Source organism: Lontra canadensis, unplaced genomic scaffold (assembly GCF_010015895.1).
Source record: "Lontra canadensis isolate GAN:19392208 unplaced genomic scaffold, GSC_riverotter_1.0 scaffold98, whole genome shotgun sequence".
NCBI classification, from domain to species: domain Eukaryota; kingdom Metazoa; phylum Chordata; class Mammalia; order Carnivora; family Mustelidae; genus Lontra; species Lontra canadensis.
In genome coordinates, this window is record NW_022631092.1 from 727,224 (window position 1) to 798,770 (window position 71,547).

Here is a 71,547-nt window from a genome sequence, read left to right on the forward strand (position 1 = left end):
CTACTGTGATCCGGGACCCAAAAAGCCCAGCCTCGGAGTCCCCGTTCCTGGGACGGCCCATTCCAGAGGGCTCACGGTGCAGAGCGGGGAGACACAGGGCATCCATCCAGCCTGGAGAGCCAGCAGGTGGATCAGAATCCCAGCTCTGTAGATGTGAGTTCTCAGTTTTCTCACCAGAAAAATGGGATCATAATAACCCGCACTTCTCCGCACCTCACCTCTGCCTCCGAGGGGTGAGCTGACAAGTAAACGGAATAGGAACAGAGCACAACACAAGGAAGATGCACGATAAATAGGATAATCATTATCAATGATTTCACTGCTAATGATGAACGGAGGTCATGCTCTTTGAAGGAGGACAGGAGCATCTGTCTGGAAGGAATCGGGCGGCAGAGCAGACGGCGGCAGAGCAGACGACGGCCGAGTGTCCGCAGTCTCCAGGGAGGGATTCCGACATATGTTAGTGGTCTGGCTGGCATCCAGGCCTTCCATTTAGAACAAGCTGGACAATGGCCTATCGCCTCTCCAGCCAAGTGGTACTGGCCTGCTCTCCCTTTCTCCCTCGGATCCCAGGGATCTCCCGAAAGGAGATAAACCGTCTCTCTCTCTGGAGGGTACGGGGGGTTAGGGGAATTTCATCTGTCCCCTTGGCCCAGATCTCAGGAGGAGGGAGGGACAAGCAGAGCAATGATGTCGCCCAGGCCCACCCAAGAGCTGGAATCCGCTCAGAACACGGCAGGCTACGGTGTCCTCCGGCCTCTCCTCCAGAGCTCGGGGGACATGGGTCCAGCCTCCTAAATCAGGTGTCATTCTGTTCGGTGGAGCGTCCCACATGCAGATGAATGGTATGGGACCCCTATGGCTTGTGGAGGGAAGACGGGGAGGCATGTGGAGGGCCAGGCATGGAGAACTTTCCAGCAAACGCAGGACCCTTCTCTGAAGAGCAGCTACGGAAGAAGCTTCTTCCTCAACGCCGGCCCATTACGTCCGGGTGGGCTCTGGGCCAACCTCACCCAGGAGAAGCCGGATGGGAGCCTCAGGCTGGGGTTTGCGAGAGGAACACCGTCCTGCCTGCTGGGAGAGTCCGGGCTCAACAGGACGCCTGAGCCTGGGCTGGAGCCTCACCCACCACACGGACCGTCCCGACTGTCCTCGGCAATCCGGCTGCGCGAGCCTCACTTCTCGTGTGGGCCCCTCTTTTGGGCTCCGGGTCGGAGCCGGGGGTCTTCTGCACGTGTCCCAAGAAATCTGCTTTCTGGTTACGGTTCTGGCCACAAAAAACCACTTGTGCTCAGCTTTAAAGAGAGGGGCAGGTGACAGGGACCACCATCCTTGAAGCTTGGACAGAGACGGGGCAATGGGCAGGGGGACGAGCGTGCCGCATTCTGAGGATGGTTAGACTTCTGCCTGTGGAGGAAGCCAGAGCTGGCCCTGGGTCACACCATGACATGGGACCTTGGGGAATGGCCTCTGTAGACCCACAGCCTGGCTTAAATGAGGCCTGGAGGTGCCATCCCAGCCACTGAAGGTGGCACGGTGTGGCCGAAAGAGGCTGCCTCTAGAGGCAGAGGGTCCAGCCTCAAGTCCCAGCTTGTCACATTCACACTGTGTGGCCCTGGGCAAGTTACTCTGCTCCTCTGAGCTTCTGGTTCTCCATGTATAGGAGCAACGATGCTGTAAGGTCATCGTACAGATTAAACGTGCGCGTGGGGGTCTAGCATGGCGCCTGGACGCAAGGCTCAGACAGCGCCTCCTGCCGGTTACCTAACGTCCACCCTAGAGCTCAGCTGAGGAAGGCAGGAGGGACAGCACAGCGCCCCCTCTGGCTGGAAGCCCGTCCTTTACCCTTCAAGGGACATCTATCCTCGCTGTCATCCAGGTGATGGGGGGAAAAACCAGATCAAAACACTGTAGGAGACTGGGAGGGAGTGACCCTGAGCAGGTCACTAGAATCGCCCAATGCCAAGGTTGGACAAGCTGGGCCCTAACCTCCAAGCTGTGTGTCTGAGGCCCTGACCCAAGAGGGAGAATCCTTGAAAGTTGAATTTAACTGGCCTTTATGCCAGGGGAAAAGAAAGCCTTCATGAGGGAGAACCCCTGCGCCCAGAATTTCCCAGAAAACCCCTGGCCCGATAGGGCTGTCCTAGCTGCTCAGAGCCGGGACCACAGGCTCCACCCCTTCCCAGTCACAGCACACTGAAGCCCCAGAGCCCCGACGGCCATCACCACAGGCCATTTGCAGAGCAGAGAGCGGTCACCTGCTCTCTACGGGGCTCTTTTGGGGATGTAGGGTCAGAAGGTAAGGACTCAGAATATCTGGGCTGCACTGACCCCCACAAAGACGCCAAGCATCACCTTGGTCCCTTTCCACCCCAGCTCTGGACCTCCTCCTTGAGTTCTCATGAGGACACCTGTCTCAGAAAGCCCTTGCTCATGGGGCGCACGTGGGGGGCTTGAGACAGGGAAGGGTTTGCTCGAGAAGCATCTGGGATGACCAGCACGCAATGGCTGACCACCCAGCCCAGCCCAGCCCCCGTCCCTTGCCACCCTTACCTTGTCCTGCCAAGAGCACGGCCCTGTCAGTGATTCCAGAAGGAACCCAGGCCGAAGGTCCCCCATCTCTTCTCCCTCTCTGCAAAGGTCACGCCAGCTCTGCACTCATGGCCTCCACTGGAGCTGAAGCCTTCGTGGGTGGATGCGTGCACGGCTGCAGGGACAGACATGACTACTAGGAGGTGGCTGCCGTCTGTGGGCGCGGTCTGGGGATTGGGCTGCTAATCCTGTTTTTGCAGCAGCTCAGCACCAAGCCCGCAGACAAGTGGCTGCCTCAGGACAATTGAGATGTCCCTTTGCCTGTCATCAGGAACAGCCATGTCTCCCGAGACCACCGGGACACAGTACACCTTTTTGCAATTGTCCTTAGACAGCACCAGGGCTTCCCACACAGTCTTTTACGTTTCCCCACCACAGAGGGGAAGTTTGGACCATTTATTTTCTTTTGCACAGCACGGGGAGAAAGCAAGGACAGCACTGCTCCTGGCCCGCCGGTAAGGGAGCCTGCCTGTAAAATTCCCCCACTCTGTTCGGCACAGGGCAGCTCTCTGGGGAAGGAGGCTACCGGGCGGAAGCCTTTCCTAAGGACAGAAGTAGAGCAAGTCCTTCCCCATGCTGCCCCCTCCCCCAGGGCATGCCATCCTGGGCTGGTCTATACGGGAGTCTCCCTTCCTGGCCAGAAACCACCCCCACTCCCTCAACACCTCCCCCCTCGAGCCACTGACTTGGAGGAAGGTTAAGGAGGCTGACTCGGACAGAGCACATCGAGGTCTGCAAGAGAACGTGGGAGCCAGACCCAGTGTAAAATGCAGGTGTCTGAGCACCCTGTGCACCCCCCTGACCCCAAACAGCTTCCAGACGCTCTGTGCATTCTCTGCGAGAGCAGCTGAGAAGCAGGGATTTGCTTAAGAGAGTGCTTCACTGGGGCCCGTCCCCCTGCTCTGACAGTGCCAGTCACGTGCCCTGTGATCACGGGCAAAACGGGCAAATCGTGCCTCTCCCTCCCGCTGTCAGAAGATCAGGTGGGCGTGAGGCCGCCATCTCTAAAATCCCTAAGTTCTCAGAGAGGAAAGAGCATCTGCTGGCGGCTGGTCTGAACTCGACCGCTCTGCCCAACTATAGTCTGAAGGTCCTTCTTCTCTTTTGAAAAAGAAGAGCAGGTCTGCTTGGCCGAGAGCCCCCCACCCCTGGAAATCCTACCCCATCACCAGTCACCCCCTGTCCTTGGATTTCCTCATCCATCTGGGTCTCAAAAGGGGCCAAGTGTCTGGTGACGAAGGTGCCCTGTCCACGTCAAACATAGAACATTCTATGGCCCAGGTCACACCACCCGTATTCCAAAGGGCTGAGTGGGAGACCACGGCTGGGCTGGAAACACTCCAGTTCCGACGGCTGCTCCTGCCGGGCACCCCTCACACCAGGTGCAGCAACTTGGCATAAAAACAAGACACGTACGTGATTATTTACTGCCAGCAAGCGATCGTCCCACCACGTCTGTATTTCACACCTAACCGGCTATTTCCTCTGGTCTTACGTTCTTGGAATATAGGTTCAAAAAGTCCCCACTTGGCTCCTTGCGAAGGCTTTGCCCCATTGCACCTCTGGGGGCCGGAAGTTCACATGCCCATGTCTTCTGGATCAGCTTGATCACAGCCCAGAACACTGGAAATCGGGGCTGCTTGGGGGAACTCCTGATGCACGGTCGCTGCCCCCGGAGAGGCCATGCGCGCGGTCAGAGCTCCTGGTTCCGGAAGGTGGGACCAGCCAAAGGCCAACTGCACCAGTGTCCCCAGCAAAGCCTGGCCCTGCTGTGAGCCCAGCGCGGGCTGAGCCGGCTCGGAGCTGGTGGGCGCCCCGAACCTCAGAAGGTGAAGGCGTACACCACCCCAACCACCACAATGTTCCCCAGGGTCGCTATGATGGCAATCCAGAGCAGGACCGCATCGTTGGAGGACCGCGGAGACTCCTCCGGCTGGCCCTGGCCACTGGAGGCCGCGTGGACGTTGGTGGAGGAGTTAAAGAGGGAGTACTCCGTGCTGAAGTCTTCGTTGGGCGAGTCCATGAAGGCGCCTCCCATCATGGGCAGCTGCAGAGAGGGAGAGAGAGAATTAATCTGGGCACATGGGGCTGGAGAGGAGCCTGATCGGGTCTGGTCTGGTCAAGGCACCGGGTGCTGGGACACAGCATCTCACGGGCTCGCCTCCTGCTTGTTATCATGGATGGTGCTGCTACAAAGGTCATAGAGATGGTAACGCTTGGAGGAAGACGCCCTCGTGCCCATTTCGCAGATGGAACCGTTAAGGCACACAGCTCGTCCACAGCTGTGAGCAGTCCCTCCACACCAGCTTCCTTCCTCTTTGCAAAGTCGTGATACTCAGCACAGACCGTTAAGGAAAGAGAAAAGAGGAAAAAGAAAAAGTGAGACTCAGCCTCGCTGCGTTAGGATAATGGCTGCTAACACGGTGATATTTCTCTTCCGCACTTTTTTCAGTGTGAGTCCGTATGTGTGTGTGAGAGAGACGGAGAGAAAACATGTTTAAACACGTGGTTTTATATAAAATTCTGTATAAAAATTCCATCAGAACACCATTTTACACATTGTATACTATTCAACCACAAATAAAACCCCAATTTAACCATCCCCTACAACTGGAGATTCAGGAATTTTTTTTTTTTTTTGCTTTTATAAATAATGAAGTCGGGGGTGTCTGGGTGGCTCAGTTGTTAAGCATCTGCCTTCGGCTCAGGTCACGATCCCAAGGTCCTGTGATCGAGCCCAGCATTGGGCTCCCTGCTTGGCAGGAAGCCCGCTTCTCTTTTTCCCACTCCCTCTGTTTGTGTTTCCTCTCTCGCTGTGTCTCTTTCTGTCAAATAAATAAATAAAATCTTGAAAAAATTAAATAAGTAAGTAAGTAAGTAAGTAAGTAAATAAATAAATAAAGCAGTCAGAACGGCTAATTAAGAAGTCAGGAAATGGCAGATGCTGGCCAGGATGCGGAGAAAGGGGAACCCTCCTACACGGTTGGTGGGAATGCAGTTGGTGCAGCCACTCTGGAAAACAACACGGAGGTTCCTCAAAAAGTTGAAAATAGAGCTACCCTACGACCCAGCAATCGCACTACTGGGTATTTACCCCAAAGATACAAATGTAGTGAAAAAAGGGGCACGTGCACCCAAATGTTTGTAGCAGCAATGTCCACAATAGCCAAACTGTGGAAAGAACTTAAATGTCCATCAACAGATGAATAGATAAAGAAGATGTGGTGTGTATATATATACAACGGAATACTATGCAGCCATCAAAAGAAATGAAATCTTGCCATTTGCAATGACGTGGATGGAATTAGAGGGTATTATGCTGAGTGAAATAAGTCAGTTAGAGAAAGACAATTATCATATGATTTCCCTGATAGGTGAAACTTAAGAAACAAGACAGAGGATCACAGGGGAAGAGAGGAAAAAATGAAGCAAGATGAAACCAGAGAGGGAGAAAAACCATGAGACTCTTAATCTCAGGAAACAAACTGAGGGCTGCTGGAGGGGAGGTGGGCGGGAGGGAGGGGGTGGCTGGGTTATGGACATTGGGGAGGGTATGTGCTATGGTGAACTCTGTGAATTGTGTAGGACTAATGATTCACAGACTGTACCCCTGAAGCAAATAATACATTGTATGTTAATAATAAAAAAAAATTTAAAAATAACGCACCGATCGAGATCCTAGCTATCCCTGCACTTGGGCGTACATATGTGCTTCTACGTGCATTTGTCTTCATTGCCGCAGACTCCCGGGCAGGGAGCTTCTGAGTCAATGGGTACGAGCACTTCAGAGCTCCTGGGGCACAGGGACGCGCTCCGCAGAAGAGTGATTCTAACTCCCAAGCCTCACATACAAGGATGGCCGCACGTTCGTGCTCCAGAGGTCGGAGTAAAGGCTCCAGGTTCCAGGCTAGGGGTGGGGACATGGGCTGCTCAAAGGAGGGGGTGACCCTCCATACAGCCACAAGGAGACCTTTCCTGCTCCAGGTCTTCTGGGCCCTTCCAGAACGCCCCGGAGGCTGATGTCTCCAGGGCTGGCCCCCGCATCTGTTAGGCCCACGGTGTGTGTTTTGGATGGCACCAGGGAGAATGAACGTGAACAGTTACGCTCTCCTTCTGCACACACTACCTGAGCCCTTATTACCACCAGCACGGAGGCCCGGCCACACCCAGGGGGTGTGCAAGAGATTTCAAGACTCACCACTTAGCTCTCCTGTTGGAGGGACCACTGTATCCCCATTTCACAGATGGGTAAGCAGAGTTCAAGGCTACATGGCAAGTTCATGGTGGAGTCAGGGTTGAGAGCTTCTCGCTCTGCATGCAGTCACCCCGACTCCGGGCTCGGACTCCATGTTGGGGCTTGTTAATGTCAAGATCACTGTCCCCAGGAAGTCTTGGACCCCAGGGGTGCAAATCGGGTGCCACTTCACCCCCCCCATTCTTCCGACAAATAAGTTTGAAGGGTGCATGGATTAGGTTCCCGGGTTCCAGACTCTGGATACAGCAGCAAGCAAGACAGACGTGTCCACACTCCAGTAGGGGGATGAGAGCAGGGAGGAGAAAGAGAGGTCAGAGGGGCACAGGGAGGGAGGAAGACAGGGAGCACATGTGGGGGGAACGTGAACCATTGGGATCGATGCAGGGAGGCTACTTTCGGGCAGCTCTGTGCTTGGCCACCCACATCCCAGCAGCCTCCGCAGAGCACCTGCTCGGCCGAGAAGCGCGGCCTCTCTGGGCTCGCTCAGAGAAGCCCGACATTTCATCCAGGACACAGTTCTGCCCTTTATCTGGTGGGGACCCACCAGCTATCACAACCTGGGGATGCAGGGACAGCAGGGCCCCTGGGGATCTCGGAATCAGCCGGGGCCCAGCCTGGGGGGCTGCTGCCCACAGGGGCATGCTCACGGCATGAAGATCCTGCCAGCGCTGCGTGTGTATGTGTGTCCCTTCTTACACGTCTATCACGGTTTAGCCGTATATTAAATTAAGACGTTGAGTTCAATGAACATGTTTAGTGCGTGTGAGTAGCTATCAGGACGAACACAAGTGAGAAGACCAATTGACATGCATCCTATGAGAAGTACAATTAAGAGTTTAAAGAAGCGAGCCGGGACCCCCTCTTGGCCCCAAGCTGGTGATGCAGATGGGGTGGGTCACAGCCTCATCAGGCATAGGCAGCCCGAGGGGGGCTGAGGGGCTGGCACGGCTGGGCGGGCGGTGGAGCCTCTGAGTCCAGGGCCTTTCCATGAGACCCATTCCTGCTTTGGGTCTCAGCCAATGGTCCTCTCCCCTGGAGCCCTCCCTCCTGTGTGCCCCATCCTCGCCTCACGGCCTCCCGTCCTGAGACACAGCTCCTCCTGTCTGCTTCCCCAGTGGCCTGGAAGTTCCAGGAGGCGGGACCAGATCTGCTTATTCTCCTCATGGGGTTCCAAGAGCATTGCACAGGTATGGTATACAGTGGTGCCTAATAAAAACCTGGCTGCTGCTGATGAATGATGGCCTCTCTCAACTCAAGGGCTGTCACTCCTACGTTGGCTAACGGTCTCTCTGGCCTCTCCCGATGGCCCACACGTCCACCTGCCACCTGCAGGGTTCACGGAGGGCAGTGGGTTCCTCTCCCCCAGCCCCCACCACAGCTGGCACTCCGGGCACCCCACAGCCTGCCCTTCTCTAGGGTCTTCTTCTGGCAGCCCATGGCGGAAGCAGGACTGTGGTGAGGCCCCAGAAACTCTGCTGGTAGCATCTTAGTGGGGGGCTCAGGCCAGGACTCCCCATGCACCTGGACTTGGTCTGCAGCTGCCTCCCCTGGACCTGCTGGACCCCCCAGAGTTAACCCATGTTCCAGTCCTCTGCCCGTGGCCGCCTCTCCATCCCTCTCCCCCAGCCAGGGCCCTGCTGGGTTTCTGGGCAGAGGCCCTCCCTCTACTCCACTGTGTGGGGGACCCACTGCAGTCTGGGGCGAGACCTGTGCCCCCCTCATCTCTCTCTGGGGTAGGGCCGGTCTCTCTGGGTATTTGCATCAAATCACTGGGAAAAAGGAGGACACTGGGCAGAGCTTCTGGGCGGGGAAGAGAGAGCAGCCCCAGAGAGCAGGGCACATGGCCCTGCCGCCACCACCCTACCCTGCCCAGGGCCACTGTGGTCCACCGGCTCTCCACCCAGCACCCTTCCACCCTGCTCTGCTTCCTGTGCTCTGCTCCCCTGCACGTAGTTGGTGTCCCTGCGTTAGTTTCCTGTGGTGGCCTTAGCGAGTTGCCACGAATGATGACACACATTTATTCTTTTCCAGACCCAGAGGTCGGAGGTCTGACATGGGTCTCCAAGGGCTGCCATCCAGGTGTTCACTGTGCTGCTGCCTCTTCTGGCTTCCAAAGGCGTCCACATTGGCCTGTGGCTCCTTCCTCTGTCTCCCAAGCCCGCACTGTGCTATCTTCCAACCTCTCTCAGATCCTCCCTCTTCCCCAATATGGGGACCTGGTGATTACCCTGGGCTCACTTGGATAATCCAAGATCATCTCTGATCTCAAGACTTTTTTTTTTAAGACTTATTCATTTGAGAGAGGGAGAGAGAGCACATGGTGGGGGAGGGCAGAGGCAGTGGGAGAGAGAGAGAATCTCAAGCAGACTCCCCGCTGGTCATGGAGCCCGAGGTGGGGCTCAATCTCTCCACCTTGAGATCATGACCTGAGCCAAAACCAAGAGTCAGATGCTTAACCTACCACACCACCCAGTCGCCCCTGATCTCAAGATCCTTAACCTTAATCATACCTGCACAGTCTCTTTGCCCCGTCAGGTAACCTCTCCAGAGGCTCACCTAATTGGAGGTTGGTCTCCGCTACACAGGGAACTCTCTGGAAAGTAAGCCTTGTAACCTACATACCTCAAGCTATCTCGGCCCCACTGTTAATGTAAAAAAGGTGACAAACCTGACCCTGTGGAATTAATGACCTGACGTCAGCAGAAGTTCTCCCCACCAGCTGTGCTCCATCAACCCAGTCCCACAGACCCCCTCAGGGGGACAATGCGTTCTCCAGACAGTGAGCTCCCCTCTGCCCTGCATCTGCCACAACAGAGAGCTCGGCACTGTGCCAGGGACCACGGCTGTTGTCAGATCGATACTGTCCCTCTGAGGGTGGGGACAGGGGTGGGTTCCAGTTCAAGACAGACTTGGGGGTGAATCCGTATAGTAAAGCCAGGTGGGTCCTTCAACCCACTTGCCTGTAAGTAGTGAAGATAATTCATTGTCTTCAGTGGAACCAGCAGGATTCTTGCAAGGAGGAGATAAAAGCATAGGTGATAAAATGAGGCCCAAGACAGTCACTCAGTAATTCCTCATATTTTCTCCTTTTATCGTTCTTTGCAGAAATTCAAAACCAGGAGCTTGCATGCATCTCTTATCCAACTGCTTAAGCCGAAGGGAGGGAAGGGGGACCCTGGCGTTTCCAGATGTGCATTTTATGTGAACCATTAATCAGGCACTCTCTTGCAGGTGCAACAGACCGCCGCCCTGCTCCCCAACTTATGTTCAGGCTGAGAGATGCTCCAAGTATGGCCAGGGCTGTCATTTGATCCATCTGTCTAAGGTGTTTGGTTGTTCTGATTTTTTTTTTCCCTTTGTAAAACAGAGTCCACATTCAAAGTGTCCATAGATGTGAAAACAAGTTTAAATGGCGAAATCTCATGAATAGAAAACAACAAACAAAAAGGTCAGCCTCAATTGCATTATTGGGAAATTGAAAACGGCTGACCAGGAGGACTCATGGTCAGAGCGACGGGCGGTAGCTGGAGTCACCCCAGAGACAGATGGTGAGAGAAGCATCTGGAAGGTCTCTTAGAGATGCCCCTCCTCCCCTACCGGGTGACAACCAGGCCTTCTCACTTCAGTGGGCAGATGTGGTCACTGGCCCCCTGGAAGTGGAACCCTTGGATGAGGTTTCAACTCAGAGCAGATCTGGGGGTGAAGACTTCTAACTTCCCACCCTGCAGAAGCGAGAGGCCCATGGAGGCAGAACCAGATCCCGGGCATTTGAGGCTGAGTCACAGGGTGGGGCGTTGGCAGGAGGAGCGGGGAGCTCGTTTCCCCAGCAGAGGAGGTGGTTACAGCCAGCCGGCCAGGTCAGAAATAAGCCCATTGGCTTGTTAAAAAGGGGACACAAGCACAGGTCAACATTCAAGGTCCTTGCTGTCGATCAAGGCTGCGCTTCCTGACGGTACCTTTCAGGAGAACAGGAGCCTTCCTGGTTTCCCGCAGCATCCCCAGGGCCCAGAACAGAGCTGGTGCTCAGAAGACAGAGGGGAAGCAAAGGAATTCCAGGTCCATCGGCCAAGAATTCCGAAGGCACGCTGAGCCAGCGCTTCCCGGCTGGGTGATCCGGGCCCACTACCTAACCTAACCTGTCCAAGCTCAGGTTTCCCTCGGAAACCCAAGGGCAAATGCCAGACACTGCGTCCCAGATGAGGGCTGCCAGGAGTGGCAAAACGCTGTCTGCGGTGGGAGGTGGCGAAGGGGAAGTCACCAAATAAACTCAGAGGACATTCCCAGCACTAAAAGCGAAGTCAAGGATGATAATGTGGGGGCCAGACTCAGCAGTGCACCTGTCCCGGAGGAAAAGGGCGGGAGCAAAGGAGACTGGTTTTGCCCATAACATTTTACTCTAAGAAAGGATGAGCAAACAGGATGAGCTATTAGAAAGAGTCTCTTCCGGTCACTGGGCACTCTTCAGTATTTTCAACCTCTAATGTTAAGGGCAAGGCTTAAACGACAGGAGTGGGTCACAGACAGGGTGGGTTCTAATCACCACTGCGGGCTGGCGGCTCCCCTGGGGAACCCCGGCCCTCGGTGCTGGAGACCAGAACGGTGTGGAAGGGTTCCAGGAAAGTGTAGATGTGCGGGCCCCAAGGTTCCAACCGTGGAAATTCACATGGTTCCCACCCCATCCCCCTCTCCCTGCACACAGCAGAGCTGCTGCGAGGAGGCCCGGGGAGGAGGCCCGCCTCCGGGTCCCCATCTGTTCCTGCCAAGAAGAGGGAGGTTAGATAAATCTCCCCTAGGCTGGGCCTCTCCAGAGGAAGGCACAGAAGATGCTTTCAGAGGAAAATCTTCAAAGAGATGGCTCTGGCAGAAGTTCCCAAAATAATGCCCACGCTTCGGGGGAGGGGACACCAGAGACAATGGGTGTTTGTTGTTGGAGGCTCTGGGAAGTGGGCTTGCTGGCCTCGTGCTGGGTCCCACCAGACCCTTCTCTCCACGAAGGCCGTCCAGCCGCAGGCCCCTGCAGCATCTCAGCCACACATAGGATCTGATCCTCTCCTGGACTGTGGATTTCAAAGCTAAACTTAGACAAGGGTAGAAACATCCATACTGTCCCCATCTCCAGTGGGTGGGGACACTCTAGTACCTCTTAACGGCTGACACACCTGGCCCTGCTTCCCTCTCTGAGCCTCGCTTACCTAGGAGCTGTTCAGAGGAGTGACGGCCAAGGCCAACCTTGGGGCTCAGAAGCCCTCGCCAGACTCTAAGAAAGCCAGGGTCATGTGTAGACGGTCCTCAAGTGAGGGTTGCGTGGTGAGGGCTGGGAGACAGGCCCTTGGGTAAAATCTGCAGCCCCTCCCAGTGCAATCTGAATTTCAGAGAAACAATAACAAAACCATTTTTTGATGTAAGTATATCCCAAGTATTTCACTGGACCTACTTAGAGAAAAAAAAATCTTACTGAAAAATGATCTGACATTTAAATTTAACTGGGCCTCCTGAATTTTTATTTGCTAAATCTGGCAACTCTGCGTGCGGCCACTCTGAGAAAGAGCTGCAATTTCAGAATTTGTGTGAGGGGCCACGCCCTCGGGTCTGTCTCTCCAGAGCCTGCCATCTGTAGCCAGGCCTCTCTGGGTGACCTCGTTCCCTGGAAAATTCCAGGAGGCCTCTGGCCGACCTACAAACATTATAAAGCCAATTTCTTCCCTTAGTACCTTCTCGCAGGATCTCTGTGGTCCAAATATAAAGGCTGGACAGCCTGGGAGTGCCATCCATCCATTTATTAGTCATTCAACAAACACTGAGGGCCTACTGGACACCTGGAGGCACTGGACTGACTCTAGGGGTTCCCAGGGGAGACCCTGAAGGGCTTAACATTTAAAATGAATACAGATAAGCTCTCAGCCATAAAACAGCATTTAGGGCACTTTAACAGAGATGAGAACCAAGCAATGGGGTTCTCACAGCATGAAAGAGGGCAGGCTGTTTTTAATCGCTTGAACCAAAGAATCAGGCACAAGGCTGAGCCCTGTTTCTGTTCCTTTTTGGCTGTGTGCCTTGAGCCAGTGACTGACCCTCTCTGGGCCTCTGTTTCCTTTCTGTCCAAGGAGGATAATAGCAGGGACCACTCTGTAGGGTGCTGTGGGACTTAAGTACCATGTCCCGGCTCTAAGGAGCCAACACCCGGGGCCCCTAATTGTTAGTATCATCCCCGCTGTCATCGCTGGGCGGGCACAGAGCCAGGCCTGCTCCCCTCTCATGGCCTCACCGTCGTGGGGCTTTTGTGATTTTCTCCATTTTCCACCTTGAAGACACAGGCGCGGTGAGCTTCCTGGCATCCTCCCTCCTGTCTTCCAGTGTCGAAAGCTAAAGCCCTACAGAACCCCCCTCTTTGTAGACAGAGGGCAGGGAAGAGGGGCTCCCGGGACCCAGAGAATTTGGGGGGATCCTTAATTTCTTTCTCTTTTCTCTCTCTGGCTGCCCTGGGGCCAGTCACGGTTGCCGGGTGCTCTTCTGTGGCGGTGGTGGGCAGTGGCAGGGACGGGGGACCTAAAGTGTAAGACAAAACCCTTCTCTCTGTCTAGAGGAACTGAAGAAAGGGCCCTTGCAGTTTGAGATGTGTCAGGGAGTTAGTTCTTATCCCTCATCTCTCACTCTCTTGCTCTCTTGTCTCCTGCTTTGCCCTGAAGGCATCGTGACAGTTCAGACCTGTGGAACACACAGGGCAATAAAGTCGACAGACTCCCAATTGGAGGGTTAGGGAAGAAGGTCCCTGGGAGCCAAGGAGTATCCCAGGGGGAGAGAACGCAGAAAGGATCCCCTAGTTCTGCGAAGAACCTGGTCACATTCTGGGCTCGCTCTGGGCCATACAGGCATGTGAGCGACCCAAAGAAGCCTCATGAAACCTTGGATAAGTCCAGACGCACCCCTGAGAGAGGCCCGTGCTGGACAGAGTTGGACAGCATCGCCGCGCTGTTACCAACGGACCCACGTTGGGACCACCGCTTGCAGAAGGTGGGGCAAAAATCTCCCGAACAAAAGAAATACCAAATGGTCTCACTGACTCATTCTACCAAACACACAAGGAAGAATAATACCAACTCCTCACAATCTCTTCCAGAAAATAGAAGAAGGAAGGTCACTTTTTAACTCTTTTTGTGGAATGTTTCCCAAATCAGGTTAATAAAGCCAGCGCAACCCTGCTACCAAAATCAGAGATATGACAAGAAAAGAAAATGGAAGATCAATATCCTAATTAAACGTAGACAAAAAGTAGAATGAGAGATACTAGCGAACCGAATCCAGCAATACATAAAAAGATAACTGTATTTTTTGTTGCCTGGGTCAACATTCAAAGATCGGTTAATGTAGTTCATTACCCTCACAGAAGTAAAAAGAAACAAAACATAATCGTATCCATAGACACAGAAAAATCATTTGACAAAATTAAACATTGACTCATGGTAAAAATTCTTGGCAAGCTACAAATAGAAGGGAACTCCCTAAGTCTGATCAAGACCATCTACAAAAACCAAAAACCATCACCAAAAAACAGCTTAAAGCTAACATCATACCTAGACTATTAAACAAATCAATTGGTTGTCTACAGTCAAACAATCAACAATTGGAAGGTGAAGACGCGTAGCATTTGCAAGAGATACACAGATCGATGAGACAGAACAGAGCGGCCAGAGCTAGATTCACATAAATATGGTCAATTGAATTAAAAAAAAAACTCAGAAGAAATTCAAGTGAAGAAAGGGTCGTCTTTTCAACTAATGATGCTAGAACACTTGGTTACCGATGTGCCAAAAAGATAAATAAATAAAAATGTTCCTGGAACCTGATCTCTTATATAAAAATTACCCCCCAAGGTCCCACCCTCATGCTTTACACAAAAATTAACCCAAAATGGATCACAGACATAAATGAAAATGAAAAAGTATAATACTTATAGGAAAATACAGAGAAGAATGTCTGTGACCTTGAGTTAGGTAAGCAAAGAATTCTCAAATCCAACACCGAAAGTGCAATTCATACAAGAAAGCATTGGTAACCGAGATTTCATCAAAATTAGAAACATCTCCTCTGTGAAAGGCACTGATAAAAGAATGAAAAGACAAACCATCGACTGAAGGAAAATATTTACAAATCATGTATCTGACAAGGGACTTGTAACCAGAATATATAAAGAACTCTGAAAAATCAACAATAGGAAAACAGTTTGAGAAATGAGCAAAATTTTGAATGGTCACTGCACAGGAGATACGCAGAAGGCAGAACAACACATGAAAACTTGTTCAACGTCATCAATTATTAGGGAAATACAAAATAAAACCATCACGAGATACCCCTGTACGCCTATTATAATGGTTAGTTTTTCTTTTTCTTTTTCTTTTTCTTTTCTTTTCTTTTCTTTCTCTCTCTCTCTCTCTCTCTCTCTCTCTCTTTCTTTCTTTCTTTTTTAAGATCATTACTTAGTTCTGGCGAGAATGTGGACCAGCTGGAACTCAAATATAAGGCAGGTGACAAAGTAAAATGATACAGTCGTTCTGGAAAATTTCGCAGTATCTCATAAGCATACATTTGCCGAACGACTTGGAAATGCACATTCTGGGCATTTGTATTTGCTCCCAAAAAAATGAAAACGTACAGTCATAGAAAAATCTGGGCAAATGTTTACAATAGCTTTATTCATAACTACCCCAAACTGGAAGCAATGCAGATTGTCTTTCAACAGCACAGAATAAAACAAAACCAAAAAACGGCGATACGATCACGCAGTAAAATACTAGTCAGCACGCAAAATAGATCAGCTCCTGACGGACAGCAGCACGGGGGACTCTCCAGCGTGTGAATAAGTGAGACAGAAAAGGCTTCGCACTGTGTGATTCCATCCCCGTGACGATCTGGAGGAGGGAGAAATGACAGGGTGACGGCGGGAACGGGTGTGGGTGTGGGGTGAACAGGAGGGCAGTGGCAGGAAGTGTTTGGGGTGAGGGAGGGGACTGTGGGTTGCGGTCCCAGGACTCTGCATTTGTGAGAACTTACAGAGCTGTATGTATGGCCGGGAGGGGGTGTATGTTGGAAAGGAAATTACAGCCCACCTCAAAGGCCACTGCTGTTTCTGTAGCCCATGGGAGCCATGCAGTGTTCTCCATGCCCTGGAAGGCAGGGGGGAGGTGGGAGGGGCGGGAAACACCGGCATTCCCACTGTACCAGCGGGCCGGAGCTGAGGCTCCCCCTGCAGAACTGGGCTGGGGAGGCTGGGGGAGGCTGGGGAGGCTGCCTAACCTGCATAGGGCCCTGAAGCCTGGGCTCTTTCCACGGCCCCCAGATTTTCCTGCATGTATGGCCAAGGCAGGTAGGGAAACTGAGCCACGTGGTCCATGGCAGAGGTCACTGTGACATCTCCACAGGCTGGCTGAGGGCTTAGGACCCTGACCTGAGGAAGTACTAAGCCCCCTGCTTGTTCGGCCTCCCGGTGGCCGCTCACACCTTTCCTGGACCAGGAAGCCTATCCCAGACCTCTGCGTACCAAAATGCCACCCAACTTTCCAGGTCCAGCTACTATTTCTGGAACCTTCCCTGGAAGTTTCAACTTCCTTTGGTTCTCAGAGCATTTTATTTGTGGCTCTCCTGCCATCTCCCCACTGCCAGAACACTGTGAACTGCATTCCTAAGATACGGGGTGTGTACCCACACACACGCACACGTGCTACCATCCGTCATCTGACCCCTGGGGCTGGTCTCCCTCTGGACATTTGGGGCTTTCATTCCCACAGGCATGGAGCACAGCTCCCCAAAGTTGAGGGGTGCCACCTCCCAGGCCTGGCTACAGGGCTGGGTCAACAGGCTTTCCACTCCCCCGGGGCCCCACCTGGAGGCAGGGCACTGGCTGTGGCCGGCTGGTCAATGGCTGGGGATCCCCACGGGGCTTTGTGGGGAGTAAAAATGGCTTCAGTGGAGTGACGGCAGTAGATGGTGGAGCTTGGGACACTGAGGTTTATGCCGCCAAGTCCGGGGGAGGCTGAAGGGGTTGGTGAAGAAGTCCCTTTAGGAGGCAAGCACGGAGGCCAATGGCCACTGGAGGGAAAGGAAGCAAAAGACCTCACAAAGCAGATTGCACACCCAACACACATGCAAATACATGTTCACCAAAACACATGTGCACACGTGTCCATACAGCATCACTCAGAAGAGCCCCAAACCGGAAACAGCACAGTTGCCCATCAGCTGGAGAATAGATATGTCGACTGTGGCGTATTCACACAATGGAATCCTACACAATGAGAACCATGAGCCACAAACATAACGACCTGAAAAACCCAGACTCAAATAAGAACATACTCTGTGGTCCCATTTATTTCAGCGGGTCTCAACTGGGAGTAATTCTGCACCCCCTGGGGACTTTCGGCGATGTCTGGAGACAGTTTTGATTGTTACAACCGAGGGGGAGGGCGCACTACTGACTACCTAGTGGGTGGAGGCCAGGGCTGCGGCTGACCATCCCACAGTGCCTGGGACATCCCCCCACAGCAGAGAGTGATCCAGTCCAGTATCAACAGCATGTCGACTGAGAAATCCTGATTTTTATAAAGGTCATGACAACTAGTATCTGGTGTCAGATTCAGCCTATGGCTTCTGCTGGAAGGGGTGAAGGCTGGGAAGAGGGACCAGGGTGTTTCAGGGTAGAAGGCTGGCTGTTCTGATCTGGGTGCTAGTTATGGGCGCTCCCTTAAAAAACACCCATCAAGCTGTACACGGTCCTGTGTGTCTCCTACTTCAAAAGTTTTCCTTTAAGAATATGGAGGGAACAACTAAACTTGCCCAGGAATCTCGGATTTGATTTCAATGACGTTTGAGATGGAACCTCTATTCGGAATATCCATAGCTTATGGGATGTTTTTCCCCTTCCCAGCACACGAGGCAGGGCTCAGCATGAGCTCGCCTGTCTGCAAAGTGCAGACAAGAGCATCCTGATGTGGCCATCATCACCCCATACTTGTGGGGCTGCCTGCAGGGATGGAGGGGAGATATGGTGACCCAGGGGCATCCTGAGGGTGGCATCACAGCAGGATGTAGGGCAGGCAGCTTAGTCCCCGGCACGCCTTCAGGTTGGACCTTCAGAATGGCCAATGGCCCAGCTGGGGCGCTTGTCTTCCTTCACGCCTTCCAAAAAGGATGCAGAATCTGCCTGTGGGAAGAGGGAAGGACTTTGCCCAGGGTCAGTCCCTCAGCTGGCAAAGGACAGGAATTGGAAGGTGAGCGTGAGCACATGAGCTTGGAAGTACACGTGTGAGAGAAAGAGGAGGGAGAGGGAATGTACGAACGAGAGAATTCACGTGCACAGGGGAATGAAACTTCGTAATCCACACACCACTTCAGACTTGGAACCCGGGTTACTGGTGACAAGCCCTGGATGTCTCCTCTTCCCAGAGTCCTGGCATTTCTGCAAATATGGTTTGCAGTTTATGTGCCCAAGGCTTCCCCAGGGGGAGAGACGGGAGAGGCTGCGGTGGTGCAGAGAGCCGAGTGAGGACTGAACTGGCCCCAGAGGGACAAGGTGGGCTGGGTTCCTCTCCAGGGACCCAAAAAACAGCCGCTGTCCGTGCTTCGTGGGACACAAACAGGGAAACCAGTTATTTTAAAAATAAATGACCAGGTGAAGAGTGTAGGGTTCTGGGCACTGAGAGTTAACCACCAAGGTAAATGGACAATCCTCGAAGGACTCTCAGAGTGCCCTCCACATGGAAAACCCTTCTTTGGTCAAAGGGCCCATGCCTCATGGGCTTCCGGCCCAGCTTGGGAGCCAGGTGGCATGTGGGCCAATTGTCCTGGCTCAGTACTGAAGTCGACTCCCATCCTGAGAGCAGGGCTCTGGGGCGTGGGGTCTTAAGTGGAAGCAGGACTCCATCTGGCTCTGTGAGATTCCTCCCTGGGACCTGGGAATGTGCTGGAAGAAATGCTAATGAGCACAGTTGTGAAGACTTCTCCTCAATGAGGGGTTTGTGCCAAGGGCCCCATATCAACTTCAGGTTGTGAGAACACAGGTCAGCATGGCACAAGACGGCCTCCCAAATAAAGAGAGCCTTTCCCTCTAAACGATTAACATTTACACCCCCTACAACGTAAGAGAGGCAGCATTTCACAGAGCTCAGCTCAACATCCTTAGTGCCCTTGACCTCCACCTCGCGCCTGATTCACGAAGCAGTGGTCAGTCATCAGCCTCTGAGCCCCGGGCCTTTGAGGACAGTGAAGAGGGATGAAAGCTTCAAAGGCTACCCACCTCCCCAGGCCAGTTGCCCTGGCCCCATGGGGGACACCACGTGTCCCTCTCATGTTACCTTGCTCCTTGACCGTCCCATACCTGCCCTGGTTAGACAGACTGCCTCTCAGGGAGGTGGGATTTCCCCATCTTAGAGATGGTAAAACCAAGGCTTCGATAGATTAGACATTCCAGAAGTTCCAGAGGCTGAATTCAAAATGACTATTGCAGGGTTCCTGGCAACATTCCAGGATGATTCTTACGGAAACCAATAGTCTGAGTATTAGGGGGTTCGCAGCAGTATTACAGGATGATTCTTATGGAAACTATGTCCCTGTGCTCAGCGGCTGGAACAGAAGGTGTAAAGGCAGCAAGGTGTCGGCGGACAGAAACCTCGCACAGAAGCCCTGTGGATGGGCTCTGCGGAGGAACGCGCCTGCGACCTGCTCACCCTCTCCGCGTGCCAGCCGGCTGTGCTCCGGACACCAGCCGCACACTTGCTCCCCTGGAGGCAGAAATGAAGACTGCAATCGGATCCTGCTTCGGTCTCTTTTGGAAGTGGGAATTCCATTTCTCCTCCCCAAGAGGGTATCAGCAAGGGGCTCTGCCTCCTTCTACAGATGTTGAGGCTACAGACCCGAGTCCACACCGGCCTCGGCAGTGAGGCCCCCCCACCCCGACCCCTGGCTTTGAGCTTCAGGCATCCTGCCTATGAACACTCCCCTGGGCATCCCGCCAACACCCCAAACCCCCGAGAGCCCTGTCATGAAGTCACCCAGCCCCAAGCTACTCTGGGACGCTGTCCTACAGAGAACTGGCCTCCAACTTGGCTAATTTGTTGAAAGAGCACAAGGAAAAAGGCAGAACTGCTCTTTCATCAAATCGACCACACACAGCCAGCCACCCACCGGGCTGTGTCTTCCTTCTTGTCAGCTCTGGTCAAGGGCAATGCAGCCGCCCGATGCTAACACTTGCCATTCGTGTTGGCTCCTGTTCACATGCTGAAGAGTTGCTAATGAAAAACAGCGTAGGAAATAAAAATAAAAGCTAATATTTGTGGAGAGCCTGCTCTGCACCAGGGACGTGTTGGGTCCTTTTAGGGCACAATCGCATTTTGTCACCAACAGCCCCATGAGCTGGGTACTCTCCCCATGCCTGTGGGCAGGGGAAGAAAGGACGGCACAGAGTGAAAGGAGGATGGGGAGGTTATTGCCCCACAGTCCTCTCTGTGGCCACAATGATTGGACACCTCCATGAGCCAGTGGATACTCCCTTCTCTTATGGGGTGTCTAAACAGGCCAGGAAGGCAAAGGTGACACTTGGGACACTCACCAAGGTGACAGGGCACCGTGACATCAGGACCAGCACTGAGCACACACAGGGAGCTTCTAGAGTGACATCTGTGTTCATTTCAGTGCCTCCTCGAGGAGCACTGTGACATCAATCTCCTTCAGCAGCCAGGGGTGGCAACGGGTCTGATCCCACACCCTCAGGGACCACACTGCCTGCCCCCCACCTCCTGACCGGATGTGCTGGGTGTTTCCACCCAGCCCCCTCGCTGCTCAGGCAGCCGCCTCTGCTTCATGCTGGACTGTCTGTCCACTGCCTGCGGGTCCTCTCCTGAGTATCTCCCGAGCCTATCCAGAGCCAGCCAGCGGGAATGAGCAGGAATTCACCAAAAGGGGCTGCTCTGGATGCCGTCACTCTATGGTACAGCCTCCATCTAGCCCCAGCCCAGCAGGAGGTGGGTGACTGGGGGCTCAGAGGGGTGTAGTCATTTCCCTGAGCTTGCATAGTTCCAAGTGACTGACCAGGAATCAAAATACACACGTGCCCAACCTCCACTCCCGTCGTTGCTCTAGGCTGCATTACAGCTTTCTCTGCTGGGTTCCCATAAAACTTTGTTCCTACAACCGATAGAACTTTTAATACATCGTCTTAGATTTATGACTTTACATGATATTTATTATATTATTGTACTATGTTACATTAGGTGATGTTATGTTGTATTACATTTTTATAGTTCGCGGTGTACTAACATGTTATGTCACTTTATATTATGGTTAGCTGTGCACTTGAATGATGTGACATTACATAATGTTACATTATATTCCAGTCGGCTGTATCCTAACATTATGTTATTTTGTTGCAGTGTGTGATGCTATCTTAGATTACATTGTATTATAGCTGTGAACTAAGATTACATCATAGTACATCGTTAAGTCCCATTATAGTAAATTGTATTACAATTAGCTGAGTTCTGATCTATCTTTCTTAGGGAATGTGAGCTTCCTCAGAATAAGAACAGAGTCTAATCTCCCTTTGGATTCCCAGTGCCTAGCATGTCAACTCGCACATAACATTTTATTTAAAAGAACCTGCTCAATCGGTGGCTGTACCTTGTGCTATTTGAGATGATATCTGTAGGATGCATAAGGTTCTACTCGTGACTAAACACGTGTAGACCCAGGAAAAACCTAGGACCTAGGAAAACAAGGATATTTTTGGCAAGGCTCAGAGCACTAGTGAATTAAAAGGAAAAAGCAAATTCACCACTTTTGAAACTGTTGCCATAGAAACTCAGTACAACACAGCAGGAGGAAATGCTGGCTTGGTCAGAACACACATCAACTCTGATTACCAGTAATGGAGGGAACGCTTGCCTTGGGGGACAGAAATGCCAGGCGGCGGGGCTCCAGGGCTCCCAGGACCCTGTCCTCCATGGTGTGTTCATGGTCCTCCATGAGAATCGGGGGGCAATGCTTATTTTGAGGACACTGGCTGAGAACCTGGAGGAGAAGCAGCCAAGACCTGTTGGGGATGCTGCCGTCTTCCCTGGTGGCACCTACCAGCCTCTCTAAGGCCCAGGCTTCCTGGGGTGGCAGGGCCGCCACGCCTCTGTTGGTTCAGCTTCGAAAAGCTCCTGTCACTATCACTGGGTATGAAAAGTTGAGCACACCCAAAACAATAGGGAGTTTTAAAGTTTTCCCCCTAGGAAATAGTGGGCAAAACATGTCTTAGGTTAGTACTTATTCTCATTCACGAATATCTTTGGGATGATTCAATAGTGGGACTAGTCCCCTGTGTGTGCCCACATCCTCCTGACCATACTAAACTCCCTTTCCCTGGCGCAGTGGACTTCCAAGACCTTTGGGCGAAGCCTGGGAAATTTGTTTGTTCAACTGGTCATTCATTCACTGGCCGGACAAAGCAGCTACTACGTGCCAGGGAGACTGGCTGGAAGCCAGAAGTGCAAGGAGAAAAACCATGTGCTCTTTACTTTGGAGGAAGAGGGAGAAAGAAAGGAAAAGAGGGGGGGAGGAGCGGGAGAGCGGGAGGGAGAGAGGGTAGAGAACAGAACTAACAAATGAAATTAACGGGAACAGAGCATCACTCTGTCTGCCACGGCGAAGGCCCTGGAGGGAAGGGAGGTAGGGCCATGACCTACCCAGTGTGCTTACCGCCCTACGCAGAGGCTTTTGGATCTCTTTTCTTTTCTTTTTTTTTAAGGTGAGGAAAGATGTCATTTGAAAGTATTCTTGTCGTTAAGTGGAGGGTGACTATTGCCATAAGAAAAATGTCTGGGTCATTTTTTTATCTCCCTTTCTCTGCACCACAAAATTATCTTCAGTAGTCACTGTGGCGTGAGACAAATGACAAGAACAGAAGCCCAGGCACTCTCCACTGGGGGGGACTATCGGGACCTCCAGGGGAACGTTTTTAGTACACCGGTCTCCTCCCAGTGATGATGGTCCTGGTGAATGTGCCGTGCCCCTCCTCCACAGGGACACCTGTGTCAACAGGAGAAGAGACGGGACACAAGGGAGGGAATGACTAATGTCCTAGGAAGCTTCCAGAAGGTCTCCATGCAGGGGTGTCCCTTGAGATAGGTCCTAATAGATGTACAGAAAATCTGTGGGCAGACGGGGACATTGTTCGTCCACCACTTGCTGATACTGGGAGCTGGGAGCTGGTGAGAAGCAATCTCTCCCCATCTTTGGCTGGCCGCAGTTACCATGTTCGGAAGCTGGCCATTGTCGATCCAAGCTGGCTCAGAACACGTGATGTACATTCACTGGTGTTTCTTTTTTTTCATTTGTTCATTTAAGATTTAGGTGCCTCAGTGGCTCAGTCAGTTGCCTTCAGCTCAGGTCACCATCCCGGGGTCCTGGGATCGAGCCCCACATGGGGCTCCCTGCTCAGCGGGGAGCCTGCTTCTCCCCTGCCTGCCATTCCCCCTGTTTATGCTTGCTCTCGCTCTCTCCCTCTCCCTTGCTCTGTGTCAAATAAGTAAATAAAATCTTTTTAAAAATTCGTTAAAAAAAGATTTATTTGAGAGAGAGAGAGAGCAGGGGGAGGGGCAGAGGGATGAGGAAAAGGAAAGAATCCCAAGCAGACTCCATGCTGAGCAAGGAACCTGACACAGGGCTCGATTCCAGGACCCTGAGATCATGCCCTGAGCCAAATTCAAGAGTTGGACACTTAAAATGACTGAACCCTCCAGGAACCCCTGCACTCACAGGTGTTTCTGCAAACCCTGCTGGGTTGGAAGCCAGAGGAAGAATCTCCCCCATCCGTGTTCATGAAGCCACGTCACAGTCCCTTGCATGGCCATGGGAGGGAAATCCAGCCCATGTGTCGTAAAGAAAACAGGGCCAGAGAAATAAAGGAGGCTGGAGCTCTGGGCAGTCCCTGCCAGAGAGAAAGGCTGGTTCCCAGAGCTGGCACGGAAGCAGGGTCCCAGCGTGGAAAAAGCCAAGTGCCAAAAAAGCAAAGAGAAACTGGGCTAGGACTCTCGTGATTCCTCAGGAGGACCTCAGAGTCCCACTCCTCAGGTCAAGAGTGCTTTTAAAGAGCGGGATTCCTCTGCTACTGACGTTCCCCTTCACAACCTGGTCCTGAGCGCAGCCATCCGCCAGCGGGGGCTTGGCCAGGGGTGAGGAGAGTGGAGAGTTAACTCACAGCTGCAAATCAGCAGGGGCTAAACAAAAAAACCTTCCTGGTCTCAGCTTCCAAACCTCAAACAGACACACCGTGATGATCCCGACCTTCTCCACCTTCCAGAGATTTTGCAAGGGTCAGATGAAATGATTTTTCCTGTTATGTGATGAAAGTCAGAGCTTTACCATTTTACCATGTACTGATGTTTGTTTTATGACTCAGGACCACGAAGATCCGAGTTGTCACCTTTGATCCTGAGTGCACACAGTAGGTCCTCACTCTATGCTCCCAGGCTTGTCTGGGCTAAATCAAGTCTGTATTATGCTCTGCAGGAAACCTGCCTGTTGGAGAGAAATCATCTCAGAAACAAGGCTATATTCTCCTCAAGAGTATTTAGGGTTAACGAGGCTCCAGGTGCCCCAGGAAGGATGTGCTTCAACAGCCCAGGAACAAAGAAAGCGCTTCGATCCTCTGTTGGTCCGGTCCAGTTTCAGCTGAAAGGTTTGGAAAAGGGATGTGGGCCTGTCCCCTGGGTGGTCTGGCAAGGATGCCACTCACAAAAGTGGTCTTGAGGGTACCCGATCGTTACCAGCGGCTGGCAGGGCGCTGGGGAGGAGGCATTTTCTCCTAGAAGACTTGGAAAAATGCCTCCTTTCTAAGTGATAATGACCAGTCCCAGGGTTGCAAAGGTTTAGGGTAGAGATGCACGTGGGGGGGCTATAAAATCAATGTCTGCTTTTGCAAAAGGCAGGGAAGAAAGAAGAAGGAATAAAGGAGAGGGTAATACAAAGATCCACTAATCCTTTGGCTTTTCTTCCTTCCTCTTTCCCTCCCCACTTCTTTTCTTCCCTTCTTCCCTCCTTCCTCCCTTCCTCCCTCCTCCCTTCCCGACTGGGAGCACTCCGCAGCTGTAATGCTCATCACACCGTGGCTGTGGGCTCAGGCCACTCCCCCTGTGGCCATGGACCACCTACTTCATCCCGAGCCCACCTTCTTCATCTGACCTAGGGGACATCAGCCCAGCTGTCAGACTGGGGTGGGGGGAGGGTAGGTTCAGAGACAGTGGCTGCAGGCACTTGATAAGCACAGTGACTTTCTGAGAAAAGCTGAGCGCAGATAACAAAGTGGACGGCAAGGGCTCTGACTTCAAAACATGCCAAGGCTCCGGGCCGGTGGATGGAGGATTTCTCCCCACAGACGTGGATTAACTCCTTATCAGGGTGGGATGTGGTTATTAAGAGAGAAAACCGAGCATCAGAATAACATCCCTTTGAGGATGATGCTGATGTGTTTATTTTTTTAAACCCTGCTCAGCCAGGAGCACCTGGGGGGCTCAGGTCATGATCTCAGGGTCCTGGGATGGAGCCCCACACTGAGCTCCCTGCCTCTGAGCTCCTGCCCCACACAGAACTCTCCCTCTGGCTTTCCCTCTGCTCCTCCCCCCCAACTCCTGCTCTCTCTCCCTCTCCTTCTCTCAAATAAATAAAATCTTTACAGAAATAAATAACTATCGCTCAGCGAAAGGCATCATCTCTTACGTACTAGTCATAGGGCCACTAACGTGTTCTACCAGAAAGAAAACACAGTAAATTCAACACACGCACACACCCAGACCCTACTTCCTGCTGTAGCAGGTGTCCACCACACCCAGCCCCAGCAATCGCACTGGGCTCTCCTGGTGGCCGCCTTTGCTGCTCCGCAAACACCTGAATAAGGGCAGGTGGCTCCCCGAGTGAACTTATGGACGGTAACACAGGGCGACAACACTTAGGTCCGGCGACAAGTCATACCACACCCCCGCTACTCCCACGGGGAGAAAAGCAGGGATTGGGAGCTGGGCCATCCCTGTCTGTCCACCGTCTGATGTGGCCACCAGGGAGCTGTGTGACCAGGGACCCATCCCTCACCCTCCCTAAGCCTTCCTCTTCACATCTGCACAGAGGCTAATGAGAACACCCTCAGTGGGGAGCCGTGAGGACTTCCTGGACCAACAGGTGTAAAGCCCTTAAGCTCAGTGCCCAGCACATGGCGTTAAGGTGGGTAATAATTTAATAAGCTACCTTATTCCTTAATGTTACTAGTCATAATAGTAGTAGGAGGTCGTGGTGACAGTGTCTTTATTTTTATTACTTTAAGGTGATGCATGCTCTGTAAAGAACATTTGCAAACTCTGGAGTTCGAGCTCAATGTTTCTTGCAACTCAAGAGTCTGCAGCAAGTAAGCCACGAAGGGAAGGGTCAGGAGAGGACTCAAGGCACCCACCTGGTCAGAGGCGCCCGCAGTGGTCTAGGAGAGACGGGCTGGTGGGGCTGCAGGAATTTGTAGACAGGTGTGTGTGTGTGTGTGTTTAAGATTTTATTTATTTATTTGAAAGAGAGAGAGAGAGATCACAAGTAGGCAGAGAGGCAGGCAGAGAGAGGGCGAGAAGCAGGCTCCCTGCTGAGCAGAGAGCCCAATGCGGGGCTCGATCCCAGGACTCTGAGACCATGACCTGAGCCAAAAGCAGAGGCTTAACTCACTGAGCCACCCTGGTGCCCCAGGTGTTTGTGTGTTAAGAAACACCCCATCCCATTAGGGGCCCCCAGGTTAAGCAATATCCTGCACTTCATGCTGCATCTGACAGGTGGGCTTGGCATGGCGGTGGGAGATGAGTAAGCTGCCAGCTGCCCTCGGCCTGGCCACCAGCAGCCCGACAGCTGTGTCCCAGAGCCTCCCTTCCCCCACTGAGAGATGCTGGGCCACAGCACGGAACTCCGTGAAGGTCAGTCTTCCTGGCCCCCTGTTAACATCTGTCCTGTCAATGCAAAGTGTGTCCCATTTGTTCTCTTGCTTTCAAATGTCATTTATAAATAAAAGATATGTACACATACAGTTTAACCCAGTGTGCTGCACTGGCTCCACTGTGTGCCCAGTATTTACCCACAGCCTCTACATGCAGGGAGAGGTGGCCAAGGACAGAAGGCTTTGGCATGAACCCCGCCCACCTCCCTCTGGCTTCCAGGAGGGAAACTCTGGAGGGACCTCGAGTCTGGCACCAAAAATATGTGGTAAGAAAGATGGATCCTATTTATCCACAAACAAATGTGAACAGGAACTGATCAGGGTATTTCATTCCATCAAACTGGGCTCTGGAGTCTGCATGGCTCTGTGTTGATTTCAGGAGCCTCATTCCCACATCACTGGAAATACATGGGTCTCTCGAGAGTTTCCATGAAAATGAATTACACAGGAGAAAAGAGTTAAAAGTACTTCATTGCATCAATGCAAGATCCATCGGTATTTCAGAATCCTGTTGTTTCAAGGGATTAAATTGTTTTAACCCTATTGCCGCTATTTGCAGATTTTGACTTTTTGCTATTGTTCCTGGTCAACATGGTGGGTGCGAACCGAGCCCTTTCTGTCTCTCCTTCAGCTAGGACTATGGAAAGCCTGTCACTCCCCGAGAGGACCCTGATCCCTCTGGGGAGGACAGCAGCCTCCTGGGTGCTGTCCTTGATCCCCCCAAGCTCTCTGCTTGAGAGAACAGACTCTCTGAAGCATTTCCCTGAGTCAGCCTTCAAGCTCTGCCATATGTTCGAGGTGCGGCCGTGTGGGAAAACCCACCACATTAGTCCCCATTCAACATTGTTCTGATGAACAACGTCCATGAGAAAAAATGTTCTCAGATCCGGGGTTGGAATCGGAGCTTATTAAAAGTCTCCGGCAAGAAAGTAGACTATGAAACCCCCCAGGAGCATTCTAATAACAGACATCTTTATAATAAAGCACTATTCACAAGACTTTTTAAAGTAGAACGGGGAGGAAAGTGCTGGGGTTCAGGGAACAGGCTCAGTAGAAATGATGTCATTAAGGAACATTCCGGTGGATAAAACACTGCTGGGTCAGAAGCAGCTATTTTCAGGAGACAAAAAGATGCATTTGTGAGTAAGCTGTGTGGAAAAAAAAAAAAGAAAGAAAACAATTCTTCTGTATGCAACCAGAGCTGTCTCTGGAGGGGTGGCCAGGGAAAGATGCTCCCCGAGGCCTGGCACGGATGGGGGGACAGTGAGGGCGAGATGGGGAGCAGGTGCTGGCTGCAGGAGGGCATCTTTAGGGGGAAAACGATCTACTTCTGGACCCAGATGGCAGTCACAGGGGCGCTCACATGTATATGTTGGGACCTGAGCCTACCCCAGGTTCAATGATGCCCTGGGGAGACTCATGGCCCCCATGTATCATAGCACAGGACGCAAAGCAAGATCAGCAAAGGGAAAACGTGCAAAAAGGAGGAAGCCCACAGGAAACTAGGCACCAGTTTGCAAGGATCTCCTCCTGGTACGGTCACGCAGGACACACCCAATTCCCCAACAACAAGTTGTGACAAAATGTCCCCATTGCAGCCAACTAAGGATACACAGCACCAGAATTTTTACTGGGGGCTGGCCACACAGGAATCCCCGGCCGGCACACACCCACATTCCAGACCCCTGGGGAGGAAAGCAAGGGTTCTGCAGGAACCCTACTGTTTGCACGAAACTTACTGTTGGCACTAGCAGCGTCGGCACGGTGAGCCGCACTTCGCAATTAGGAGGGGGGACCCTCCAGCCAAGCGCCAACTTTATAAGTAGGGATTTCGCCTGATGGCAGCCAGGCCTGGTAGGTCCACAGTTTTTGGCACAATATGTAGATTCATCAGGCCCCACGGCTAAGAGTCTTGCTCTATCTCCTGTAAATTACACGTCGCCAGAAGCAAACAAGAAACCAGAATCCAGACAGGTTTGCTTGAAATTTGAGAGACCATGAAGCTGTTGATACAGGATCTTACCTTGGCTTAGGCAGATAAGAGGAAAGATGACGAAATATTTACATCACCGTTACCTGATCATTTAAGTTAAAGCCAAATGGATTCTGCAGCTTGTCCTCCAAAGGTCAAGCTGGATTCTGCTTATGGAGAAGAGCCCCCAGCTTTGATATTAAAATGAATGCTGTTTCAACGGCTCTAAAGGCTATGGACTTACCAAGCTGAATTGTTATCATTTGTTAGAATATTTGCTGTAGAAAACTATTTGGTCAGCCAAGGATTTTCTCCACCAACCTGGCCGTTAGTGACCCTTTGACCTCAGAGCCCGTGATCTGGCCAGAATCAGTTCAACATGCGGATTGTGTTAAAATGAGTAATATAGTGGGGCACCTGGGGGGCTCAGTGGATTAAGCCTCTGCCTTCGGCTCAGGTCATGATCCCAGGGTCCTGGGATCGAGCCCCGCATTGGGCTCTCTGCTCAGCAGAGAGCCTGATTCCCCCTCTCTCTCTGCCTGCCTCTCTGCCTACTTGTGATCTCTGTCTGTCAAATAAATAAAATCTTTTTTAAAAAATGAGGAATATAGCTAAAGGCTCTTGCTTCCTTGCATGTAATTCTTCTGCAAGTCAATCACTGTGAGTGACAGCCGAGCTTCCAAAAACAACACCTGCAATCTCACCCTGTCATGTAGCACCAACCTTGACCCATAATGGAGCTAAAAAAAATGGGGAAAGAACCATCAGATTTGAGATGAGGTTCTGGGAGATGGGACTGGTCTGAGTCAGGAGCCTTTGCCAGCTGGAGCCAGGCGTCATGCGCTGATGTCCCGTCCCCCTTCCTGGGCCCCCCTTTCCTCGATCTAGACAACGCTCAGTGCCAGGTCTGTGCCCTTGATCTTCCCAGTCCCCACTGAACCCTTCCAGCCAAATGTCACTTGTCAATCTCACAGGCAAGGGAACAGGTCTAGAGCTGCTAAGTGATTGGTTCAAGTCACACAGGAGCCTGGACGGCAGAGCACGAATTTGAAGCCAGCTGTGTCCTCCAAACGCAGACCCACAGCTGGGGCAGGTGACCCAGAGGAGCTGCCTGTGACCCCAAAGAGACTTGTTAGGGTCGTAGAAGGACGGATCAGTTATTACAACTGATAAGAAGGCAGAGGAAGAGCAGGGGATCTAAGAGGACATCTGCTTTTCTTTTTAAAGATTTTATTTTTTTATTTGACAGAGATAGCGAGAGAGAGAGAGAGAGAGAGAGGGAGAGAGAGCGCAAGAGCACGCGAGAGCGCACAAGCAGGGGAAGAGGAAAAATGAGCAAGGAGACCGACATAGGGCTCCACCCCAGGACTGTGAAATCATGACCCGAGCTGAAGGCAGATGCCTAACCTGTGGGGCCACCCAGGTGCCCCTAAGAGGACATCTTTCCTAGAGGCCAGCTCCAACCACCAATGCAAGCCCTGCCCCAGGCGCATTCCCAGGCCCTCGACACTGTCCCACACAGGACCGACACCAGCTCTGTGTGAAGAGGGCTTCGATGCCAGGTCCCTTCCTGCTCCCGCAAGATGCAAATCTGTGGTTGGCGATCTGAGCCTCAGGTGCTCTCCCGGCCCAAACGGGAAGCCAAGTCTCCCAGGTGAACAAATGTCCCAGGGCCGACACCCAGAAACTGAACACCCACGTGGAAGGGGTCTTGGGCAGGAGCCTGGGCCTGGTCTAGAGTGAGTGTGGCAGGCAGGAAGTCCCTGGGCTCTGAGCGTGCTGGGGCCAGTGGGCCTTGGGCATTACAGGTGTGATGAGGACAGGGGACACAGGATGGGGGTCTGAGCCTCAGTGGGTGGGAGGAGAAGGTAGGAGAGCACCTGGGCTTCACTCCTGTCCTGACCCCCCCTTCCTTCCTGAGGGAACTCACTGCCCCAAGGTCAAGCTTTGCAGGCCCCCAAATAGACAGAACCTGGTGCTGGCTGGAGCCCAGAATTACAGGAGTCCAGGACCTGCCAGCCTGTTCCCTCCAGAGCCTGTGGCCATCCCAGAGCTGCTGCAGCCTCCAAGCAAGCTGCAGGCACAGAAGCATAACCACAGGGCCTGAGACGCCACCTCCTCGAGGAAGCCCTCCCAGAGAGCCCACTCTAGCAGGCTGCTGGAGGTGCCCTCTGGTCAGCCCCACCCTTCCCTCTGAGTATCATCCGTTCTCTGGGCTCCCCTGCTCTCCCACCAGACCGCTAGGCCCTTGGTGGCAGGGACTGTCCCAGCCACCTCTTCTCCTGGTACCCAGCGTGGAGCCAGACCCAGGCGAGTGGCCCAGAGGACAGCTGTCCAACGAATTAAGTGGACTAAGGAAGGAACACGAGGTTTGGCCCAAGGGCCCAAGGGGTAGCATCAGTCTGCTTGTGCTGCAGTCTGGGCCGCTCTGCGTTCCAGGGCCGAGGGGTTCACCCCCAGTGGGCACCGAAGCTAGAGGACCTGGCATCTGGCTACCATTCTGTCCCTTGGTGCAGTGCCCTCCCCAGTCCCCAGCATGGCCCCTCCTGCAAGCAGAGCACTTTCCAGATGTGGCCCTGGGCTGCCCTGTTCTGGAACCTTCTCAGACCACTCATCAGCTGCTTCCTCAGCCTTCTGCCAGGCTGCCCTTTCCCCCGGGAGCTGCTTCTGGCCCCCTGGCCACACCCTGCAGCAGGGCTGGGATCCAGCCTGGGGTAGGGTTACCCACTTCTGCTCTCTGCACCTGGGGTTCTGGTTTTGGAAGCAGAGGTGCTGACCCGCGCTCCTGTATCAGACCCGGCTCTGAGGCTTATGGCAAATCTAAAAGCACAGTGGCAACATGAGGCATGCCCGTCACTGCCAGTCTTCCAAGTCCCTGCTCGGGCTGAGTTCAAATCTAGCAACGTGTCCACCACACGGCAAGGCCACTGCACCCAGGGAGGGCTGTGAGGACATGGTGGGCACTGCACAGTGACCCTAGGGACCGATGGCGGTTGGAGGCCAACTTGTCCACCACCGTGACATGAATCAAGCCAGAAGGGGCCCTGAGATCTTCACGTTCCTCTCCACGATGGATCCCGGGAATGGAGGCTTGCAGATTCCTTCCCAGAATATCCCTTCGCACCACGGAACTTTCCCGACCGAAAGTACAGAGAATGGGCTCCACCTCGGAGCGCCCAGCAGACGTCATCTGCCAGGAGGCAGCTGAGCAGACTTTCCTTTTGCAGAAGGCATTGTTCCTTCCTGTCCACCCAGGGGACTGTCCACCCTGCTTGCCACAGGGGTACGATGAGCTGGGGGGGGGATGCATGGGGGTCCATCAGCCCAAGCTGCTCCAGAGGATGTCCTGAGGACTAAGCCTTGGTTTGGGATGAAACGATGGGCGCTCCAGCCACTGGGACCGTGTGCAGCCCACTTTGAGACTCCTACCTGCTCTGGCCCCAAGGAGGACTCCAAGTCTGGTACCTTCCTCCTGGCGATGGCCCCTGATAGAGGGGCTCTCTGGGACCAGCAGCCCTGCTGACGAACAAGCTCAGAACTGAGAGGCACCCTGACCACAGACCCAGCTCCCGGGCCAGGTGTGGTGACCAGCACTTTTGTCCTATGTGGAGAAGGAGGTGGGATCAGCCGCTGCTATGGAGGGTGGGCGCAGGGAAGGGACAGGATCTGTCCAGGTCACACACAACCAGGAAGAATCTGAGGAAAATCTGAACCAAGGTTTGCTCACCTTGACTCCAGGAGTCTTTCCATGTCCCCACGCAGTAAGAGGTCGTGTGGTCCACTCCCACCGGCCCCGTTTTGCAGACCCAGACCCAGAAAATGCAGCATCACAACAGGCACCCTTAAGTGGCTGGGCTCTACTCATATCTGCTCACATCTGCTCACATCTGGCCTCTGCTCACAACACCTCCATGAGGCAGGAAAAGTCATCACCCCCACTTTACAGATAAGGACACCGAGGCCGAGGAAGATACACCGCCTTGTTTGAATCTCACAGCCAGATTCCAATTCAGGATTTGAGCCCCATCTGTCTGAATCTTGGTCTCCAGCCCTCAACCACCACGCTACGTGGAGGCCCTAAATGGAGCCTAGGGAGGGGAACATTGTTACCCAGGGTCACACAGTGTGCAAGCAGCATTGCAGAGACCAGACAGCAGGTGTCGGGGGCCCGAGGTACCCCGGCTTCTCGAGCCCATGGGACGACAGCTGGCTCGGTTCTGTGTTCCCTACGCAGGAGACTCATGGGGGCCCTGCCACGCAGATGCCCCTCACGCGGAGCAGTCTGCAAGGTTTGCAAAACCAGCTCACGTCCCGCAGCCCCCTTGGAGGTGGTTCTCTTCCGCTTCAGTTCTCTCCAGGGAGCAGCTGGCGTGGCCACCTTTCCCAGCAGGTAGGGAACGTGTGTTTTCACCCTCATATTGTGTTCCGGGAAGCTCAGACCCCAGGAACAGCACCGTCACGGCCCTGCTGAGCACCTGTCTCACCCGGGAATGTTCCAAACGCGCTTACCCCCTCCTTTCATTTGTTCCTAAATCCCAGGAGGCAGGTTCTATGACACGGATGAAGAGGTTGAGACTCGGAAAAGCTGGGCAGGAGCCAGGCTCTGTGCATTCTGCTTGGAGCCTCCAGAACCCAGCTTTTAGGCACTCACCCTGGCCGTGGGGCTCAGGGCCAGGATGGAGACTGGGCCCATCTGACAGGAGAGAAGGGGCAGGAGCATGAGCACCAGGTCTGAGAGGGGTGGTGGAGACACAGGGGCGAGAATCAAGCGATGGAAAGATGAGTTTCCTATCATGGTGACGGCGGCTCCGCTGCCTCCTCTCCTCGACCCACTGGGTACGCGCACAGCCAGCGCGCTTCTAGAAGGCGATTCCTAAGGACGCCTCACAGCACTTCTACTTCAGGCTGCAGAAACAGAGGACCAGAGAGGACCAGTGCTTTGCCCGAAGTGACACAGATCAGGAGTAGCCAAGGGAGACCCAGGCCCATATCGGTGCACCGCGGTTCGCGGGAGAAGCCGGAAGACCATTCTCCATCCATCTCTCATGCGCCTTCCTGGCAAAAGAATCGGTGGCTTTTTGTCTCAGACTGTCTTTTGTTTGTTTTGTTTTGTTTTGTTTGAAGATTTATTTATTTATTTTACAGAGAGAGAGAATGCGCTGGGGAGGGGCAGAGGGAGAGAAGAGAGAGAATTTGAAGCAGACTCCCTGCTGAGTGTGGAGGCCGTCATGGGGCCTGAACCCACAACCCTGAGACCATGACCTGAGCTCACATCAAGGGTCAGACGCCTAACCGACTGAGCCACCTAGGCACCCCGCTTCAGACTATCTTTTAAGGACGTTTGCAGAGCAAATGTTCCCTGTGCGGCTGAGGGCACATCTGTCTCCTGACCGGGGTAACTCCCTCGGAGACCAAGTTGGGGCAGGTTTGCCAGCAGCTCCCTTGAAAAGAGCAGGCTTTCCTAAGCATGGGGTTTCTCGGCTGTTCCACAAACCCAGGGAGCACGCAGAGAGAGTCTCCCCAGGGCAGCTCAGCATCACCCCCTGGGGCTCGTGCAGTAGGGTGTACTGATGAGAACACGAAGCTCACACTGCTGGCTGCGCTCTGAGTCATAGGGTTCTCTATCCAGGAGCCTCATGTCTTCTGCCAGCATCATTTAAATTATAGCAGGCAAACTTACAAACAGGGTAGAATTTCAGACGCCTCGCAGCTCTTGACATATCTGTGCTAAGGTTCAAAAAGATCAATTGTACACATTCTGGAAAGCAGAACTGGCTACATAGCACTCGGAAAAGAGATGCCTCTCATCAGTAGGAGTCAAAGGTACAGCATCACGGGAGGCAAGATGTGGCTCTCAATGGCCACATTAACGGGTGCATCAGGGTTAGATCCGAGGAGGTGATAGATTCTTCTGGGGCATCATGTCATATTTTAAGAAAATGGATTTATAAGAACACTGCCTGACCTGGTGAAGATTTCAGAGAGAGTAGTCATTTGGGAAGACAGTTGAGGGAAATAGCTACACTTAGTCCGAAAAAGGAATGGTACCAAGGGAGGATAAAGGAGGGTGGCCCAAATGGAGTAATAATTACTGGTATTTGTGCACTAAGGTGTACTTTTACAACCATCATCTCATTTCATTCCCCTGCCCACATCATGAGCTAGGTGTTACTGCACCCATTCAACAGAGACACGGAGGCTTCAAGTTAAGTGGCTTACTCCAAATCATTCGTGGCAGAGCCAGCCCTGAGACTCAGGCCTTCTGCCCACCCGCCCCCCACCCCAGGGTGCTCTCTGTGGTCCCCCTGTGCAATCACAGAAGAGCCCATCATGTGCAAGCAGGATTAGACTCGGTGCCTGGGACCAAGGGCAGATGATTTTTGACTCAAAGGAGGAAGTCTGTTGTGAATAATTCCCATTCACCGACACCTAGTAGGAGCCACATTCCCGCTGGTAAGCCTCAAAATCTTGAGCTTGATCATAATTTATCACAACTGCCATGACTCCACTGCACCCTGAGCATGCAGGGGCTTGGAGAGAGGAAGTGATTTCCCTGCTGCACAGTGAAGTCATGGTCTTGCCAGGTGGTGAGTTCCCTGTCCATGCAGATACACAGGCCACTTCACAAGGCATGCTGGGAGGGATTTCTGGCATTACAGTAGGTCTTTCTGGGGATCGGTGCTAGAGTAAGGCAAACATGGGAATCAGAGTTCACTCTCCAGTTCCCTGACTCGGGGGGTCACTGTGTCCATTCCATGGGCTACTGAGGACCTATGGTAGGCCAGGTCTTGGGGTTCCAAAGAGGAATAAGGCATAGCTTGTCCCATTAACCTCTGAGGGCCCCTTGGACAGAGAGGGGAGGCAGACATGTGTGTAAAGGGGAATGACTGTAAGGCTTTGGTGTATGGAAGAGTTCAGCTTCGGTTTGCTGTGAGAGCTCTCCACCAACGCTTCCTGACTCTAGCAGTGCTACCTTCTTTTGGCATTTCTTCCCCAGATGGGCTTCTGGGGACCAACAGGGTGAGCCACACTCCAGGTTGGGTGAGCTCCCGTAAGTGTTCCAGACCCGCAGGAGGCTTCTGGATGATGGGTGGCCAGTGGGAGACAGAAGGACTGAGGGCAGCCAGGCAAACCAGCTTCCCCAAGCCTTGGGATTTATTTCCTGGAGGTGAGCTCTAGTCTCCTAGTGAGATCACCACCAGGCCTGGGGCACCCAGCAGGGCTAGGACCATAGAATAAAAGAGTACACAGCCTAGGCAGCCCAAGGGAGTCAGCTCCTGGGGCCAGGGGTGTGAGGGGCCCTGTTCGCCCTCTGCCACCTTCCTGATGAAGCCACAGGGGTCGACAGTTTCTGGACACCCCGCGGGGTGGCCTGTCTGCTCTCCGGGGCCTTGGTCACCTCTCATGGGAGGGGCCTTTACTGATTATAACCAGCTGTATACATGTTCACCTGTACATTCATTATCTGTCCCCATGCAGATAGCATGGACCTTAGCACTTGTCCCCCACCTTGTGCCTAGACCAGTATCTAATCTATACCAGGTGCCTATGACATATCTGAGAAATCAATGGGCCACAGGAAGGTGCTAATTCCACCAGCCCCGTTCATTGGTAAGGAGCACGAGCTCTAGTGAACTCCACAGTGAGGGGCACTTCACTCTGGAAGAACATCACTGCCATTCCCGAGGGATCCCAAGAGCCCTTCTGAACCCCAGTGGACTTGTGAGAGGGGTGACCCACCCTCCTGGTTTGCCAGGGTGTCTCCAGGGGTCAGCACTTAAAGGCCCGCATCCTGAGAAACCTCTCAGTCCTGGGCAGACCTGGACAGTGGGCGGCTCACCTCCGAGCCGGTGCTGTGATGCTGAGGTATGGAAGTTGCAGAGGGGCCAGCCCTCTAGGGAAACGCCAGTCCCATCAGCTCCCGGCTGCAGAGGTCCGTCTCTCTGGGTGGGACAGCCACCATGAGACTGTTCAGAGGACGGGACAAAATACTGCATGCGAAGCCTTAGTCCCAGGCTGCACCCGTGCCAGACACTCTGTGGGGGCAGGGGAGGGTGCTGGGGAGTCCTGCACAGGTGGCAGGACTGGGTATTATTGGTAACTGGGGGCCTTGGGGGAAGAAAGCTGTGACCCAGACCCCAACAGGAAGTGATGCAAGGTGACACAAGACACGGTTTTCTATCCAGCTTTTCTTGTGCTTCTCGGGATTCCTGGCCCTCTCAGTCCATTGATTCAGTATTTTCCCCGTCTGGCCCTGGTCTGGGCAGTGGCGATCCCAGCATAAAGGAGACAGGAACCCCGACCTCAGGGAATGCCAGGATTCTCTGATGTTCTGATGGAGGAGGAGGGAGAGGACCTCTTCCAGAGCAGCTCCCCCTGCTGTAGCCCTGCACTACCCCCCGCCTTTAGCCTTCTGTGGGCCTCTGGCCAGCCTCTGGCTCCAGCCTGTCTGGGCTCTGGAACAACTCCTTGCAGCTACGGTCCCCTGTGTGCACACAGGCTCTAGGGAGGGAGACCGGCTAACAGAAGGCTGTGACAAAGAACCATGCTGGTCCGGGGCTTGGGGCGCTCTGGGAGGCCCACTGTGGTGCAGCAACCCGTTAGCTGCTCCCCACCTGGCACCTGGGCCCTGGCTCAGACCCAGCCCCATCTTACCCCTTCCTGCCTGGATGACTTTGGGCCAGAAACACAGGCTCTCAAAGCCTCGGTCTCCCTGTGTGTGACATGGGCGTGCAGTGGAATTGTCCTTGCTGGGTAGTTGTGCAGCATGGAGCCCATCCTCAAGGAGCTCAAGATTCATCCACACTACCCGCCCCCTCTCCCACCAGGGTGGGCTCCTGCCTCACCCATCTGTGTGCCTGAGAGGGACGTTCTCTAGGTAATCTGTGCTCGCACAATGTTGATCAGGGTGACAATGATGACGGAGCCTGGTAATAGCTCCTTTTTGGCTCCTAGACATCCCCCAACACAGCTTGGGGGGGGGGCCTCTGTGTGGCATGTTGCCCCCAAGTCCACCCTGCCTGCTAGGTTACTGGGATGTATGGCGAGGCCGCAGCAGGATCTCCATGGGAGAAAGAAGAGCTGGCAGGACCTCAGAGAGGAGGCAGGACATGCCAACAACACTGCCAGGCTCAGGAGAGGTGGGGGTGCAGGGGTTACCTCCCTGAGGTTCCCCCTCCCCCGCAAAACTGCTGGAGGCCAAGTTAACTGCTTTTCTCACCAGCTCCCACAGCTCTGTGCTGAGGGGATGGATGAGGGGAGGTTGCAGGGTCTGGAGAGGACACACAGAGTCCCAGCTGTTGCCTGCCAGCCTGCTCCACCCTTCACTTCCATCCCTCTGGGCACCGAGCCTCCCCATGGTGCAGGGGCCTGGAGGGAGGCCTCAGGGAACCCACCCCTACTCACTAAGCCACCTGACACCAGCAGCACAGCACTGGCTCTCTCCATGTCCTCTACGTCCTGTCCCAGGGCACCCAAAAAAAACCTCACATGGCAAGGTAGCATGGAAAGGAACTTGCCCAGTCTGTGCAGTTTGGCTTCCTAACCCTGGCATCCGAGAGTCACCTGTGAGATTAAGTGCATACCCCACCCTAATTTTATAACATTCAGAAGATGCCAAGATGTGCCAGACCAAGCAAGGGGCCAGGGCTGGGAGTCGGCGGGGGGAGACAGTTGGCCAGAGTCAGACTCAGGTCTTAGGTCCCCTTCCCCATAATGCAGGAAAGGAGGAAGGTGGGAACATAGTTGTTGAAAACACCTATGAAAATTCTGCTTCCAGCCAAGAGGAGTAACAGGGACTGGATCTACCCTTCCAAATGAAACAACAATAAAAATGTACAAAATACATGAAAATGGGTTGCAAGACATTGGACATCAGGCAGCAAAGAGTACTGACTTTTGAGAGACAGGAAACAAACTAGGTGATCCCTCCAAGTGACTCAGTTGCCTACCTGAGGACAGTTTCCAGGTTGTGGAAGAGGACAGGGAAACCTGGCAGAGACCAGTAGGTTCCTTGATGGAAAAAATGGGACTGAAAGTCCGGGGAGACCAGTGCAGCTGGAGACAATGAGGCAGAGCATGGAGGGGAGAGAGCTATACATAGAGAGAATCCTGGGGGTCTGCAGAAGGACCCTTCAGATATCCAGGAGAGGACTGATGGGTGCATGTGTGTCAGGGAAGCAATGGAGGCAGGAATCACCCAAAAGGATGACAGAGAATAGTGTCCAACATCCACATAGGCTGGAAACAGTCCCTGTTTCCAACAGTCACTTTGAAAATTTTGCAATCCACAGGCACTGGGTAAATTACTCAGAACTGCCTACCTCGCCAGCAGGAAAGAATGGCTCTTTGACTAAAGATGGTTCCAGTCTGACCTCACAAACCTTAAAAGCAAGACCCCAAAGGATCAAACTGTTTCCAAGTAACATCACTGCATTCCAGAATAAAGCTCAAGAATATTTATAGGGATAAAAGGATATCGAGCATCCCACAATGTAAAATTCACAATGTTTGGCATCTAATCAAAAATTATCAGGCATGCCAAGCAGCAGCAAATATGACTCATAACGAGGAGAAAGCAGTCAATCAAAATCAGCCAGAACTGAGGCAGAATTAGAAGTAGCCAATGAGAGCTGAGGGGGCAGTTGTTCTAACTACTCTACAAGCTCAGAAAGCTAAAGAAACACTGAGCATGCTAAGACAATTGAAAATATAAAGAAAGACACAAATCAAGCTTCTAGACATAAAAACTACCATGCCTGAGATAAAAAATACACTGCATGGGATTCATAGAGATTAGAGGTTCAAGAAAAACACTGGTGAACTTGAAGACACATCCATACTAGTTACCCTAAATGAAACACAAACAGAAAAGGAGATTCCCCCAAAATGAATAAACACCAGGGAGCTGGGAGACACCTGTAGGCAGCTGGATGTATATGTAAATGGAGTCTCCAAAGGAGAGGAAAGGCGGGAACAAAAAAAGCTATGTAAAGAAATAATGTAAAGCTCATGTGACACAAGAGAAAAAAAACAAAGAACCCAGATAGAAAGTGGGCAGAGGATGCGAATTGGAGTTTTTCCAAAGAAGATGTTCAGAAGACATAACAGGTGCATGAAAAGGTGCTCAACATGACTTATCATTAGGGAAATGCAAAACAAACCCGCAATGAGCTGTCGTCTCACACCTGTCCGAGGGGCCAGCATCAAGAAGAAAGAAGACAAAAAAGAACTAGGGTTGGTGAGGACACGGATGGAAGGCAAGCCTCATGCACTGCTGGTGGGAGTGTAAATTGGTGCAACTACTGTGGAAAGCGGTGTGGAGGTTCAAAAATTCAATTAAAAATTAAAAAAATATAGAACTGCCATGTGATCCAGCAATTTCACTTCTGGGTATATAGCCAAAGAAAATGGAATCACTGCCCGAAGAGTGATCTGTACCCTTATGCTCCCTGCAGCATTACTTAGAACAGCCAGGACACTGAGACAACCTAGTGTGTATCATTGGATGAATGGATAAAGATGTGATACACACGCACACGCGCACACACACACACACACACACACACACACACCAGAATATTATTCAGCCAGAAGAATGAAAGAAATCTTGCCATGTGCACCATGATGGATGGACCTTGAGGTCTTTATGCTAAGTGAAATAAGTCAGAAAGAAAAACAAATACTGTATGATCTCACTTATATGCAGAATCTTAAAAAATCCAGATTCATAGAAACAAAGACCACATGGATGGTTGCCAGGGCCAGGGGGTGGAGGAATTGGGTGAAGATAATCAAAAGGTACAAATTTCCAGTGACAAGATAAAAAAAGTTCTAGGGATATAATGTACAGGACAGTGACTATAGTTAAAAAGTACTGTACTGTATATTTGAAAGTTATTGAGAGAATAGATCTTAAAAGTTCTTACTACAAGAAAAAAAAATGTAACTACATGAGGTAAGGATACGGTAATCATTTTGTGATAGACACACACACCAAATCGCCGTGTTGTAGATCTTAAACTTACAAACCCACAGATGGGAAAGCTCCCAGATCCTAAGCACAAGAAACATGGGAAAAACAAACAAACAAAACAAAACAAAAAAACTGCAATAAGCCACATTATAAGCAAAGTTCCCAAAATCAATAAGGAGAAAGCTGTTAAAGCAGCCAAAGGAAAAAAAGACACATTATGTTTAGAGGGCCAAAATCCGATGGCAGCAGATTTCTCAGTGGAAACACTGCAAGCTAGAAGTTGGAGGAACAATATCTTCACTGAGAAACAAACTGTTGACCTAGAGTTCCATGCCGAGTAAAAATTAACTTTCAAAAATGACAGTTAAAAAAAAGAGAGAGAGACTCTTCCCAGCCAGACATATAAAAGTTGGAAGAATTCATTGCCAGCACTTGTGTACACTAAAAATGTTAAAGTCCTTCAGGCAGAATGAAAATGATACCACATTTGTGATCTACACAAAGGAATAAAGAACACTGGAAATAATAATCCTATGAGAATATATATAAGACTTTTTTCTTACTATTTAAATTGCTCTAAAAGATCCTTGAATTTTAACAAAAATAATAATGTAGCGTGAGGCTTATAACAAACAGAAGTGAAATGTGTAACAATAACAGCACAACAGCTGAGAGGGGAGAATAGTGTTAAGCGGTATAATATCATTGCAGCTTGGCTGTGATAACTTAATGATCCATACTAGAAATCCTAAAGCAACTGCTAAAATAACAAAACAGAGCTAGTAAACCAACAAAGGAGATCATATGGAATAACAAAAGTTTCCTTAACCAAAGTAAGGCAAAAAAGAGGGGAAAGGGAACAAAGAACAGATGGGACCAACAGGCAACAATGAGATAGTAGATATAAACCCAACCACATCAAGAAATCACACTAAACATGAACGGCTTAAAGACTCGAAGCAGAAGGCAGAGACTGTGAGATTGCATTTAAAAAAAAAAAAAGCTGACATGGTAGAGAGATCTGGGTTTGAATCTCAGTTGTGTGTGCCCTAAGCCTCAGTTTCCTCATATATAAAATGGATCTTAAAATTGCCTATTCCACAGACCTGTCATAAAGGATTTAGTGAGATTCTGTGTGTTGCACAACACAGGGCCTGCCTGGTGCTCCCCTAAGAATTTGATAAATGGCAGTTATGATGGGAAAGTAAAGGGACATCTTGAGGGGACAGAATGAGGGGGCAGTGAAGAGGTGAGTCTCCATCATCTCAGAAGAGAAGGAATTGGGGTTCAGTTCCTGAAAGCAGAGTGAGGAAAGTTCAGCACACAGGAGCTGCTCCATAAACACTCAGTATTTGATTGGAGACTTGCAACTCACCTCTGGATGCCCCAGTTCTCTTAGCTCTGTGACATGCAGTGTCTTGACTCCCAAAATACTATCTAGAAATCTGGTCTACAAAAAGTACCATGAATTTTGAGTCTTCCTTAACCACTCATTACGCCCCTGCAAAAATGTAGCATTATATTCTCTCTTGAAGCAGGTCTAATTACAAAGATAAGATATTTAAATCTTTTAAATGAAAATTGGAAGTATAACAAGGCAGGCCCTACAGTTAAAAACATTTGAGATAAATAGACAATTTGTATTTTAATGATAAATCTTGCTTTAAGAAAAGAGAGCAGTTGCTGGCTGGGGAAAACATTCTTTAAGTAGGAGGTTGCCAGACTCCCTAGAATTCTATTTTTCTGGGCAGTGCTGCGTTCTTCTGGGGAGAGAAAATTTCTGCTGGAGTCTTGCAGATCTTTTGGAATCATCCCAAAAGCCCATGCCTGTAGGGACGGCCATTTCAAGAGATAACAGAATAACCTCTTCAGCACTACTGGATTCTTTTGTGGATTTTTCCCTCTCCATGAAAAATGATTAAAATGCAAATTAACTGTGAGTCCCCCAAGGTCTAGGGGGGAGGAAAGGGCAGGGGATGAGGGACTGGCGGCTGATGCACCTCAGCTATGATTAGACCACACAGGCTGTCTTCCAGAAAGACCTGCCCACTACCAACACAATGTTCCAGGAGTGACTGTGTCCTCCCACCAGCAAGGTCAAGGTTCTGAAAGCCCAGCTGAGGGGAGAAGTGTGTGTGTGTGTGTGTCTTGGGGTTGGGGTGGGGAGACCCCCTGTCTTCAAACACAGGAAGCCCCCTCGGGTCTCCCCAGCAGGTAATGATCCCCCTCCCCACGTCTCCTCCCCGCCTTTCCTCCATAACTCAAGAACTTACTGTCTTACCAGCTAGCACCAATTAGGCTGAACTATATGAAATTGTCAGGTAAAAATGGCCACGGATCAGCAACTTGATGCGGTTCAGCCTAATGATATCATGGCCTACCTCCTTAGCAGTAATTTATTTCTCTCTTGGAGTTGCAGTTCACAAGGTTTTGCCAAGTTCTACACACATCCCACTCGTCTAGGGCAAATGCGTGGGCAGCCCCAGGACCAATCCCGCACCTGCCGGGTTTGGCCCCCGGAGCAGCCAGTCCCCAAAGATATCTATTCCTTCCGTCCCTCCTGGATGTGCACGCTGTTCCCCACACTGAGAGGTGGAACCTGATCCCTTCCCCTGAAACTGGGTCTGGCCTTCGGGCTTTCTTGGCCAAATGAACAGAGTTACTGACATTCTGGGACTTCCGAGCCTCATTTATAGGAAACCTTGCAGCTTCTACCCAGGAATGCCCGTTCAGGGGGAAGGCAGTACGGCACAAGGAGACCACCGCACTGGGAGGAAAACCCAGCTGCCCGAAGAAACATCAGCAAGATGAAAGGCCAAGTGGTGAGAATGGTCAAGTTGAACAGAATCGCCAGACGTGTGTACGATGCTGGAAGTCTTGACTCCAGGCCCTGCTGCCACTGAGCAGAGACAAATGGCCAAGCCGAATCCTTCCCAAATTCTGGTCCCACAAAATCGTGAGCAAAGTAAATGATTGCTTTAGGTCACTAAGTAGCTGAAATAAAAAGCATTAAGTAACTGAAACAGTTCACATCATGGGTGGCTGGCTTACCAAAAATTTTTAATGAGTGGCCAAATTTAAAAATCCAGACTGCATGTAAAAATCCAAGTTTTCAGTTTTCTTGAAAACCTGGAAGAACCCACAGCCCTGGACCTGTGTGTCTGTGGGGCACAAGTTAGTGGCTAGAGATGCCTGTGCCCTCTTCTAGGCCAGCCCTCTGCTCTGTGGGTCACCCCACCCCATTCTCCTCCACTGCATGAGGTCAGCTATCTGGCCCTAGTCTCCCACTCCCTCCCCACGTCTCCCCCCCCCAGCCAAATGCCCTGACTGGCAAACCCCACACCCAACAGGAGACACTATTTCAAGCTCTATTCCATTCAACCCTTGTGCATGCTAATCCCTCTGCCTAAATGTCCTCCCTCCTTCTTTGTCTATGTAACAGCTAGGCATCCCTCGGACAGCTCAAATCAAACTTCCAGAACCCTTCCCTGACCTGTGGGTTAGGTACCTTGTCTGTCCCTTTACCCAAACCATGTCACATATCACACAGCAGGCCCGTGGCCTTCTCCTCTCCAGAGCTCCGGGTCTGGCCCGTAGGAAGCTGAAGGACTACATGAACAGTTCCACTGGGAAGATGATTTTGTGCCCATTTCACAGATAATGAAACTAAGGTGTAGAGAAGTGATCTGCCTCCTGCCTCTCGAAGACTGGAGGCCACTAACCCAAGAATCAAGATTCAGATTCTTTGTGGGTGTTCAGATGTTATTATGGGGTGAACTGTGTCTCCCCGCAAAACATGCTCTTGAAACCCTAACTCCTGATACTTGTGAGTATGACCTCCTTTCAAACTAGGTTCTCTGCAGGTATAGTCAAATTAAACGGAGGTCATCAGAGTGGACCCTAACCCAGTATGCCGGCATCTTTCTAAGCAGAGAAGAGACACAGAGACATACCAGGTGGGTGCCAGGTTTGCTGAGGGAGAGATCAGAGAGATGCAGCCACAGGCAAGGGGCACCAAGGGCCACGGGCAACTCTGCGAGGCTAAGAGAGGCCTGGAATGGATTCTCCCCTGGGGCTAAGCCACTCGGTGCCCCTCTGTTAAGGCAGGAAACTAATAGAGTCCTCTTTAGGAACATGTTTATAAAAATGGACATAGGGGCACTTGTGTGGCTCAGTTGGTTAAGCCACTGCCTTCGCTCAGGTTGTGATCCCAGAGTCCCCGGATCTAGTCGCGCATCGGGGATCCCAGCTCAGAAAGGAGTCTGCTTCTCCCTCTGACCTTCCTCCCCCTCATGCTCTTTCTCTCTCTCTCTCTCTCTCTCTCTCAGATAAATGAATAAAATCTTAAAAAAAATGGACATAAACATGGGGTGCCTGGGTGGCTCAGTCAGTTAAGTGTCTGACTTGGGTTCAGGTCAAGATTTCAGGGTCCCAGGACTGAGTCCCGCGTCGGGATCCCTGCTAGGTGGGGAGTCTGCTTGTCCCTCTCCCTCTGCCCCTCCCCCCTGCTCATGCTCTCTCTGTCAAATAAGCAGAATCTTTAAAAAAAAAATGGACATAAGCACAATACTCTGTGTTCAGGGACTGAGGATCCCCTGGGGCTGCTCCATGGAGGGGCCCTGGGTTCCCCCCGCACCCCTGCACCCTGGCACTGGGTCTGCTCTGAGAGCTGGTGAACCCACATGCAGGACAGCCGTGGGGTTTGGCTTCCATGCCTGGTCCTCCGCTTGCTGGCTGAGCCATCCTGGCGCTCCCCTTCTTCCCTGTCTGCATGGTGGGACTTGCAGAGCCACCTCCCTGATTAGGGGTCTCCCACATGTGGCAGGTATGGGCAGGAGAAAGGGGGAACCTCAATTCTGGAGCCAAGTCTCCACGTTATCATTCTGGGTCTCGCTTTTTAAGTTCCTGAATCCATACTCAGTTGACTTCTGGGGACCACAGTACCTTTTGTGACCTGAAAGGGACCAGGGAGCCAAGGACCTGTTCCATCCAGAGGAGGGGGAGGGAGACGGCCCTAAGTGCGGTTTCAGCTTTGAGCCCCCAACCAGACCACACACTGGAATCTTCTGGGGAATGGCAGAAAATACTGATGTCTGATTCCAGCTGAGACTCCGAGGGGAGCACTGGGGGTGGGGTGGGGGCACAGGTCTTCCAAGCTCCCAGGGGATCCTCGTGGCAGTAACGTCGGGAACTCCTGAGTTTGGACTAGTCACTGTAGGGGTGGCACAGAACAAACACAGGACTGAGCTCGTGTGTCCTGTGTGTGCTCGTTCAACTCAGCCTTGTAGCCGCGAGCACTCCTCATCCTCTTGTTCATTTCTGCCCACGCGGCAGGTCCCTTAAATGTTCACTCTCTCGTCTCATCGCAGAGGTCTCAGGCTCTTTGCATTTCCCCTAGAGCAAGCATTCTAGGAGTCATCAGTGGACGCTGCAGTCTCCTTAAAAGCTAATCTCGGAGATTCCAGAACGCCACTCACACTGCCTTCTCCTGGTCAAGAAAGTCACTGATGTCAACCCAGATTTAAGGGCAGAGGAACCATGATGGGGAGGAAGGGAAGAGGGCCATCTTTGGAGTAAGAGCCACCCCACCAATGACACAGGGATTTGGGGCTCAGTCCTCAATGTCTGTGCTGTCCTCCTCGTCCCCAGCTCCCTGGGCATCTGCACAGCCCTGCCCTTCTGGCTACCGCTGACCATAGAGAAACAGGTGCTCAACCTGCCAGAGGGTCTGGGGACCCAGGAACTGTGCAGAGAGGGGCTAGGGTGTGTCCAGGGTGGAGGAAAGGGTGGCTGAGCACCTCAGGGGCTCAGGGGTGAGGTTGGGTCCACAGCTTCTTCCCCGCCCCCTCACACAGCCCCACGCACCCATGCCAGTGAGGGCAGATCTGCGGCTGGGGAGTTGCGGGAGAACTGGTGTCCACTCCCTCCATCCATAAAGCATGTCTTTGTAATGCTTAGCATTTGAGAGGCCACTCTTTCTAAAATGGCTTATATCCTCTGGGCCCTTTAAAGCCAAGAGCAGGAATCACAGTCCACAACCCTGAGGAGGGGGAGGAGCTCTTGAAGTCCCAGGGAGCTGGCTTCATTCCCTCAATTAATCAAGCAGGTGGGTGCTTCTGGCTCCATTAATGCCTCCAACCTCTTTGCTCCACTGGGGCTGGGATCTTCCCAAAGTACTATTTCAATCATAAACCATTCCCTGCTCAATGACCTGCAATGGCTCCCACAGCCCACTGATTCATGTGAACTTCCCAGAGTTGGAACCTCTGTGACCTGGCCCCAGTCCCCCTCTCCCAGATGTCCTCTGCTCCTACCTTCCCCCTTTCTGAAGGAGTCTGTGACTATATTCTGGGCCTCCCTCCTCCTGCCTCTCTGCCTAGAGTCCACCAGGGGAGATCTGCCTGAGGTTCTACTCCATCCAAGTTCGAGTCCTCCAAGTCCTGACGATGACAGGTTTTTGGTGGGGAGGGGCATCCAACACAACAAAGGCACTGTTTTCCTGTTCTTGCCTTTTCACAATACACATCCATCTGGTCTCACCCCCATCCAATCACCTAACAGAAACTTGCCGAAGGCCTACTATGTGCCAAGCGTCTTGGTTGGCTCTGATCCCCTGATCCATTCCCCTGCTGGGGAATGGCCTGGTGCATCACTTCTCCAGTCCTCTGTAAGTACCCAGAAAGAAAACCTACATACATCCCCTTTCACTTTGTCGCCAGCACCCCAGTCCCACCTCATATGCCTGGCACGGAGCTTGGCATGAGCCTTTTGGCACTCTTGCCAAACAAGTAGACGGAGGCATTAATATTTCCCTGTCAAACTGTCCACTGGTGATGTGCGGGGACATGCACCATGCTGGCAAATTATTTAATCTTGTTCAAGTTTCATATCCTGGTCTGTGAAAGAGGGAATAACAGTGCCCATGTCACAGACTTGTCCGGATTTACTATAATACAGTGTGCAAATGGCAGGCACACAGCAGGCGCTCCATAAACCTCAGGCTTTCTCCCTAGGATGGCCCGTCGTGTTTCTGTTCCTTGCAGCTGACTCGGGACTGAGCATGTCACCAATGCCCAAATATCTGTTGGCAGGAATACACGGAGCACACAAAACTTGAGAGTAAACAAAAAAGAGAGAGAAAAAAGAACCCAATCTCTGTGCGGGCTCTGCCTACAGATGGTGGAAAGTCCTATGTTTATTTTGTCTGGTTACCATAGCAACCTCCAATGCTCCAGCCAGCCCCAGGGTTAGCCCTGATCAATTTATCTCATCTCGTAACCATGGATGCAAGCTGTTTGGTGAGATCCGGAGGAGGCAGGCAGAGACAGGTGTGTGTGAACTCCTGTCTCCCCTAGACATAAATCTGGTGAGGCCACTCCAGTTAACCTATAGCTAAAGTCACCACTGTCTACAATGATGCCCACATGACAATATTTATAAACAAGGGTTTAGGAACAGGAGACAGAAAATTAGGCAAACAAAGACCAGTGTTGCTGACTGGAGCAAGGCACATTTTGGAAAACTAAACAAGAGGCTGCCTAGAGCTGGGATCTGGAACCATCCTGGGGATCCCGCATCCTTCCACGACTGTGTTCGGGATCTTGTTGTCCATACAGCCTGGATTTTGCAATTACTTTTTCAAGAGGCTTCCACTGGGGGGGGGGGTGGATTTGGGGGGTGGGAAAAGAAAGTGTTCTCTTCAAATCCATCCCCTGGAAAATTAAACAGCAGCAGGGCCCCTGCTACGCATGCAGGGGACAGAGGGACCCCCAGTGGCCTTCCTTCCTCTGGGCTCCCAACATAAGCAACTCATAGAAGGGGCAAGGTCCGAACGTGGTACACTGGGATTTACTCGTCCAGACCCAATGCGGTCTTCCCTGGAGCCAGACGGTTCTCGGAACTGGGTCCCAGGAGAGGCCACAGGCAGCTCTGCAAAGGGGGTGTCTGCCTGTCTTTGTTCTAGCTCAGGAGAGCTGAAAACATAAAGACCCAACGCTCAGAACTCCAGGGGACTCTCTTTCAGCAGGGATCAAGTGACGAGAGGTCGTCTGTTTTTTTCCTGACATTGGCAACCTGTTTTGTGTCAAGGGAAGAGTTAAGGTCGCGTTGGGCACTGATGCCTACAGACTCCCTACAAAGGAAAAAGAAGGATAAAAGGATAGTGGCGCTCTGGCGCTTGGTTGGTCACAGAGCGGGTCTCACCTCCTTCCTCAGGCTGCGGGGGCTGTGGTCTCCACTTAATGGGGGAGACTGAGTGGGGGGCGCCCGAGGTCTCCCGCTTCTCGGGAGGATAGGGAATGGAGAACAGCGAGGGTGCCCGCCCTCCCGGGTTTGCACGCATCTGGGCTGCACGGCTCTGAGGGAAAGGCCCGGGTCCTGGAGAGGAGACGGCAGGGAGGGGATGGGCAGAGAGGGGTCTCCTCGCAACGCCCAGGCCCCTAGCAGTCTGGGAAGAGCTCGGCCCTGCGCTCTCAGGGCGCACGGCCGGCCCCACCCCCCGGGAGCCGCGCTCTATGCCTCGGACGCGAGAGATCAGGTCGGGGATGCCCGGCTCCGGACAAAGGACTGGGACGTAGATCCTCCGCGGGCGCCACCGCCGGGCTCGAAGCCTCCCCGCGCGGCCAGCGGTGCAGGCAGGGCGAACCCGTGGCCCCGAACCTCTCCAAACTTGCAACCCAGGGAGCGCGGGGAAGGCGCCCCGTTACCTGCGCGGCCATAAAGGACAGATCCATGGTGTCGCCGCTGCCGCCCGCGCTCGAGTCCTCGCTGCTGCCGATGCTGCTGCTGCTGCTGCGGGTCCAGCCGCCTGCACAGCTGGCCGGGAACGCGCGGAGCAGCGAGCAGACACCTCGGATCCTGCGGCCCGGCGGACCTCAGCAGCCTCGGCGTGGCGGCCTCGGTGGGCTCTGCGCGCTCCGCTCCAGACCCAGACCCGGCAGAGGCAGGGAGCGGGGCGGGGCTCGGGGGCCCGGGAGCCCCTCCACGTGACCGCCCCCAGCCCCACCCCGAGGGCGGGGCCCGGCGGAACCCCCCGCGCGTCCCACATCCTCTCCTGCGTGGGGGGCCAAGTGGGGAAACTGAGGCCGGGGTCGCCCAGCTTATGGGAGTAAGAACTTGGGCCTGGACCCCAAGTACAATGCTCTTGGCGCCCCGTAGGGGCTGGCGTGTCTTGCTTGGGGTTTGAGGGTCAGGGTGACCCAGCTTTCCTTGCCAGCTCTGTGCCCAGAGTTCAGTGTGCCTCAGGCCCTGGAGCTGGGCGCAAGGAGGTTTAAAAACTAGCTTGGCTTGTTCTTTATTTCCTTGCCTTGCCTCACTTTCTGAGCAGAACTAACTCTAGGATCCGTAGGAGTAGTGAGAGCCGACGGCCGTGGTCATGGCTTCTCCCCAAGCCCCTGGAGGGGAGGTGGGCAATGATGGAGGTGCAGAGACCTGCCCAAGGTGGTCCTCTCTGCTTGTTGAAGACTGTACCCCGGGGTGGGGGGAGTGGGCGGACCACTGGGCATCTCACCTAGAAGGCGCTCTGCAGACCTAGGGTTTGGGCAGTTGCCCGCCTGGCGGGCCTGGCCGGCCTGGCCTTGCTGGGGTGGTGGAGGGTGGGAGGCATCCTGACCTCACCCCAGACTCAGTTGTGAAGGAAAATAGACAGGACAAGAGAAGAGGGATTGATGGACGGGCATCTGCCTCTGCTTGTTTAGGTTTTTCTAAAACCCAAAACTCCCCTGAACAACACCTTGTAGTGCATACCAATACGGGGCTGTGTATTCTTGGACAAGTGTCTCCCCTCTCTCTGGGCCCCAGTTCCCTCATGCACCGCAATTTCCTGAGTCCATTCTTGTTTTGTTTTGTTTTCTTTTCTTTTCTTTTCTTTTCTTTTCTTTCTTTCTTTCTTTTTTTTTTTTTTTAAGATTTTATTTTATTTGAGAGAGAGTGAGAGCAAGAGAGATCACAGAGGCAGAGGCAGAGGGAGAAGCAGACACTCCTCTGAGCAGGGAGCCCAGTGTGGGGCTCCATCCCAGGACCAAGGGATCATGACCTGAGCTGAAGGCAGACGCTTAATAGACTGAGCCACTCAGGAGCACCCCCTGAAGTCCATTTTTAATGTTCATTATGTCCTTGCCCTGAACCAAACTCTTTAACTACAATATCCTTGAATAGAAGAAACATTCTAATGTTACCACACTCTCTGAGTAACAAGGAGGACCAGAGGATTTAAAAGGCTGTCAACAAAATCTTGAATGGAGGTATTTAATCACCCTATTGATGTATAATTTACATAAATGTATCTATTTTACAGGTCCATGTCAATGAGTCTTGATACATATATACACCTTGTAACCAGAACTATAATCAAGATACAGAACATTCCACTCATCCCTCCAAGTTCCCTCTTGTTCCCTTAGGGTCAATACCCACCATCTATCGCCAGCCTCAGGCAAACATTGATCAGGTTTCTAACACTACAGTAAGATTTATCTTTTCTAGATTTCTATATAGATGGGATCATACCGATTATTGTTTTTCTTTGTCTGGCTTTGGGGTTCAACCACGGAGACTCATTCATGGTGTGGCATATGTAGGTAGTTACATTGTGATTGCTGAGTACAGACCCTGTGTATATGGACCAGTCTTGTTTGTATCTTTTCTCCTGCTGATGGACACTTGAATTGTCTCCAAGGTTTTGGCTATCATGACTAAAACACTGAACATTGGCTACAAGTCTTTGTTTCCATTTTCAAAGGGCAATGGCTTAGTTGTGTGTTGAACAGGCCGCCAAACTGTTACAAAGTGTTTGTACATTTTATATACCCACCAGCAGTGTAGGAGAATTTCGGTTGCTTTGTGTTCTCACGGAAGACTTGGCATTGTTATTAACAGAAGCCATTCTAGTGGGTGGAAAGTAGTACTTCATTATGGTTTCCATTTGCATTTTCCTGATGACAATGATCTTGAACATCACTTTAACCTACTCATTCTTGGATGTTCGTATATTTTCTTTTGTGAAGGGTTGGATCCAGTCTTTTACCCACTTAAAAAAAATTGGATCAATTGTCTTTTTATTAGTGAGTTGTAAGAGTTCCTTATGTGTTTTGGAAACAAGTTCTATGTCAGATATATATACCGTACACAAGTTCTATGTCAGATATATATACCGTACACAGTCTCTCTGGGCCTCTGGTGTTTTAATCTTCTTAATGGTGTTTTTTGTTGTTGTTGTTTTGTTTTGTTTTGTTTCCTGAAGAAAAATTCTTAGTTTTGATGAAATCCAATTGATTTTTTTTTCTCTTTTATGGTTCATGCTTTCTGTAGCCTAAGCAATCTTTGCCTACCCCAAGGTCATGAAGATTTTCTCTGTTTTTGTTTTTTTTTTTTTTTTTCCTCCCGAAAGTTTCATACTTCTAGCTTTTATGTTTAGGTCTCTGACCTATTTTTGTTTTTATATACAGTGTGAAGGGAAGTGTGAGGTTCTTTTCTTTTTCTTTACCAAATGAGTGTCCAAGTGGGCCAGCACCATTTGTTGTTAGACTACCTTTTCTCCATTGAATTACACAGGATGGAACTAGATTTAAGAAGACACAAATTTTTTTTTTAATTTTATTTTTTATAAACATATATTTTTTTCCCCAGGGGTACAGGTCTGTGAATCGCCAGGTTTACACACTTCACAGCACTCACCATAGCACATACCCTCCCCAATGTCCATAACCCCACCCCCCCAACCCCCCTCCCCCCAGCAACCCTCAGTTTGTTTTGTGAGATTAAGAGTCACTTATGGTTTATCTCCCTCCCAATCCCATCTTGCTAAGAAGACACAAATTTTAAGGTGGGACTCACTCTCAAGTGCCAGCTCTGCACTTATGTGATCCTGCGAAGGAGTATCTCCTTAAATTTTGATTTCTGAGCACCTTGTTGACATCTCCCATGGATTCGTAAGCACCTCACAGGCAGACCTGGCTGTCCCCGGACTGTGTCATCCAAGTGTGTGATGATCCAGTGAGGACACCCAGACCTCTGCCCTGAGTTCCAGGTGGGCATATTCATCTGTCTACTCAGCAACTTCTCCTGGGGGCTAATGGTATCTCGAATTTAACCTGGCCAGCACTGAGCTATGATTTCCCCCTTCTGTCCAGCTCCGTCACAGACAACTAATGGCACTCCCCAGGTCCTCCATGTACAGTTCTGCATGTTGCACAATGCACAAAGGTGCCTGGCAGACAGGCAAGTAGGGATTAAAATTCAGCTATGTTCCTCTCATGGAATCTTGTGTATGGATAAGGGGTTATGTCTATCCAGAAAGAGGGTTATTTTTGCTCTTTTCCCCAGAGGCCTCATGAGGGCCAGTAGATCCAGTCTTCTGTCTCCCTTATACCCCACTAACACTCTCATTCACTGTGCTCTGGCCACACTGAGTTTCTTTCTGTCCTAGGAACACACCAAGTATGATTCCCTGCAGGCAGACAGTCTTTGTTATTCCTTCTGTTTGCAATTGTCTTTCTCCAGATCTTTCTTTTGATGGTTTGGGTTTCATTTCAAAAGCTACCTCCTCCAGGAAGCATTCCCTAGCTTAAGTAATCTGTCCTTAAAATAAAACAAACAGGGGAAAAAAAAAAAACAAAACCTTTGGTTTTTTTCCATAACATTTCTCCATTTAAAAAACTTATTAACTTGTTGGGAGAGGCAATCTGCCAGGGCCTTGAGCATTCCAAGTTTGTTTGTTTATTTGTTTGTTTATTTATCTGACAGACAGAGATCACAAGTAGGCAGAGAGGCAGGCAGAGAGAGAGGGGGAAGCAGGCTCCCCGCTGAGCAGAGAGCCCGACACGGGGCTCGATCCCAGGACCCTGAGATCATGATCTGAGCTGAAGGCAGAGGCTTAACCCACTGAGCCACTCAGGCACCCCAAGCATCCCAAGTTTTAAGTCACCTGCATGCTCTGGGTCCTGGCAGTTTAGCCTGGGGGAAGGGAATGCATCTATGCATGCTGCACTTAGAGGATTTGAGTCCTGGGGACAGTCTCCAGACTGCCCTTACGCCAATTACTGGTGTAGAATCCATGTGCGAAGAGAACTGGGGATCCTGGGGGAAATATTCCATTCCTTAAAAAGCTGTCAGTCTGAAGGCCACACAGGGGGGCCTGACCCTGACATTTGCTTTATCCAGGACCTAGATGGAGAGACCGCAGGGCACCAGAGACCCTGGAGGGGATGCCCTCCCTTCCCGGGAGGCCCTTAAAAGGGTTTAAGAATTCATGAGCTTCTCACTTAGTGGCTTGATCAATTAATTATTCAAGGCCCTTCACAGGAGCAGAGATGGCCCAGGACCCACCTGTCCTTTAGCAGGCACAGAGAATCCAGGGCAGTGATGGAGACAGTGAAATGCACAGGAAATCCTTCTGTCCTTTGAGGCCTGGCTGACTATCTCTCCTCTGCAACCTTTGCTGTGAGACCCATTTCTTCTGACCATTCGAATGCTCCAAGGTGATCACTTTCAAAAAGTGATTCCTCAGCGTCTCGCCCCCCGCCCCCCATGTCCGGCTCATGAGCCGGATTCCTCCTGAATCTCATTCTCAGGAAGACGGGCTGCAGTTGGGATTGTACATGCTTCCTGAACAACTCTGATGCCAGCTTCTTTTATCTTTATCTTAAGCTTTCTCCTCCCCAGCCTCCCCAAGACTCTTATCAAATTGCAATTCAATGCCGTTCCATTTAACAGGTATTTTCTGAGCACCTACACTTTGCTAGGCATATAATCTCTCATACATTGCTCCCAAACCTCAGAAAACATAGCCCCAGAGAGGTTAAGAACCTCGCTTGGGTCTCTCAGCAAATGTGGGCCAAGGCAGGATTTGAACCCAGATCCAGCTGATTGCAGAGTCCATGTGCCTTCTGTTCCCATCAGGGACCTATATTTTAATTAGACCAGCATGAAAACAAATCATCACAAAGTGATGAAGAAGTCATTCATTCATTCTCTAATTCAACGAGTATCCTGTTGATCCATTCAGTCTGCACTTCCAGAGCCCCTGCCATGTTCTGGGCCCTATAGCCAGGCAGAGCTTCAACAACAGAGACAAGGAGCTGCCATAGGGTCCCAAGCCCCACATTTAGGAAGGCTGAAGAGTCAGGCTTGCCAGAGAGAGTCAATTATCATATGGTTTCACTTATTTGGGGAGCATAACAAATAGCATGGAGGACATGGGGAGTTAGGAGAAGGGAGTTGAGGGAAATTGGAAGGGGAGGTGAACAATGAGAGACTATGGACTCTGAAAAACAATCTGAGGGGTTTGAAGCCGCAGAGGGTGGGAGGTTGGGGGAACCAGGTGGTGGGTATTAGAGAGGGCACAGATTGCATGGAGCACTGGGTGTGGTACAAAAACAATGAATATTGTTATGCTGAAAATAAATTTAAAAAATGATTAAAAAAAAAAAAAGAGTCAGGATTGCCTCTGGGCTCAGCCACCTGCTATCTGAAAGCCATCAGGGAAGCGACCTACATTTTCTGACCCAGAGTTTACTCATCCCTAAAAATGGAAGGATTGAATGAGATGATGGAAAGAGGGTCTAGCACTATACCTGGCACATAGTAGGTGTGCTGTCAATGGAAGGGGAGAAGGAAGTTTAGTTAAAGTCCACATGTGGTGCCAGGCTGGCTCAGTCAGAGGAACATGCAGTTCTTGATCTTGGGGCTGTGAGTTTCAGCCCGTGCTGGATGGAGAGATCATTTAAATAAATAACACTAAAAAAAAAAAAAAAGTCCACAGGGGAAAGGCAAGGTGTTAGCCTTATACAAGTGTTGCTCGTTTGCTTGTTTATTCTAGTTTAAACACGGGTTCTGCTAGAACAAGTTCACCAGAGGATTACAGAGCAAGAGATAGGATGGTTTCTTATTTATTCATGAAATGCACCAGCACCTAGCAAAAGCTTAGCTTAAATGAAGTATGCTGGGAACATTCCCTAAATGAACAAACTAATGAGCTAATAAGCATTTATGGTTGAATAAACAAAGGGATGAAATGAAGTCAGGGGCTTTAGGAAGTTAAAGCGTCTCGCTCTAGGCCCCCTCTCCCCTCCTTGGACTTACCTGCTTTCCTTTGCTGGTCCACACACATCAGGGTTGATTTTTAAAATGAGTGAGTGCCAGATGTCCGACCTTTACTTGTTGCGGCACTCTTTCCTCTTTGATTCAGGGCTCCCAGATCATGGGAAAGGAAAGGGAACTTGGGGCAGGATTCCTGGACTATTGCCATGCCCACATCTCCTAGCGCCATATCATATTATGGGCAGAGAGACCGTCCCTCATAATGAATCTTTCATTTACTCCAAAACAATGACAAAGCTCCTACCAAGAGCTAGGCACTGTGCCGGGCTCTCTAGCACGTGAACATGTCCTCCCAGGGTCCTTGTTCCACAGGAGGGAGATGTACCCTGTTGATAAATGAAGATGACTATTTCCTCAATGTAAGCACAAGACAGACCTGCACTGTCCAATACAGTAGCCACTGGCCATATGCGGCCACTGAGCTCATGAAATATGGCCAGTCAGCACAGCGATCAGACAAGAGAAGTAAAGCAAAGGAGAAGTTTAACTGGCCTTATTTGCAGCTGATATAATACTGTACCTTAAAAAACCCCTAAAGACTGCCCCCCCCAATAATTAGAAGTAATAAATGAATTCCATAAAGTTGCAGGAAATGCAATTAATGCCCAGAAATCAGTTGTATTTCTATACATTAATAACAAAATAGCAGAAGGAGAAATGAAGAACGCAATCTCATTTACAGTTGCACCAGAAAGAATAAAATAGTTAGGAATTAATTTAACCAAAGAGGTGAAACCACACCTGTACTGTGAATGCTTAAAACAAAGATGAGAGAAATCGAAGAGGACATAAACAAACGGAAGATAGAAGACTATTCTATGCTCATGGACTGGGAGAATGAGTATTGTTAAGATGTCCGTACGCACCAAAGCAGTCTTCGAATTTCATGCAATCCTTATAAAAAGACCAACAGCATTTTTCATAAAACTAGAACTAATAATTCTAAAACTTGTATGGAACCACAAAAGACCCCAAATAGCCAAAGCAATCTTGAGAAAGAAGAGCAAAGCGGGAGGCATCACAATCCCGGTATCATAATCAAAACAGTATGGTTCTGGCACAAAAATAGACACGTAGATCAGTGGAACAGAATGGAGAACCAAGAAGTAAACCTGAAATTATACGGCCAATTAATCTTCAACAAAAGAGCCAAGAATATACAATGGGGAAAAGCACAGTCTCTTCGATAAATGGTGCTGGGAAAACTGGACAGCTACATGCGAGAGAACGGAGCTGGACTATTTACCATATACAAAAGTAAATTAAATACAAACTAAAGACCTAAATGTGAGTCCTAAAACCAGAAAACTCCTAGAAAAGAACATAGTAATTTCTCTGCCATCAGAGCTAGCAACATTTTTCTAAATTTGTCTCCTAAGACAGGGGAAACAAAAGCAAAAATAAACACTTGGGACTACTTCAAAATAAAAAGCCTCTGTACAGTGAAGGAAACCATCAACAAAACCAAAAGGCAACCTACTGAATGGGAGAAGACATTTGTAAATGATACATCTGATAAGGGGATAATATCCAGAATATATAAAGAACTTGTACACCTCAACGCTAACAAACTAATCTGATTAAATACGGGCAGAGGACCTGAAGACGTCTTTCCAAAGGAGATATTCAAGTAGCCAACAGACACATGAAAACATGCTCAATGTCATAAATCAAATCGCACATCAAACCCCAGTGAAATATCACTTTACACCTGTCAGAATGGCTAGAAACAAAAAGACAAGAAATAACAATTATTAGGGAGGATGTGGAGAGAAGGGAACCTGATGCACTGTTGGTAGGAATGGAAATTGGAGCAGCCACTGCGGAAAACAGTATGGAGCGCCCTCAAAAAAAAAAAAAAAAAAAAAAAAAAAAGAAAGAAAGAAATACCGTACAATCCAGCAATTCCACTACCAAAGAAATTGAAAACACTAATTCAGAAAGATATATTTCCCCTTATGTTTATTGCAGCATAATTTACAAGGGCCAAGATATGGAAACAACCCAAATGTCCATCAATAGATGAATGGATAAGGAACATGTGGTGTGTATGTACACAATGGGATATTACTCAGCCATAAAGAAGAATGAGATCTTGCCACTTGTGATAATCTGGATGGACTTAAGAGAGTATTCTGTTAAGTGAAATAAGTCAGACAGAGGAAGACAAAGACCATATGATTTCACTTATACATGCGATCTGAAAGTCAAGACAAGTGAATAAACAAAGAGCAGAATCAGACCTATAATTACAGAGAATGAACTGATGGTTGCCAGGGGCACGGGGGCAGGAAACATGGGTGAAGGGAGCTGGGAGAGGCAGGCTTCCAGTTAGGGAATGACTAAGTCCCGGAAATGAAAGACACAGCATAGGGAACATAGTCCACGACACTGTAATAGCGACAGACGGCAGTTATACTTGTGGGAGTGTAGCGTAATGTATTGACATGTTGAATCACCACGTTGTACACCTGACACTAACACAACATTGTGCGTCAACCATCCTTAAAAAGAAAAAAGAAAGAAAAGGAAATAGGGCAAGTCTGAATTGAGACATAAGTATACAATACAGGATTTTGGAGACTTAGTATAAACAAGTAATGATTTTCACTATTGATTTCATGTTGGAATGACATTTTTTTTTGGATCTACCGGGCCAAATAAAATGTATGATTAAGATTGATTTCACTTGTTCCTTTTCACCTGTTTATGGGGCTGCTAGAAAATGTAAAGTTGTATATGGGTCTTGCGTTCTGTTTCTGGGAACGGAGCTCGTCTGCAGTGGCTGGGTGGGATGCAGGAGGGTGAAGGGGTCTGAGACAGCTCTGTGGCCTTTAAGGGTGGGTTGGCTGAGCAGAGAGGACAGGCAAGGTGGTCCAGCCCAGGGACAAGTTTCACCAAATAAGTCCACAGCTTCCCAAGTTGACAAAACAGAGAGGGATTTCAAATCCTGTCCCAGTTCTTTCCTTGACTGGGGAAGACGGCCACCGGTCCCACCCCAGCATCTCCATCCTCCGCAGGGAGCTGGGGTGCAGAATGCTTAGTCAGAAACCCATGCACGGCTGCCCGTGTCTCTCACACACAGAGAGGAAAGTGTCTGCCTCTCCCCAAGCCCCCAACTCAGTCTGGCCGAGATACCCCCACTTGCTTCCCTTCACAGGAAACTTGCCCAGCTCCAGGCACCGCCTCCAGAAGGTAAATGCTGTTTCTGCTTCCACTGTTGACTGTGCCTCCGGAGGCTGATGAACTGATTTTAACTAAAGCACTGATTGCATTGAGAGGAAGTGGTGGGGACAGTGTGGGTCTGCTGGGGAGGGTGGCAGGGCTGTGACGTCACAGGAGGGCGCTTCCTCTGCCAGCTCTGCCTGCCCCCGGGCAGCTGCTTCCCATCCTCTCCCCCAGGAAGTCACATGGATGGAAGATGTTGATTGGTATCACACAGCCACCAGGCTGCCCCCATTTTCCCGGACATCCATTGCCCAAGCCCTTTTGTGCCCACTCCTTGGCCACTCCAGGCAGAAGCCCTGCCAGGCCGAGGTGTCTGCATGTGGGAGGCACCGTTCAGGGAGCAGAGCAACTTGTCCAAAGTCATGAGCTAAGAAGCAGAGGGGCGGGACTTGAACTCAGCACCTGGCCTGGTGCTCTGTTGTCTGGCCCCGCTTCATAGCCCAACCCCCAGGGGAGTAAGATGTGTCCCTGGGGACTTCCAGGGTCAGAGACCAGCCACGTTTGGCCTCTGATTCTACCTAGACAGCTGTGATCTCTGGGAGCCTCAATTTCTCCATTGTGTCAAACGGGGCTAACATCACCGAGTCTACAGGGCATGAGAATTGGATGGAAACCAGCACCTCTAACGGAGCCCAGCACATGCCCTCCTGTGTGTGGCTCCTGGTGACATCCTGGCCAGCCTCTGCTCCTGGGCATGGCTTTCCCACCCTCCTGGGTCTGCCCCTGCCACCCTATGCAGATTGCTCTTTGCACTTCCTTCTGCCGAGGAACTGTTTTGACAAATCCAAAGAGCCCAGTTCCCTCTCCCTCCCAACCTTTGTCCTGTCCCTTCTGCCTGGAACCTGTTCCTCCCTCCTGTCCCTGTCCTTCCCTGCCCGCACCCTGCTTATCCCTCGTGGCTCCATGCAGACATCCCCTCCTCCAGGAACCTGCCAGGGACTGGGTGATGCCGTTTCTGTTTCCACCCTCATCAGAGCACTCATTCCTTACCTTGTGTCTCTCCCTACACCACAAAAGCCCCTGGAGGGTCCACACCCGGCTTCCTCACCTCTGGGATCCCAGCAGCTATCTCCCAGATCTGAGACCAGAGGGAATAGATGACTCTGGGACCTGGCCTGGCTTGGATGCTGTGGGTTGAATTATGTCCCTCCAAAAGATATACTGAAGTCCTAATCCCCAGTACCTGTGCAAGGGCCCTGACTCCAAAGGAGGGTCTTGGCAGGTGTAATTAAGCTAAAACATGGTCATTAGGGTGGGCCTTAATCCCATGTGACTGTCCTTGTAGGAAGATATGAAGCCGTGGTCATGTGATGATGGGGCAGAGACAGAGACACCCAGCTGCAAGTCAAGGAAGCTCAAGGACAGCCAGCTGCCACCAGCAACTGGGAAGAGAAAGAGGGGTGTCCGCCTAGAGTCTCAGAAGGAGTCCGATTCTGCTGACACCCTGATTTCAGGCTTCCAGCCTCCAAGACTGTCAGAGACTCTATTTCTGTTGTTTCAAGCCACGCGGTTTGTGGTTCTTGGTTACAGCAGCGCTGGGAACCTAATAGGGATGCCCGGCTCTGCCGCTGATGGGAGGGTGATGTGCTCATTGCTCCAGTTTCTTACAGTCATTATGGGACTCACCCTGCAGAGTTGGGAGCCATGTAAACGAATAAACAGTGTGAAGCCTGGGAAACACGAGGTACTGTAGAACGCTTAGCTGCTCTTACGCTCTGTAATAACAGGAGCTCAAACATTTATGTTGAAAAAATAAGCTGATAAAAGCCACGCAGTGGGTGATGCAGAATTGTTCATTCCCTTTTCCTTGCCGCTCCCCTGGGACAGCGGCCACTGAAGTTTGGAAACTGAGAGGGGAGGTATATTGTTTGTGTCTGTTCAGCAGACATTCTCTCTCTTCTGATGACAACATCCCCAGTTTCCTTGGGTCATCCCTGTCCTCAGCTCTCTGTCCACGTGGCCCCTCCAGGACTGATGCCACCCCCAAGCTGCCACAGGAATTTGATTCAGGAGTGAACACGCAATCCCAGGTTGGTCCAATGAGACTTAGCCCTAGCGTTCCACCTGGAAAGAGAAGCTGTCTTTCTGTGAAGTTGCTAAGCTGGTAGAATGCAGATCTGGAGGGGCTAGTGGTCACCTTCTTACCCAAGCGCACCCACAGGGAAGCAGAGCTGAGATGAAGGAAGAAAGTTCCCAGGGCCATCATCTGAGCGCCTGGATCCTGTGGTGCCTGAAGGTGCATCTACCTCTGTACTTCCCCGCTCCTGGAGAAAATAAATACAAGTTTTGTGTCCTGAAACCAAAACATCTGGCTCAATATTGAAATTCATAGCAGAAGTGGGGTATTGCAGAACCTAAAATGAGGAGTCCGCTGAATGGGAACTGGTGTGAAGCAGAGACAGTCTTTCAGTCTACAGTGGGGAAGTTATTTGGAGCCAGCCAGCTGGTTGAGAGTCACTTGCCTCTCCTGGGATAAGGGCCGTGTACTTGCTGGTACTCGCTTTAAGAGGAATGTTGGAGAAAGGATATTAGAGCAAGCTTGTCGTGGACTTCAGTAAGTTCTTACAAGAAAGAGATGAGCTTTGCTGGAAGCTGGCCCACCCCAGACATGTTGGGGGAATAAAAGGTGCATTTCCTGAGAGAGTTTTTCTGCCCAGGGTTAATAATACAAGTTGACTGAGAGACAGATAAGAGAACGGGGGGAAGCTTGTTTCCCATCTGTAGAATTTGCAAGCCATGGCCTGGATGCCAAGACCCCCAGCACAAGCAGAATTCTAACTTTGGCTGCTGATCTGAGGACTTCCCCTGAAACAAACAGACCAGTCTCTTAATGAACTTTTCAGGTCATTGGGCTTCTAGAGAAATCCCAGTAGTGGACAACTGAAAGCCTGAGTTGCTTGTCCCTGGAGGCAGTCAGGGGGCCTTGAACCTCCTTGATCAGAAATTGGATTGCCAGAGACACACAGCATTCAAAGGAGCATCCTTCTTGACCCAACAGTGATGGTCAGCACATGAGGAGGATCTCCTCAGAGAATGGACGAGGGACAGCCAGAAGTGACCGCCGAGGACTTGTTCATTGCCAGGAGGGAGTCCCTGTGATCCTCCCTAAGGTAAACAATAGGAACTAGTAGTAGTCTTATCTTGCTTCTCCTTGTCTTCTTTTCCCAAAGGGAGTTTTGTTATAATTTTTCTTTTTCTGTCTCCACTGTTGTAGAAGAGATGTGTTAGAAGAGAGATTTAATGTATCATTCAGCCGTACGGTAGCTGGGCATCTGGAGATCATAATCAGAACTAATCGAGATTCATGAAATTCACTCAAGAGTTGTGGATTTGGATCTGGATCTGGACGTGGCTTTAGGTTGTCTCAGGCTGGGGGAAAGGTCAGTGCCGGATTGTACGTGATTTCATCGCATCCTGTTGGGTGGAGACATTGTGAAGGTGTGGGAAAGCTGTGGTATGTGCAGGTTGGGGACTCAAAGGGCAAGGTGGAGTTGACATGTTGTTTTTACACTCCCCCATCCATCCTTGCCTTTTCTGTTCTTGGAACCCTGTTTCTCCTGTGAGGAAAAGACCTTCCCAGCCTCACACAGAGTGTCTGATAGGAATGACAGCTTCTCTGCCACCCACCTTCTAGCCTTTGGGCTCACTCCGTGATCCAAAACCTAGACAATCCGTGATTACATCCCAGAGTCCTTCGGGGGTAGACAGATTAATTCCAACAAAAGTCAAGAGAGTACTTCCTCTGCAACTACTAGGGAAAAGATGTTCCATTTCCCGGAGGCCATGAAGGGGATAGAAGGCAGGTCTAGAGCAGCTGATAGCTTCTTCCTCCTACGAAGGGAGAACCTGCCTGAAGGTAGAGGTCATCAGAATGCAAAGACAGAGTAAGACAGACAGGACAGCAGTCTCTGAGCCCCTGGCACTCTGGAATCCTGGAACCTGCAGCAAAGTGAGCCAGTAAATCTTCTCTTTTGCTAGTCAGCTTGAACTGAGTTTTTGCCATTACAGTTGAAAGAATCTTGACACAGAAGAACTCAAGCTCATTCTTGAGGTGAGGGCATTTGGAATAAAAGAGCCCTGGGAATTTCTCTAGGGTTTAGATCTTCAGTGTTCTTCCCACTCTGACCCATGTGAATGACTCAGAAAACTCCCCATCACTAACGACAGTATTTCCACAGCTGTGTGAACCCAACAGAAAAGTGGACCTAGTTAGCCACTGAGGTGTAGAAATCATCACTGTTGGACTGAATTTAGCTTTTCCCCCTCCCATACGGGGTGTATATGAGTGAATATAAGTATCTTTGAGCTCTAGAAGGTTGTTCTTTATTTTGACGTCATTTCAAATACCAAAGGGCCATGAGAATACCACGAATCACTCCCATATACCACCCAGATTCAACAATGATTAACATTTGGCTGCATTAGCTTTATTATTCTCTCTCTCTAGATATCCAAATCATTAATTTTTTCTTGAACTACCTGACATGAAGGTTTCAGATATTGGGCATCTCTAATCCACAAATAGGTATGGTGTGTTTTTAAGGACAAGACTATTTCTTATAGTATGATGCTCAAAACCAGACAATTTAACATTGATATAATATTATTATTTAATCTATAGGATTTATTCAAATTTCATCATTTGTCTTAATGTCTTTGGGGTCATTCTTATTCTAATCCAGAACCCCACTTTGGTATTAAGCATTGCTTTTAATTTTCATTGCTTTTTCTTCTCCTTTAGCCTGGAATGTTTCATGAGTTTATCTTTGTTTCTCTGGACACTGGTATTTTTGTTTTGTAGAGTGTTCCTTACTTAGCTGGTGTCTTAGTCTGCTTGAGTTGCTGTAACAAAATACCATAGACCCGGTGGCTTATAAATGACAGAAAATTATTTTTCACAGTTATGGAGGCTGGAAGTCCCAGATAGAGGTGTCATCTGATTCTGTCTCTGGCAAGGCCCTGCTTTCTGGGTCACAGATAACTACCTTCTTGTTGTGTCCCCACATGCGGAGAGAGACAGAAAGTGTACTTGGTGTATCTTCCTATAAGAGCATTGATCCCATCATGAAGGCCCATCCTCATGACCTCATCTAAGCCTGATTACCTCTGAAGTCTCTATCTCCTTGGTTTAGGGCCCCAATATACACACTTGAAGGGACATAATTTACTTCAGAGTAACTACATTTTTTTGATGTTCACATTGTCTCAGATTTCTCCATTGGAAACCCTTTCAAGTTGGTTTACTTTAGTTTCTGTGTCCTTTTTACATTTTCTTTCTTTCTTTTTTTCTTTCTTTCTTTCTAGCACTTATATATTTTTAAGACACAATTTGATGTTAAAGACTCATGTCATACTTTTTTTGTCCCAGCTTGAAGACTGACATTTTTCAAAGAAGCTTTAGTTTCCTTCAGTGTGATTGGTGTTTAGAAATTAAGATCTAGCAATCTTTGGGCTTCTGAACCCAGAGTGGAGCAACTTTTGAGACTCTCATAAGCTTTCTAGAAGCTCAGAGACCTTGGGGAAGCTCTTGGTCTCTCATCTATAAAATGCAAATATTTTCCAGTGTTTCAACCATTTTATTGTTAGCGACTGGGTGCTCTATTCAAAGAAGCCCAAAGGGGAAAACAGATGCGACAAGGTAAGTCTTTGAGAAATTAGTTGGTTTCTGTTTTTTTGGGGTTGTGGGAAATATCTCAATAAGAGCAAAGAGGGACTTGTCCCCTTCCCTGTCCCAGTAGGATGGGCAGTCAGGCTTTGAGTTCTAAAGTGGGGACTCTCTTGGCTCAAAGAGGATTTAATGGCTTTTGTGTTTCATAATTAAGTTCGTTCTTCTCACAGTGGGAGGGGTTGTTTATTTCTGAGCTTTGAGGAAGGGTATGAAGTGGCCATGAGATTGGAAAGGGGCAGATTTTACATGTTCCCAGAGTGGAGATGCCTGAGCTCTGTTCCTAAAAACAGCCTCCAGCCATGGGGGTGGTGAATACAGGTGCCACAAAGCAGGGAGCTAGGTCTCTCCCCAAATTTTATGGTTTAAGTAAGCTTTGGGTTTTCTGGTATAACTGAAGGGAGAAGGAAGGAGTCCTCCAGTGTTAGATACCAGATGCTTCTTAGAAACTTTACTGAGAAGAACTCAGAGCTGGATCTGATTTGATTTGATTTGATTTCTTAAATGTGGAATTTTGTGTTTATATGTGTTGGTTGAGAGTTATCAATACTTAGCATATAGATGAAAGGAGAGTTCTCTTGTTGAAGAGGGATATCCAAGGGTGTATGGAATTTTCCATATTCTGTAAATGCTCTGCTGAGTTTTGACATGTGGCATCACCATGCCCACTCCTGGGTGTTGCAGTGGTGACATCTCAGGACCTGGAATCCAAAGTTTTATTTGTAAAGTGAGAATAATGACAGTACATCAGAAGGTTTTTTTATGAATGTTAAATAAGAGGATCCATGAACTGTGCTTCCCATAGAATGTGCTCAATAAATAATAAATCTTAGTTTACTAGTTAATTGACTTCTTTTTTATTCATTCATGGGGATCCAGGTCCTTGCTCTTCTCTATGTGTTCTTAAAGCACTGGCCTGCTTGATCCACTCCCTGGTCTTTGGCTCAAAGTGTCCTGTAGACAAGGGTCCCAAGTAAATGCCAAAGCCGTAATAAATTGGCCATCTTCAGTTTTTCTATAGGGAGTTCTTGTCTCATCCTCCACTTCAACCAACCTTGACATCAACAAGGTGGGGGTAGGCTTGGACATGAGTAGTTCAGCCTCGGGCTCCACCTTGCCTTATTGGCCAGAAAGGTGCCATCTTGCATTGTTCTAGAAAGAGTTCTCTGCCACCTGATGGGTCATAGCTGGGTATTGTTGGCATCCTGCCTTCTCTTGGGGTTGTACACCCCAGGAAGCCTGGGAGAAACAAGCATGCAAAGCAGAAGAGAATCCCAGGACCATGACCTTGATTCCCAGTACTGGATATTAAGCTAACTAGGTAATTGTTTTTCAGGCGGAAATATCATCACTTTGGGTATCTGCTGATGCATTCAATCCAAGTGAGCCTGCATTGTCACCATGGATGCCTCCATGGACCTGCTGACTGAGGCAGCACATCTGTCCATTCCACACTAGGCGGGAGTTGTAAGTTTTTAAGATGAGGCCCTGGGGAAGGTTTTGCTGCTAATGAACTGGACGATAGTGATGTGAAGGTCTGTGTCCACATCACGCCACTGGGACTCAATCCAAAACTGTTTTTCAATTGCCACAGTGGTGACCTAAGCCTCAGAAGTAGCATGTGGGCAAGAAAAGCAGCTGACATCACAACACCTTTCCAGGTGTTTTCTCTAGACACCCTCAGAGGAGGCTGGTGTGGTAGAAAGATCACCAGCCAGACAAGAGGCTTAGGGCCTCACCCTGCTGTACAGCAGCTGGTCGAGAGGCCCCAGACTTCCTCTTTCTAGTAAGGCTAGGTTAATGGTCAGTGAGCCTTTCAGAGGCAGTACAGAGCCGAGGTCAGGAGTGCCTGAGACTGACTCAGCCTGTCACTGTCTTCTGCCTCTCTGCACTGTACTTTTCTCTCTTGTAAATGGGGATGATCACAGTACCTGTGTCATTGGTAATTTGAGGATAAAATGAGATGATGAATTAAAGCAAATGCTCATACATAATTTTTAGGAGCCTTTTCTGCTTTATTTCCTATGCTGTTAACCTGGGCTCCACAAATGGTCTACATTTCCTGCAGAGAGAGTCTGAGGCTATTCTGGAGTTGCTTACCATGTCCTTCCTTTCCATATTACCTCCACAGAGACCCTGTTCCATCCCCAGCTCTGGCACCAGGAGTCCTTGTGATCCTGCCCATAGCTTAATGGATATCTAACTGCAAGGGGGCCCATTAGATGCTCCCTCTCTTAAGAATTTGGCAGTGAGGTGAAGGCTGGGTTATCAGTCATGGGGGGCTAGGCAGAGTTAGTCCTGAGGGAGAACACAGATGGCAAGTGGAGAGCAAGATATGAGAAGCCACACAGGCTGGGAGAGATAAATGTAGAGATTGGGTTGAGTTAGAGGTAGAAGGGATAGGGAGTGCAAAATTAGTATGTAAGTTCAGCTGCCATGGTGGAAAACCAAAATAACACTGAATTAAACAAGACTGAAGCATATTTTCTCTCACAAAGTAGTTCAAGTTGGTTGATTTACCTTTACTCACAAAGTTACTTGGGTGTAGGCTCCTTCCATCTTGCTATTGTACCATCTCTTGGTGTTGCCCTTGACCCCATGGTCCAAGACCCCTACCCCCACCCTATGTCTGCCCTCTAACTATCCAGTTGCAAAGAGGAGGTTGACACATTTCCAGTATCCAGGTACTCTCTACCTTTGTTATCCATGACCTTTCCTTTGACTTGAGACCCATATGTATTTTGCCTCTTCTGAATATGTTTCTATTCCTTGTAGTCAATATGTCTCTAACACATCCTAATTCTTAGAAAAAAAATAAGTCAATGGGTCAAATCTTACTTTAAGTTTCCTCTTTACAATTCAGAATCAGAAATGTACATGCTATTGTTAAGATTCTCAAGGGTACGAAGCACCTTAGCTCAGACATCAGGCTTGTCCTGCCCATTACAAGACTGTGAAAACTGATATTATTTATCTTTATACTGTCAAAAGTATGGCAGATAACATTAAAAAATATATATATATTTGAAACATTTGAAATACATATATATTTTCATTGTAGGTAATTCCTTTTTACCCTACAATCTTTCTACCCCTAAAAGTAGACTAGGTGGCTGAGGCTTATGGCCTCAAGGGAAATTATTGATCTCTGAGAGAACAAAGTTGTCAATGGACTTTATTATTTTTATTATTTTATATTTTATTTTATTTTATATTATTTTTATATTTTATAGTCAATGGAGTACATTATTTTTATACTCATAGCTAAGCAACAATCACAAAAGCCAAGGTTTCAATTGATTATAAAAGCGAGTATCTTGTTTAAGTTCCAAAGGCATCTTTTAAAAGATAACACTGTTTGGCAATTGGAAAATGGCATGAAGGAGGGCACAGAAGTTGAGAAAGAAGCTGGGAGCAAGTTACAGCCTGGAGATAGCTGTGATGACATGATGGATAGAATCAGTGGTTTCCAAAGGCATTTCTGAAAGATGGTTAGGAGGTGGAGCCAACAGGACTGGGAACTGATAAGGTATGGGAGACTGACCTAAAAAGATGATGCTGGGTTTCTGGTATGGCCAACCAAGTGGGTTGTTTTGCCATTTTTGAGGCGAGGATCCTGGGAGAGGAGAAGGGAAGAAGGTGAGATTCCATTGTTAAGCATGATGTTTTTGAGGGTTTGATGCACCATCCCAGTGATGATGTCTGGTAGGCAGGCAGACCTGCAGTTCTAGGGCTCAGAAAAAAATCCCAGAATGGAGAAAGAGAGGTTGAAGTAGGGCTCCAGCAGACAGATGTCTGATTCCAAAGCTCGTGAGCATAGATGCTCATAGACTGGTGAGATGAGACTGAGTAACCTGGAGGGATTGTGTATATATAACATCTACTGCACAAGTCTGGGCATGCCATACACTGTGCTAGATACTGAGTATTCCACAGTTAGTAACTTCATCCATGGTCCCTTCCCTTATGGGTGTAGTGGGTCTTGCCTACTTTCAAGACTCAAGAATCTATGGCTAAATATGTGTTAAACATATATGTATGTATTTCTGTCATCTTGGGAAATTAATCCTTCCTAGGGATTTCCAATAGGACAGAAAAAGCCTGCATGAATCATCTGTGCATAGCAAATAAAGCCACCAATTGTGGTAACAGGCTCTCCAGCATGGCTTAAAACATAACAATGTTGCTGTTCAAAAAAATCCCATGTAGCTTTGCAATCAAATCTATCACGACCTCATGAAAGACAGGATTGTTGGAAACAAGATAAAGCAACAATGCTGGAGACAAGTGTTTGAGTAAAAAAGTGACCAATCTGGGGTGCCTGGGTGGCTCAGTTCATTAAGACTCTGCCTTTGGCTCAGGTCATGATTTCAGGGTCTGGGATCAAGTCCTGCGTTAGGATCCCTGCTCAGTGGGAGTCTACTTGTCCCTCTCCCTCTGCTCCTCCACCCACTTGTACTAGCTCTCTCTCTCTCTGTCTCTCACATAAATAAAATCTTAAAAAAATTAGTAACCAATCCTTAGACAATGCTGAGCAGCAGTGCTCAGTATTCAGTCCCATACTGGACTGTAGAGGAGACTTTCTAGGCCTCCACTAGGAAGAAGAACTCCTGAGGGTTGTCGATACTCAGCAGAGCACTAAGGGTAAGATGTGACACAGGAATTCCATTCGTATGTGTGTGTCTTTGGAAAATGGAAAATAAAAATATGATGTAAGGAAGCAAGTGCAGAAATACTGGTGGAAGCAATGCTAGAATAGGAAAGAAAAGGAAACACACCCAGGCAGAAATACTGATGGAAGCAATGCTAGAATAGGAAAGAAAAGGAAACACACCCAGTGCTCACCAGTTAAGGAATGTATAAATAAACTAGGATATATCCATAGTGCGGTGTGACTGAAGCACTCTGAAAACGAGGTGGTGTTCCAAGCACTGACACATAAGATTTCTAAGACATTAAAGAAAAATTACTCACATTCTGTATTGTTATAAGGCACAGAAAGTCAAATCTATCCTTTTCAGCATACACGTCTGTGAGTTTTGACACATGTAGGCAGTTGTGGAAGCCCCACCACTGTCAAGATCTAGAAGAATTCCATCATCTCCCCAAAGTACCTCTCACCATGTTCCTTTGTAGACAGCCACTCCCACACCCCCAGTCATAAGCACCCACAGACCTGTTATCTACCCATACAGTTTTGTCTTTGTAAGAAGGTCCTAGAAATGGAATTCTGGAGTATGCAGCCCTTTGCGTCTGGATCCTTTCACTTCACCTAATGAATCTGAGGTATAACCATGGTGCTGTGTTTCAGCAGTTCCTTCTGTTTTTAATGGTTGAGAAAAACATTCCACTACATGCATGTACCAGATTTTTTATCCATTGTCCACCTAAGTAACTTGAAGTGACTGTCCTTCCTTCCTTCCTTTCTTCCTTCCTTCCTTCCTTCCTTCCTTCTTTCTGTCTTTCCCCTCACCGTCCCTCTGTCCCTCCTTCTCTCTCTCTCTTTCCTCCTCCTCCCCCTGCTTGGCAATTACAAACAAGCCACTATAAACATTCGTGTACAGATTTTTAAAATTGAGCTATAACTCATGTCTCTTAAAATTTACCATATTAAAGCATTCAATTCTGTGGTTTCTTGTGTATTCACAGAATTGTGCAGTCATCATCACCGTCTAATTCCAGAACACTTTTATCACATGCATATGAATTCATTAGCATTCATTATTCATTATTCATTATTCAATAGTATTTGCTCCCAATTTCTTCCTTCTCTCAGCTGTGGCAACCATTAATCTGTTTTCTCCTTCTATGGATTTTCCTATTTAAGACGTTTCGTATGAATGGAATCACACACTATATGGCCTTTTGTGTCTGGCTTCTTCACTTAATGTTTTCAAGGGCCATCATTGTTGTAGCGTGTATCACTATGATGTTTCTTTTTATGGCTAAAAATACTCCATTGTATGAACAGACTACATTTTGTTTACCTATTCATCAATTGATGGGTATTTGATGTTTTCATTATGGGGTTGTTGTGAGTAATTCTGCTATGAACACTTATGTGTAAATTTTTGTATAGATCTATGTTTTCATTTCTCTTAGGGTAGGATTGTTGGCTATGATGGTAACTCTGTATTTCAATTTTTAGAACTGGCAAACTGTTTTCCAAAGTGGCTGCATCATGGAACAATCTCTAGAAAGATTACATATTAGGCCACAGAACAAGTCTGTACAGATTAAGAAAGACTAAAGTCATACCATGCTTCTTTCTGACCACAATGCTATAAACCTAGAAGTGAACCACAAGAAAAAATCTGGAAAGAGCATAAACACAGAAGTTGAATAACATCCTACTAAACAATGAATGAATCAACTAGGCAATCAAAGAAGAAATTTAAAAAATCACAAGGAAACAAATGAAAGTGAAAACAGAACAGTTCAAAATCTTTGGTATGCAGTGAAAGTGGTTCAAAGAGAGAAGTTTATAGCAATACAGGCCTAGCTCAAGAATCAAGAAAAATATATTTTAAAAAAGCAGAAGCAAATGATATAGAAATGAAAACAAACAAACAAACAAAAAAACACAATAGGACAGATCAGTGAAACCAGGAGCTGGCTCTTTGGAAAGATCAACAAAACTGATAAACCTCTCGCCAGACTCATAGGGAAAAAAAGAAAAAAGAAAAGAAAGAGAGAGAGAGAAGACCCAAATAAACAAAATCACAAGTGAAAGAGGAGAAATAAAAACCAGTACCACAGAAATACAAACAATTGTAAT

At 49.9% G+C, this 71,547-nt stretch overlaps 1 protein-coding gene across 1 annotated transcript; it reads right to left on the reverse strand.

Annotated features, from left to right (window-relative positions):
- Positions 1-4,182: 4,182 nt before the first annotated feature.
- On the reverse strand, positions 4,183-49,740 carry CUNH14orf132 (chromosome unknown C14orf132 homolog). Its single transcript, XM_032837459.1, has 2 exons — positions 49,486-49,740; positions 4,183-4,639 (listed from the first exon to the last, which is right to left on the reverse strand). The coding sequence occupies exons 1-2, from the start codon at positions 49,510-49,512 to the stop codon at positions 4,415-4,417; spliced, it is 252 nt and encodes an 83-aa protein (XP_032693350.1). The 5' UTR covers positions 49,513-49,740; the 3' UTR covers positions 4,183-4,414.
- Positions 49,741-71,547: the final 21,807 nt, after the last annotated feature.

Excerpts from the sequence above, each read along its gene's own strand:
- CUNH14orf132 (XM_032837459.1), bottom strand. The coding sequence starts at position 49,512 with ATGGATCTGTCCTTTATGGCCGCGCAG. Across the intron at positions 4,640-49,485 it reads TGTCCTTTATGGCCGCGCAG|CTGCCCATGATGGGAGGCGC; the intron begins GTAACGGGGCGC and ends CCCTCTCTGCAG.